The following is a 60,948-nucleotide window of genomic DNA, read 5'->3' as shown; positions in this document are numbered from 1 at the left end:
CGTATAACATCTACACCCTAGCACTAACTTGAAGGGTTCTGCCGACTCACGGTTCGTAGTCTCGCCGTATCAGACGTTCTGCTTAGGGTTAGTCTAGCAGCAAAGAAAAAAGCTCGGCACTCCGCCTAGATTATAGGCTAATTCTTCCTAAGCAACCTTTACCCTTTCCTTGCCCGGGTCCCTTAACATCCAAACCTCGCAGGTATCCAAGATATTTCTATTTATATTTACATGATACATCCAATAAGAAATCATAAAGCATGCAATAACACAAAAACAACATTGACTCCTTTTATAACAAATATCAAAACCGAAAGCACTCACCTTTTTAAAATGTCACTGAAATCCATATCGCAGTGTTATCATGGACCGCTTAGGCCTAGGCCTACTGTACAATTTATCATTCGATCTACGTCTACGAACCTCCGCATAAAATGATCGAAGAAAGTTACTCAGTTCAGTTTCTGTAATTTTTTCTGAAATTGTAAATCCTTTGTGTTCAGCTACATTGGTGAATCTTTTTAATCAATTATTTTTTCCAATTCGTCCTCACCAAGCGAAGCGAATCGGCTCGTTGAAGCTGCCATTTTTACGAAAATAAATTTGTTGCAATTTCATTTTTTCGCGCTGCCATGCAATGCAATGCGCATATATTTGTGTGCGAAGCGGCCGCGGTGTACGTGTGTAGTGCATTGAACTTGTAGCGTGAGCTTGAGGCAGGCGCGGATCCAGGATTTCTTGGGGGGGGGGGGGGGGGGGGGGGGGGGGAGGCCCACTTTTTTTTGTGGTCTCCAAAAAAATCGCAACGACTCAGCCAGCCGCTAAATAAGCGGGGGGGGGGGGGGGTAAGAGGACACTTTTTTGTTTTTTGGTCTTGAAATTTGGAAATTTGACATTTTGTTCCGTTTGGGGGGGGGGTGAGGTTCACCTTTTTTAGGTCAGCCATTGGCATAATATTTTTATTATTATTATTATTATTTTTAAATACACACATAAAAAAACCCGACTGATTGGTAGTAATAGATGTTGACCACACTGGGGAGGCATATTCAAGTAACTGTCTAATGTACATACAATAAATAGCTACCAAATCCTCTAGTGGATCTTTGTGTTTTTTAAGAACACAAAGGATATAAACACGTCGCCTTCAGATGGATAATATTTGGGTTGTTTACGCCACTCTATGCTATGGGTGCCGATTTTGTAATTGCATTAACTTGCCAAGCCTAAATAGGGTTTTTAAAATACATCGTCTCTGTATTATTCCTATGTTTTTCATTCTTATCTTTATATTTAATTATTTTGAAATATTTTGTATAATATTCAATGTTTGTACATGTTAAAAAAATTGAGAATCAAGTAATGATTACATTTAAATCATCTTGTTACTGATTTATTATTTAGTAGACTTACTCATATATTAGTTAATTGTTATCTTAAAAATCTATACAGATCTAAAATAAGAAATGCAAAGACAAGGCGAGCAAACCAATAGCTAAATATTTATAACAATATGGTACATATCGGAGAAACTCTTTTTTTTCCTAACGTCGAAGACAAAGTTGGTCCGGACATCGAGGAGGCATAGCTGTGTGGGGGTGTGTGTGGGTTGCGTGTGGGATCTGTAGGTGGGTTTGTGTGTGTGTGTAAGTGCGCGCTTGTGTGTGTGTGGAGGCTTTCTCTATATTATGTGGATGAAATGTGTAAAGACCACTGAGGGGGGGGGGGGGATTTGGAGGAGGAGTCTTCTTTTCTTTCACGGTGCCTTCTCTCCCTCTGTCAACTCCCCTTTCCTCTCCCTCTCTCTCTTTCTGTCAATCTCTCCCACTCTCTCTATTTCTCCCTCTCATTTCTCTCTTTCCCCCTCTCATTAGCTCTCTCTCTCTCTCTCTCTCCCACTCTCTCTATTTCTCCCTCTCATTTCTCTCTTTTCCTCTCTCATTAGCTCTCTCTCTCTTCTCTCTCTCACTCTCTCTCTCTCTTTCTCTCGCTCTCTCTCTCTCTCTCTCTCTCTCTCGCTCACTCTCAGTATATTGTCTTTAGGAGCATACGGTGGGCCTTTAAAAAAAATCGAGAAAAAATACATTTTTTAAAACGACGAAGAAGATGACTACGACGCCGATTACAACATCAAGGACCTCGGTAATATCTTATGCAATGGAATGAGTCTCTTATTATGGAATTGTTCCTCAAGTACAATTTTCCAAGCACACAATGTAAAAATAATCAATTTGCACTCTTCATTAAAAAAAAGGAAAAAAGGAAGCTGAATAGCACATTTGATTTTACCACCGAATTTGTTACCTTAAAGTAATATTTCCTGTTTCCTGGTCCATGTGGATTTACAAACCCCTTCTATCTTCCCTTGATGAGCCATGCCATTAAAAATCAACCCTTGTCAATCTAGCTGATACGGGATTTTGTTTTGTTGCAGTTCAGAGAAAAGGATAAGCCCTCAGAGCACCCTATTTGATCGGGAAAATCTCCCCAAATCTTCCCCAAAACGCCCCTTGACACCGCCGGGGCTTTACCCCTGGACCCCACGCAAATTTACGCTCCACTTTACCTTGCTTTGCTCTACCTGATCGTTAATACTTTAGCACCCCCACCCCCCCCCCCCCCCCCCCACTTTTAAAAAATGTTCCCAGGGCCTAGGTAACATTTAAGAGTGGTGGTGATGCGGATTTTTTTTCTGCCTCCCCCCCCCCCAAAAAAAAAAAAAAAAAAAAAAAAAAATGTTTTGCTCACTACGCCACTGCTCCCTCGTCCATCGCATTTCGCCCCCCCCCCCCCCCGGTCATGAAAAGAAATCGCTGCCCCTGCTCGCCGCCGTTGTAATGTTGCCTTGCGTACACAAAATAAGAGATCTGCGCGATGATTTGGATTGTTGCATATGACGATTTTATTCGTGGTGCGTGTTGTAGCTTTCCGTACATTGAATAACACCAAGATACTCTTCTTGCCACTAGATGGCAGCATGACAGTAGGGATACTACACTATGGATTTAAGGACCTGCGATTGATTTTGATCAAACGCAACTCTGTATAAGAAGGGGTGAAGGATCATAATGTCACCTCGACAATACACAATTCACCTCTCTTTCTCATTATACAGTAACTCCGAAAGAAAGTGGGGGAGGGAGAGACAGGCAGAGAGAACGACAAAGAGAAAGATAGAGAGAATGACAGAGAAAGAGAGAGAGAGAGAGAGAGAGAGAGAGAGGGGAGGAGAGAGAAATAGAGATACACAGAGAGAAACAGAGAGAGAGAGAGGGGGTATAAGAAGCAGGGCTCAAATTAATTTTTTGTCCACGGGGGCTTTCCCCAAAAAAAAGAGCCACCGTGAGCCCTCTCACGGGTGCTCTTTTAGTGCTGAATGGGGGCTCTTATTTTAATACAAATTTCCATTGAATTGTTACACATGAAACTCCTAAATTCCTTGGTAGTTTATCACTGTCATTTATTTAAGTCGGCATTTTCCCTCTTAGAAATTTACTTGTTTACATAGCTGTAATTGACTTTCTGCACATAATGTCCTCCTCATTATTCGGAGCAACCTTATTTACATTCTTTCTTTACTTATAGTCTTCACCCTATCCTTGCAGAACACAGGGGCAGATCGAGCGTTTTGCTAAGGGTGTGTGTGTGTGTGTGGGGGGGGGGGGGGTAACCCCAAAACGATGTGGAGCATCGTCCACGAGCCGCGTAGTGGCGAGGCAATTTTGTTGTTGCTATTAAGTGATTTTTTTTTTCCTGGCATCTACTAACATGCAGAGCATTGTCTACGAGCCGCAAAGCGGCGAGGCGATTTTTTTGCGCTATTTTGAACCCCAGTGATGTTTTCCCGTGATGTTTTCCTGGCATCTACTGACGTCTACTAATACTGTGTAGGTCTTGACACATGGTGACATTTTTCTATGCACATCACATTTTCACTTGGCAGCCTAAGGGGGGAGGGGGGGGGTTAAAGTTTCTTCTTCTTTTCTTTCTTCTTCTCAATATTGATTTACTGCTCGAGTAACATTGTTTGCTGGTCTTTTCGAATAACCAGATTTCAGAGGATACACACTTTTCACAACGAAAAACTTCTCCATGTTCAGTCCTTGTGCGATCGTCTCCAGCACCAGCAGATATATTGGGCGTCAGCGTGCACACCGGTACTACCGGCGCAGTAGGCCTCTTTTGCCACTGCTGACGGCCGCACTAGCTGCACTGCGAGCTTCCGTTGTTTGTATCGGTAATGGGAGAGTAATGCGAATCGCCCATCGCCCCCGTGTATTTTGAGCGCTGATAAGAAGTAACAAGGATCATTCGATACAAAGGTATTGAGCTCTGTATGAAATCGCAAAGTGCATAGAAATGAAATGTATTTAAAATCAATCAGGCGATCCACAAATAATTGGGCCAACTGGACTTTTGTGAAAGAAATCGAAACAAGCACTACTTGTGTATGCAATGCATGAGCATCGTGTATCTCTTTCAAAACGTGGACCTCTAACACAGGTTCATTAAAGTGCATTCAACAGTCTGTCTATCTCGTTTTGACATTACACTTGTGCACTGGTACATCACGGTGCAAAACCCAAACATAGTTGGTGATAATAGTCAAATTTGGCCGATTGCCATATAACGCTGAATTCAAAAATTCATTAGTTCGCAATTCCCAATGGCAGACACACAAAGTTACTAAAACGGATAAGTTTAAAGGGAAAATCAACCCTGATATTAAGTTGGTTGCAATTAAAGCAGAAACATAAGAGAAACAAATTAGTGGAAGGTTGACCAATATCCGACTAAAAAGTTTAAATTTCTGAAGCTGTTATCAGTGAAACACTAATTGACAACACTTTGCGATCTCCTTTTCAATTTGCTCTGTGCAGAAAATATCATAAACTTTTTTTTTTTTATAGTTATTGATGATGGAATAGATTTGCTTCATACAGGGGTTGTATAAATCATATTTGCCATCATCATATTGAGGATTAATGTATGATTAAAAAAATTCTTTAAGTAAAATATTTGTTTTTTTTACTACATGACAAATAAGAGGAAACCTCGCAAAATACATCACTGAAATGCTTCTTTGTTTTTCATTAATCGCATTTCCCCAAATTCAATCGATTTTGTTCTGTTTATCTCCTTTTTTCTACATCTATTCAAACCACTAACATATCAGGATAGACTTCTCCTTTATTGAAGATAGGCCAGATTGGGGGAGGGCCGGGGGAGGGGGCTATATATAGACACTCTAGCCCCTGAAATGTATACCTAAAGTTTCGATATTCGGGAGACCAGCACCCCAAACTCGAGGAGTGAGATGCCAGATTAGTCATATATTCGGGTAGGAAGATTAACAAACCTAAAGATTCAGATTCTGCTCAAAAGGCGTGATTTCCTTTAGCGAAAATGTTTCTGTACGCCTATGTCAGGGAGGAGTGACAACGTGGTTCGAAGACTTATTGGAGACCCAGATAGAAGTATCATGGGCCCAGTGATATGCAGGAAATTGTTATTCAAGTGGTCTATCGTTCTCTGCTGGGTTCGTATAAAATTCGGCGTCCATTTTAGCGTCTAATGTAGGGTTTAGGGGCATGACTATCATAGAGCATTGCGGCTTTGGGCTTACGCCACATCTAAGGTAAGCCCCAAATTCAGCCAATTTGGCTATCAACGCCGGCTGGATCCGCCCCTGGTCATATTAATACAATCATATTATATTTCATTGCTATATTCACATCTGGAGTGTAAGGGAAAGATAAAGTAATCATCTTGTATCACCTTGTATTCTTTCCAAAATATTTTTCATTTTCAAAAGAGTATCACGGGCCTTCATCCCCTGTCAATTTAAGTATACGTTCAGTCCCTGTTATAAAGTACACCGATGAGTTTTATTTAACAGGGGCTTTCCCTACGAAACCCAGTACGATGCAATTGTGTATTGATCGGTTTGCAGACTTTATCCAGACAAGCAATTAGCGCCTCGCCGATCACTAACAATGGAGGTATGATAACACAATACCACCCATACCAAGCACAAAACCTCAACTGAATTACATGTTCGCTATTCCCTTATCACAAGGCAATGGATGCAAAGGGACCATGCCCCGGTAAAACAGACATTCCTTTACTTGATTTTTCTTTGTACAGTTGACACCCAGTGTGACATTAGTAAAAACAAACTGTCTAGAAGTTTTGTTTGGATTAGATAAATCTTTTAGTTATGATGAATAGAAAATATGAAGAGAGGAACAACTTTATATCAAACGTTAAACTTTACTATACACACACAAGCATGGAATCAGAATTTTGCCGCCATGCAGTTGAGAACTAATTTATTCGGTGTGCAATCATTTTATGGAACATCTACTATGATAATCTTCCACATGGGAAATCTCAAGGATCTCTTATTTGCGATTGATATTAATTTCAACTTTGTACATAAGATAAAGGAGACTGCAAACTTGCGATTGATCGAGGGACTGGCGATTGATTTGGATCAATCGCAACTCATCCTAAGACGGGACCCAGGTCGCAGTCCACATTATTCACAATATTTTGGTACTATCAATAGACCATAGATGAATGTTTTACCTTTTCCATTTATTCTCAAATCCATGGATATTCATTTGAATAGGTAATGACTCAAAGGTTACAACCTTCTTCCCGTATTCTACTGAAAATTATGCCCGGCACTGGGTTTTGGCTTTTGTCCAAAATCTGGTTTAACTAAGAAAGTAGATGTAAAGTCTAGTTTTTCCTTTTATTAAACGTGATCTTAGACACAGGGTCGGTTGAACTGTTTAAAATGAGGACCGAAAATTTAAGAGCGCTGTTCTAGAATTATACAAATATGAAATCGTTTAAAGATACTATATGTCCCTTTTGCAGCCGACATCAAATTCTGTAGAACCTTGCAAGAATTATGAATATGTCATGTATGCCCTATCTGTGTAATTTAAACATTAGCAGTGTCCTAGTATTCAAATTATGCAAGGAAACCCTTTTACCTTCTAGACTTCACTGTCAGACACTATTGAGTGACTGACTGACTTTTTATTTGGTAATAACACACATCAAATGAGCTGTTATAGGTACAAGTACATTATAATTTGTCAGCATCAATAACCCACTACCTGTAATGGCCAAAATTATGGCCAAAATTAAACTGATTAAATTTGTGTGCAGCATAAAACGGACGACCATTCGGTAAAAGGGTCTGAAAATCAGACATTGCAATAACTTAATTCGATTCGACAACTAATGGTCGTTATTTTCCCCCTGAAATATATTTTCAAGCCCTTTCGTTTTGATGGAAGTTTTAAATTAGTATTGTCTTTCAAACACCGTTGGAATTTTACCTTTTCATTTTTTTTGGGCCTGCAAATGGAACATAGTACCTTTGATGGAGGCAAAAGTTCTGTCGTGTGAATATTCTTGGATCGTACAGAATCATTTCAATAGATTGTTATTTATAATAACTTTGATGAAGATTGAATTTGCAGATTAATTTCATTTCATAGACATGGATACAACCAAAGTATCAATTATCGATATCACAGGTTGATGTATTTGTTATTTCAGCTGTGGCCCTTTTAGAAAACGATTAGCCTGGAAAGCGGAAATAACCTTGTACAAAAAAGTCATACTCGGCTTTTCCGCGTCATGGCGTGGAAATTGTGTGATGATCAAAATAGCCTGTTCTGGTGTCCTTTTGTCCATGTAGAACATGACTGATTCACAAAGTACATTCTACCACAAACGTATCATCAAAACTCTGATCTATTTCACTTCGCGCGGTACACTTCATCATACCTCAGTTGCTCTCGCCACCCTCTGATTAGCGGTGTTATCCCACAAGGAGGAAGTACATTGCCTATAATTTGATAGATGGCATAATCGACTTTCTTTTCAATAATCTCTCACAATATTTGGGTACTGGAATCAGATCACAGGCCATTCCAAGCTGCTCCGTCATACCAGGATATATAGCAATGGATATTACTAAAAGTACAAGCACAATCTTTTTTGATATGTGTACATAGAAGGGAATTGATAATATTAAATATTGGACTTCACTATTCACTCTCTGTGTTTCTGTGATATTGACAATGTCTGGGGATTCAATACTTGGATGGTTAAGGATGTTCCTGTCACTTACTCTGATATGGATTCTTGCGTCTATTACAGGTTTGTATTAAACTTACTGGATGTTTTTACTATTCAATTCCAAAAGAATGGAATGGCCTATGGAATTCAAAAGTATCAATACTTGTTTATTGTTTACCACCAGTCATTTTTTTTGTTGTGAACAGTATGCTATCACTATTAACCCTATTTTAACTGGGCTATTTCAGACCGGGTTTTCACTGGAGGGGAGGGGGGGGGGTCAATTTGACCCCCCTAAGATCTCGGCCGTTTCACAGCCGATCGCCGCGAAAATTTGCATGTATGTCAAGTGAAGTGTATAGAATACCATGGTAATTTCAATTTTTGGAAAAATTCACTCATTTGCCTATGTATGGTAATTTATGCAAATAAGGTCATAAAATTCACATTTTTACCCATAAATCATATATTATTCATATTTAAGCATGTGTTTCCACTATATATATTTGTTAGACCATTTGGAATAATAATACAACACAAACAAATTGGAAGAGCCAGGTTATTCCTTATGTTATCTCTTGTTTTGATAATTTCTTATGTATTTCACTATTTTTTTTAAGTTATGAATTTTATTGTTTTTGTTGTTTTATTTCATTTCTAACTACAATTCAACTATTTTGACCCCATATGTTTTGTACACAAATCACAACAATTAGCAATTTTCGGGCTGACAGGCAAAGACAAAAGATCACGTAACTTTGTAACTATACGTCCGATTTTCGAAACAAATTGTTTTAAAAAGATGCGTAACACTCGAAAGAAAAAAGTCATGAAAGGAAAACTTAATCTGCCGCGGTTTCGGAGTAGTCGCGAAATTACAACAGGGAGGGGGGGGGGGGGGGGGGGTCAAATTGATCCCCCCAGTTAACATAGGGTTAAAGATTCATTAAAATGAACTTACATTCACAATTATAAATCGACAACATAGAACCATATACATATTATATTCACCTTAAACAGTGGGTATAATAATGATGGGGTCCTATGTACACAGCCAGGATAGCCATATCAGTATTAATACAGCCCTTCCCGTGTGTACCGTAATTATTAATACCCCGGCATTGCCCGGTTGGCCCCGGTACCCATTTAATACACCTGAGGGCATGGAGAGGGACCTATTGTATGAGAGTCAAGAGCATTCACCTCAGTACTCCCACTCTATTATGTGCTCCCACTGTATGAAGGGTAAATAAGTGTTTATTCTTTAAAAAAGTGAAAGTAATTTATTTGGAATAATAAACGGATCAGAGGGGTTGCTTGGATGCAATATGAGCATTGATCTTAATCTAGGAAAGCGCGCGTGTGGAGGGGTTGGGAGGTGGGACAAAGTAATCGAGAAAATACGTTATACAGGACAGACAATTATCGACATGATTGAGGAAAGAACTGCTCCTGCCGTAGATAAGACGCCCCTAGAAATTTGTAGGAGGGGAAGGGAATAGTTGCGTACCACTTAAAATCAAATTAATTAAAGGGGCTATAAAATGAAGGTGAAAAGGATTAATGTCAGATCCTCCTTTTACTTCCGTATTCCTCTTAAAAAAAACACATTATCAGATGACTCCTTCTGTTTTCCTTGTTCTTTTTTTTTATGGGCAATTCGAAAACGGTGCTTGGGTGGGGGAGAGGGGGGGGGGGGTATAGCCCACTGTTGTGTGAAGAATCACGTGTTGCTTCATTGTCTCTTATTCTTATCTTACAGTTGAATGTCAAGAGTGTTCTACATCAGGGTCGAATGTGTATGGTGGCTATCAGTATGTCTTCTACCATGGTGTCTACAAGACATTCTCCGACACACGTGCACTTTGTCAAAGCTTAGGGGTGACATGCCAATCATTACATCAGCTGAACAAAATGTACGTACGCACTTTTATCGTGTACTACATTAGATATTTATCAGAATTTTCATGGAGCCAACCGTATTAACGTTTTTCAAATTAAACATTTGTTAACCGTTGCCTACTTATTCTTATGAATTATCATGATTTTCTGGCGCCTTCTTTGTGTTTTCAGAACGAATAGGGCGGTGGAATGTTGTCAAGACTGATACTGATAGCAAAAATCGTATTCTAATTGGCAGATGTTCTATGAAGTTAAACTTTTCAAGAATTATGTTATTGACCGGTATAGGCATTAATCCAACCACCCAACAGGTACACCATTTTTAATTCTCAGATAAAAAAATAAAAAAACTAAACTGGTGCTTGTGTCCACTGTCTCACGATTTCCCACCAGTGAAATTAAAAACATAAACCTTTATATATATACGTTGACGTGTTTGGAAAATGTGACATCTGAAACTCCGATTGAAAATTTTAAGAATACTGGTTGAACATTCCCATTGTAACCACTACTGCAATGAGCCGAAAGTTCGAGGGGGCTGAGCCCCGGCCCCCCCCCTCCCCCTTCCACTCCGGGAACGGAGGGACCGTATTCATGTTTCCCAAGTCTCCAGTAAAGGGGTAATTTTCACGCATCAAAGTCCGGCTCGTAATACACACACAAATCGGCCCGTATACACACCGGACTTAGGGGGGGGGGGGGGGTTCTTTCAAAGGGAGGGAACATGCATACGCTTACTTAAACTAAACTGGTGGGGGGCTGAGCCTTGAACGCAATGCATGCGACTAAGATATTGATCCTTTGAATCGGGGGGGGGGGGCGTGTTTACTTTGCCCCTCCCCCGAGATTAGACAATGTTGCAATGCGCCACGTTGATATTAATCTCCAATGTATTTCTCTTTTCTTCATAATATGAATAGGCTTTCATTGCCACGAGATTACCGGCGAGGAATGGTAACTTTTACATCGGCTTAGAAGGCACGGATAAGGATGATGAATACAAATGGATTGATGGAATGGACCCTGAGTATGTATCAACTATCGTCGTGATAAAATGCCACTCATGTTTTTCAAATCGTTTTCCTATAACAAATATTCATTATGGCAGTGGTAATAATGGCATGCAAGCGCGGAAAGAGGGCACTAGCCATTTGAAGAGGAGGGGCAAGTGTGGCAATTTGCACCCCTGACGGATTTCAACCAAGAACAAGTTATACTGACCGACTGTGCATAATTGTGGATTTCTTTTGGTGAAACCCTAATTTTTGTGTGTGATTGGTTCTACCTGACTGCTAGGAAGGCACGTTATGTTTCTGAGTTAGCAACCAGAGGACCGACGGCCGTAAGTCCTCTACGAACGAGGGACTTGGTAATGAAGGTTTATGGCTTACCAAATGGCAGTAGCGCATTGACTTGCCACTTGGTTTCGAACCCGGATCTCCCGGTTACGAGACCACTGCTCTAACCCTGAGTCGTCTCATCTTAAATCATTATTCAAATCGTTTTGAACTAAAATTTAATTTGAGAGTCATAATACCACATAAATCATTGAATTATTGCTAATATATCACATTTTGATCAAATCTTCATATTCCAGGTTGTTCTGAGTCATGCAAAATCTGCAACGTTTGTGTAATAAATCGAAATGTCACGTGTCACAAGTTCAAACCGCTAAGGTTTTATATCCCAAAATCGACAATTGAAATTCATGCTACTAAATGATATTTTTTTGCTAGCAGTTATTTATGATAATGCCAAAGCATGTACTTTTATTATACTTTCTCTAGACTCAAGTTCCGTCAAGGAATGAATGAAAAACTCCTAGCTACATGTAAAATCTACCATTTCAATGTATTTATAAAATCAGTCATAAGCACTTCATACTGATTTACCAGAAGATTCAATGTCCTTTTTTTCTCCAAAGACAACCGAGTCATAATGTAGTTGGCCTCTGTCTCATATATTTATTTAGTATTTCCGTGGAGTTCATGATTCTTTAATTGTTAATTCTATTAGATATATAAATTAATCATTTTCAAGGTATACCAACTGGGATTATCCTCTATATACCGATCCACCACCTTACTGTGCTGTAATGAGGTCTGGAAGTAGCTCGATACATGGACGATGGAACCGACGAACATGCACATCAAATAGACAACATATCTGCCAAATACCTATCGGTAGGTATTTCAAGTCATTTTTCGTTCTCACATTGTTTAGTCCAGTTCTGAAGGAGCGTGTAAGATAACTTTACTTTACTTGAGTTAAGCCGTCCACACCATCTCTGGATTGTATGATGGTTTCTATTTCACAACGGCTTGCTACACCTTCCTATCTTCTGTTAGCCTAGTGGCTTTAGTCAGGGAGTCAAGTTGTCTGTTATTGCAGTCCGCCTTGATGCAGTCTGTCCATCTCTTAGCTGGTCTTCCTCTTGGGCGCTTGCCATGTACATTTACATTGAGAAGGATGTGGGAGTATCTTTTTGGATTCATTCTATTGAATAAATAACATTGTATATATTCTAGATCGATATTGGCAGACTGTTCTTAATACAAAATGTTTACGATCGAATTTCGTTTACTATTTTGTACCCAGTTTTTATCTACGGCGTGTACAGTGATATCAAAACAGTTATACCAGAGAGCCGTTTTGATACTAAATAACGATCAAACGCATTTTCCTTTTTAACACACTATTTCGAGATGATCATCAGATATTCATGCTCTAGATGGGCTGTCATTTCTGTAACGATACACAATTAATTATAAATGATAAGAGCCGAACGAAGAATCAAATCGTTAACCTTAATCATTGTGTAAAATTTACATAATTTACCAAGCTTAAAGGGGCAATAATTCTTTTACACCCTTGTAGGTGATGTCACCACATATTTATTGAAGTGAATGTTGATTGCTGAACAATAATGAGTAATGTCAAGTAAAAACATTCTGCGATAACATTTAGATGATGTTCTTGAAGCCTAAAAGTTTTTTGTCCATATATTACTCCAATAGTAATTTTAAAGAGTATTCTTGCTGTAATTAATATTAATTCATGTTCATGCTTTACGAATATTTAACATGCTTTCTGGAGGGGTATCCCAACCATTTTCATTTGCCAATCATAATGTTCACGTATGTATGATTATTCGATTAGTTATTCGATGCAATTTATGAATATATATTTCATATCATTTTATTAAAAATGGTGACAACAATTTGAAATTAAATTAAATCCAGTAAAACATAATAATGGTTTGCTTGATGATTTCCAGACGTACAGTATGTCAATAAAAGTCCAGTTAAAATATAATTAAAGAGTGGTAGATGTAAATTGAAGAGATCAATGTCTACAGCAGTGTCCAAGACGATTTCTAAAATATGTGCATGAATATGATTGAATTTTACCATGACAGCACTCTTGTAGTCTCACTGTACCGGAACTGTCTACTGACATCCCTATGATTATGAAAGAGAGTGCGTGCTATCTCAGCTTATTGTGGTGGAATTTTACGGCCATTTTCGCAAAATATTGTACCATTCTTTTGCGGATTTCGACAATATTTCGAGAAAATTTCACCAAAAATGTCACGAAAATTGCCATAAAATTTCACCAAAGAAATATCGTCCTCAATATATAATAGCATACCGTCTACCTGTTTTACCTTGATATACAGTATTAAAGTCAGTCCAACCTTCATAACAAACTACTATAGACTAGAAGAAAGCTTGAAGAGCAGAGTAGCAGACTGGCAAAAATTGGAAAAACATCAGACAAAAAAATGAGAAAATTATGAATTTTTTCAAAGGTGAAATAAAATCACTTTAGGTATGGCCTCTTCGAATTGGCTGAATCGGTAATGTTTCTATGATGTAGAGGCGGAAAACTTTCCATTTGTTCCAACACACTAAATGAATTACATGTACATTTTTGACAAATGTATGATCAGGATGTTCTATTCTCTACAGAGGGTATATAATGATATGCTTTTCATAATATATGTTCAAAAGTACCTCAGTGAAGGAAACGGGAAATAAAAAATAGAAGGTATTAAACTTTTTGTACACGACAAATGATAGAGTTGTCCGTGTCTACGTCACCATCCAAAGACTAAATTACCAGTTTGAGATTCGCACTTATTTAGAGACCTCGCTTTTCAAACATTCATAATTCTCTTATTATTGGTCAGATTAATTTCAAACTGTCACCATTTCGTTTATCTTTTTGTGTGTGCTTTCGTACAAATGAACTTATTACACGGGTTGGATAATTGCCTTTAAATGATCTGTACTGTGCATTAATAGAATGCCGAGTGCTGTAAAATGCTTGCATCGTTATACTTGTAAACGGGTAATATATACTCTTTGACACTTTGTATTTGTTTAGCCCATCCAATATTTCAGTTTGTAATAGTTCAGTAGCTGTCTTCCATTTTCAATATAGCGTAATGTTTATTTAATGTGATATAAACAGACGATGATCATAGATGGCAAGAGTTCGGTGAATCTCAGTATCTCATCAAGTTCACACCTCATGCAACGCCAAGTGCTGCCAGGGAAACATGTCAAAGTTATGGCGGTGATTTGGCTATCATCAAAACAGCCGAAGTCAACGTAAGTTTAGTGACACATTTTATACAGTATTCACACGGTCAAGATGATTAAGATAATTAAGAAAACTAAGATATACGCTACAGGGCAAACTATATGTACACCTGTACATAGAAATTTAATCTGTACACCCCCGATGGAGAGACTCCACCCTAGTCACCGCAAATAACGCCGAACCAGATTTCACTGACCATAGTCTCAGGAAATTACGTCTGTTGTCTCTTTCAAGTGGTTCGCGGGGGAAGGGGGGGGGGCGTGGATAGGCATGGGGACTTTTCTATGGACTTGATTGGTTTCAATGGCATTTGAAGTGAGTTTTTTCATTCGTAAATTGGCTATTGTGTATCGAATAATCATGATTAACGCAATGCTTCACTAAATTACGCGGCAGAAACGAATGAAAGTAAATATATTGCTATGCAATTAAATAAAAACTAGACAAAACAAAACAAAAACGGTTATACTATCTTTGAACGGCTGTACACCCCCCTAAAAGTTTTAAATAGAAAATTAGTATTCCCAACAAAAATGCATATTTTGCTCAGAATCTATCTGTATATATTAGAGGTAATTTCATATTTTACATATTTGTTTCCAGTGAAAGATTATTTCTTCAATAATTTCTTGCGAGCCTCTTGTAAAGCTCTTGTATAAAACGGATTTCGCTGAATTTCTTATCATTCTATTAAAATTAGCTTGCTATTTGTGTTTGATTGCCTATTAATTTGAATGAAAGACGAAAGAATAAAATAATATTCAAATAACTTCAAACATTATGTCGCAATATGCAAGATATTACAAACAATTTGCAATATATATTAAAAGACAAAGTGCCGTTCACATGCACAGTTTATACATCAAAAGAGAAAGAAGCAAAAGAGAGAAATAGAGAGAGGGATCCCCTTAAAACACAAGGAACCATCTCAGCTAACGCTAAGGTTTTTCGTTCTGATTTAATTTGTGAATAAATCATACATTTATTATGATTGTTTTGTTCTCCATTTTGCTAACAGACATTCCTCAAAGCGCTTCTACCTACATGTAGTGATTCATATTTTTGTTATTTGATCGGGTTTCGGAGGAGTGGCAAGGGAACCTTCTACTGGTTGGATGATACTGCAATCCAGTATGTTCTTCATGTGTTTGTTCTGTCAAGATCAGTCAAGAGAAAAAATACATGTTGATGAACGCCTATGCCTTTCTATATTTAATCTGCAGTTACAATTTTCCGCGAAATATATATTTTTGAAATGTTTCCAGTGTTCTTTAAAATATTATACACTTTATCAGCATACTTTGTAATATCTATGTTTCAGATGAATATCAAGAAGACGGAATATAAAAAGCTCGGCTCAGCGTTACAAGATAACGTTACGACCAGATTTCTGCTCTATAATGTGGCATAATACATACTTCCAGTATTTCTGTAGCATATCGAGGGGGAGGGGGGGGGGATGAGGTTAATGTGAATACAGATTAAATTCGCGTTCAGTTTAATGATGTATATCCGAACCTCCATGATTATTATCAATATTACACGAAAAATTATGATGATGAAGATAATGATAATGATAATAATAATGAAGATGATGATAATAATACTAATAACAATACTATTACTATTACTCCTACTACTGCTACTACTACTACATGTACTACTACTTATAATGATATATAATCATTATTATTGTTAATAATCATAATAATTATGACAATGGTCACAATATGAACTTGATTTATGAACCGTTTTTCCTCCTAGGTATAAAGATTGGTATAGCGCCAGGGAACCCAATGATGCTGACTCCTGGGGTTGCCTTGGTACGCGTGATGGCGCGTCATGGTATGACCAGACTTCACAGCTATCTTCACCGTACATTTGTGAGCGTACACCAGGTATGAATTCTGATGATCCAACGTGAATTGTGTTCTGGCGACAGTAGCTCCGGGCTTTATATCAAACGTATTGTCTTTAGATCATGTTGGTAGGGGTTAAGGTCGGGGCTAGTCTAAGGATAAATGGCTGAAGTTTGGACTTCGTTTAGGTTAATAAATCGATTGCAAAGCAATCGTCGCTGGAGCATGTTTCTATTCGTACAAGCTGAATTTTAAATTGATTTTCAGATATTTCGGATATTGCGCCACTTCCTAAATGAAATCCGTTATTGTTATTTAAACAAAAACATGCATTCTCCGTTTTCAAACACCACCATGGGATGTCTGGCTTATTTAGAACTTGGCAATTTTCTCATACTACAAAAGATACCACTGCAATTGTTTATTTCAGGAACAAAAAATGAAAATGTTTTTTTCAAATCTTGCGCATTCTTACACCAGGGAGATGCTTACACCGACGAAATAGTTTCTTCTTCAGACTGTGGATGAATAATTTTGTTTAAAGAAATGACAACAAATGCAATCGCCCTCTTTTTTCATACATATTTGGAACATTAAACAAAGTTAATCATCGACTGTTAGGCCCGCAAAGGGCTCCGTAGAATCTGAGGAATGCCTAAATTGGGCAGAGAAAAGCCGACGCAATTTAGTTAATATCACACTCTTACTCATCACATTAAACTCTCTACTAGAAATTATGCTTTATTACAGTATCTGATAAAAATAGTGAAGCATCATTTGGAGGTCTAGATTATTTCAACTCTCCGTCATGGCTAGCTCGGTCTTTCTCAGATGCACGGACCTACTGTCAGTATCATGGAGCTGATTTAGCACTCATCAAATCACACGATATCAATGTATGTTCAATTATATGTACTCCTTTTCATTCAGCTTTCTGAAATGTTGTATCATTAAACATATATTACATTTTTGGTTGTTTTATTAGTAGTTTCTATCACAGCTTAGAGGTTTACATGGCTATTGAGCTATACAAATATTGGAAAGAATATTTCATAAAGTAATATCACGATTGAATGACGTATGTGACTTAATAGACAAACCGGTTCTTCGTGAATGCGGGATGAAATCGGAAGCAAATGCCAATTCCAAAAAGGATGATTTGTAGTTGATAGCATAGGTAATATAACAGTCATGTTAACACTGTGATTTCCAATACTTTTAAAACTGATTATTAAATATGAAAAACGAATGAAGTTAATGAGGTGACATTTTTTCCCTTCCCAAAAGACTTTTCTCCATGTCAGGAATTCTGAAGAATATTCGGGATCAGATGACCATATATTTTTTGGTTTGACTGACCAAGCTGATGAAGGCACATTTACATGGATCGACGGAACACCTTTACAGTAGGTTTAATAAATATGGAATGCCAACTTAGTCGTTTCTACTTTGAAATGACCGCTAAGCTCAAAAGTATTTATATTACTCCTTTAATAATTATGTAATCTGTAAAATGTTCGTATCATTATATATACATGTAGGTTGAGATAAGTGACTCCCCCCCCCCAAAAAAAAAAATAATAATAATTAAAAAAATAGTAAGAATAACGAAAATTTCACGGAATTTTTTCATGGTAACTAGATAATTATTAATTCATGAAATCTGTTTTTCTAAAACTTTCTTAATCTCACTTTAATCGCTATCTTATGTTTTGATAATGAAATTTTTGTAGTTAGTACTAAACACCCCATGCATTTTGCCTTTCGTAATGCAATGGAGGGCATACTTTTTTAATGATTTTCATCGTTTGTACATGTCCAAGTGTATATTATTTTGTATTTTTAATCCGCATCAAAAGTAAAAATTTCTAACTAGCAATCCGAATATAGGTATAACAGCAGTGCATACATTGCTTTCCGAATACATTAATTTTATGATTTTTTTTTCTCGAGTAAGATTAAAAAGAATTGTGGGGGAACTTGCTTTTTGATTGAGGGAGTATATTAGTATAGATGTTTCGGCTCAAAACTACTGTTGAGAGATTAAATATTTAAAAGCCAAGAAATAAGACAATGCACTTATACGACATGGGTTATTACACTTCACTTGTCAGAACTAAGATTGCATATCTGCAAATAAAATGCAAAAAAATAAACCAAAAAACTAAAAACAAAGCAGATAGAAACACGCACCCCTAAAACCATTCTTACGTTTAACCGTCTGTTTGCTCATTAATTTCTCCTTTATGCAATACACACAGGTATTCTTCATGGGGGTCTGGTCAACCAAACGACGGGGAAAATCAAGATTGTGCCTTTCTACAACCTTCTGATTCAAACATGGGATGGGGTGATGATTCATGCAATAACAAACTACCCTTCATATGTGAACGCTATCAGGGTAAGTTACATGCCAATGATGCATGATCGTTTCCGTTTCTTCAACGAAAAATGGTTTATTGCTTTATTTCAAATTGCTTAAAGATAAACTCCAGTACTGGTAAAAAAAAAAATAATAATTCTCACAGAATCAAACGAAACTTACACTGAATGTTCAAGATTACAAATAAATGACATGTGCCAAACAATTTTGGAAGAAAATGTATACTGGCTGAGTAATGAGCATAGAAAGACAAGGAAATCAAGGTAGTACTAGCCCCGACACCATGTGTGTTGTCCCATATATAGCTTTCTATGTGAGTGCTTGTTACTTTACCAAGACTCGGTCAAATTTATTATGATTTTGATGACTCCAGAACCTTGCAGTGCACACCAATACTTACATGCTACATGATCAACTGTTTCTGATCCTTTCCACACATTTTCTTTCACAATTCAATCGCATTACCAGTACTAAAGTTTATCTTTAAGGTTCAATTCGATAAAAGTTTGGCACTTAGTCCACTGTTGTCGACTTGGAGCAAACACAACTCCCCCCCCCCCCCCCTTGTGCAATTTTTGTTTGTTTACCCTTGTGGATAAGTCATCAGAGAATGAGTCTATCTAGTGACTAGGGGTTTGCATCATCGCAAAGGTCGCAAAGATCTCGATGAAAATTACACTGTAGAGAGCGAAGCTTGTGCTCGTATCGATTTTATTCATGTAAATTTACGTGATCATGACAAAATACAATTGTGCGAGGATGTCAAGCGAGTTGGAATTTATTAAGTTATTTTCCGCATTTCACAACCTTTCAAAAATCGTATGCATCATATTTATCCTACATGCTACAAGGAGAGGGTTAAGAATCCCTGCTACATCACTATCGTCCTTTGTCAAGACATTAATCCACTTTTGCCACGCTCGACCCACGTGTAGTAAGTGGGTACTTGGTAGGATTTATTCATTGAATGCACTGAGCGCTGAGAGCTACGGTTAAAAACGGGATTAATGACACCTGCATTATTTGGAAGTAGAGAAATGTTTATAATAATGTGTTATTCATCGCATTCATAGCAATGTAAATGTCAGGTGTTTTATTAGTATGACCATGATGAATACAATTATGAATAATGTTTTGAAGTAAGTCTCTCGTCTTTCTGTCTCAAAACACGATGAACACCTAATAATGGCAATCATCTTCTTATAATCAATATGTAGATGTTCCTGAAAATGAGTGGAGTCGCCTTGATGGAACCCTGTACTATATCTCTCAATCCTCGATGACATCCTACTCGTTTGCTAGAAAGTACTGCCAAGCTCAAGGAGGTGATCTTGCCCAGCCTAAAACAGAAGAAATCAATGTAAGGACGCATCGTGATATTAACAAGTTTAATTCCAAGTATGGAACGTGTAAATAAAACGTGATACAACTTGTTACGGGCGTTTCATAATTTAGCAATAATGTGTGCAAAAAAGGAAAGAAAATATAAACAATAAAATTAATGTAAGAGAAATAGAGAATATGTTAGGTTATGTGAAAACAATCGGAAACGGGTAATAGAGCAGCATGATATTGTTGTGATGGGCATATTATAAGGAAACAAAATTATATCTTATTTCAACTAGTTCAAGTTTTAATGATGTCATATACTATAGACATCGATAAATTTATCCCACTACCATGATAATGGCACATTAGAAGTAATCATCGGTGATTTTTCTCTTTCTTATATATTCTCTCAATGTATTCACCAGATGCATCTCATGAAGCTGGCTGGAGACAACTCTTATTGGTTTGGACTCGATGATATCAATCAAGAGGGCACGTTTAAATGGATTGATGGCACTCAACTCGACAGTAATGAGTATGTGTTAAATTGTTTTATTCATACATACACACACAACAATGTCTCACACACCCTATATTCATGACAAAAGCTATGGTCACAACTCAGAGCGGCAACCGACCGATTTGTAGCCTGCTAGGTCGCCACTGGAATTTAAGCATCGCCCAACGATTTCTGGAGAAGTCGAGCAGGCTGTAGAGCCCCAGCGATGCCTGGGCGGTGCCCTGTCGATTTCCCGTCGATCGCCGGTCGATTTTAGGTCAAAACTGGGCAAAATCGGGGAGCTTGTCCGGGGCGGCGTCCCGGCAGTGACCGACTGATGACCCATCAATTCCCGAGCGGTCTCCCACCGGCCACCGGCTTGTTTTCAAGAAATTGCCCGGCGGCCGGCCGGTGATCGGCGGGGCACCAAAATACGCTCAGTGCCCGGCTGGCCGGGCACCTACCTAATCGACCGTTTGCCGTCGAGCGATATAGGTCAAAAATCGAAGCTGCGAGGTCAAAGGCTGCCGACCGATTTTGAACTCGCCGCCCAGTGACCACTGATCTCCAAGCGACGACCGAGCAGCGACTTGGCGGCGACCGCTCGGCAGCCTTTGACCTAGCGGCTTCGATATTTGACCAAAATCGCTCGACGGCGAACGCTCGATTAGGTCGGTGCCTAGGCGGCGACCGCCCGGGCACCGAGCGTATTTTTGGCGGCGAGTGAAAAGTGAGCAGGCGCCGCCGAATTTTAATTCCGCGCTAAAACTTCAGTGGCGAACGAGCGATGCCCTAAAAAGCAAGCACATGGCCTATGGTAGTCTTATAATGCTGACTCACTTTTACGACTGACCAGGGTTTGTGCTTGCAGACTAGTGGGAGACCGCTTGGGAATCGGTGGGTCGTCTGTCGGTCATTGCCGGGACGCCGCCCGGAGAAGCTCCCCGATTTCGCCCAGTTTTGACCTAAAATCGACCGGCGACCGACGTGAAATCGACAGGGCACCGCCCAGGCATTGCTGGGGCTCTACAGTCTGCTCGACTTCTCTAAAAATCGTTGGGCGATGCCCAAATTCCAGCGGCAACCGAGCAGGCTACTAATCGGTCGGTCGATTATCTGAGATACAAGTTGATACTCATGAAGCTAAGGATGAGTTTTCCAATTGATTGATGGCACCCCCTTCCCCCGGAAAAATAATGAATTTGTCTTACTTTCGACCTTTTTTTTTTATGCGGACCTCCTGGAGCCTAAAATGCAAGCCCTGATCATGATTTGCAAGAAAGGCATACTTGTTTATATTTACATTATAATTAATATATATTTTAGCTGAAGCTCGAATCAAAACGCTCACATAACCCTTTTAACTTTTCATGATTATGCCCTTTAAAGTAAATATATCTTTTATTGAAACTGTGTTAATACGTTGCTGTTCGGAACATAATTTACCTTTCCAGATTTCCTGCTTGGTCGAATGGTGATGCAACCCTATTTGAGAATGGAAGATGTGTTCATCAGCAGGTTAATAATGGATGGAGAAAACTCCGATGTACATCGTACCTCAGGTTCGCATGTGAAAAACCTCCGAGTGAGTATTCGCATTATATTTCTATTATATAGGGTACCCTTTATGGTAGTCCATGCTCAAATGATGCCCGTCCACCTTTAATTCAAAATGCCACAAACGAAACAATTATCCAATTGGTGACATTCTAATATTTTGAAACCACTGTTTTAGAGCCATAGTTGTACCGTTATTTTAAGGTAAAATAGGAAAATAGTTCATCATATGAGATATGAAATCTGCGTATTAAACATTCCTACTCATTTAGGGTTTATCTACAGTTGATAACTCGAGAGGAACTTGACTTCATTAAGTATCATATATCATTTAGATTGTGTTTCCCATAGATTTTGATACCATTCATTTTTAGGAGTGGAAGTATCTTTGTTAATAAAATATATATATGAAAAAATTGATTTGCATGGAACAGCAAGAACAATATAATATATGAAATGTAAGGTTGAAGTGTGAGATAAGTCATTGCCTTGTCAACGTTATGTATATTCCCCCATACTTCTCCTCTAATGAAGATGCCGGGCGGACACCAATTACTTGAAAAAATAATTATTTCCCATAGGTCCGCGACAGATCCTTCCTGTGCGTCTAATGGCAGCTACTCCATCCCCCTACGGAGGAGGTCTGGTGAATGCGTCATTTATCTGTCTACTCGGCTCAGAGAATGAAAAGATTCTCACATTGTCCACCAGAAGACTTGTCCGTCTGACCGAGGCTATAAATTCCAATAGTTACACAGCTCCAGGAAAGAGTGATACTGTATCATCTGTAGTGTTAAGGCAGACTCTTCCAACTACTATGGAAGGCTTGGGATTTTTCGAATGTTCTGCGGTGACAGACAGTAGAATGACATCTGCTCCGCTTGGCATTTTTCTCTCTACCCGTACGTATATAAGATTACACATTGGCCTATGTTTTATGAGTATATACAACACAAATTCAACTTATTGTAAATATGTTTTAAATAGGAAATGTTCTAAATAAGTTGAAATTCGAACACTCCTAAAAATACCATCAATGTTAATACTTTTGCAATAATATTACCTACTTTTACTTCTTAAGAACCTTTTGTCAATGCAAATGTAAACATGACGGAGGATTAATGGAATAAGAGGGAGAGAAAAAGAAAGAATATGAATGGAGCAATGACGAAATATTAATGAATCAGAAAAAATAAGATTCAAATGTGAGATTGAATTGTCGATTTTTCCTTTCTTATCTGTCTTTCTTCATTTCGTAGGCCAATGGCAACCCAGTGATGGTCGGTTTACAAAGACAGTACACGTTGGAGATGATATCACACTCAGTGTGATGAGCACGACAGGGATGGTAGGTGAAGACGGGATCAGATGGCGGAAAGTCACTGATGTAGACTGGGCTAATTCACTTATCGGAATGAGTTCTGGTAGTCTATCACACACAATCCAATCTGCATCTGTCTCAGACGCCGGTGTGTATGCGACTTACGAGGGTGGAACGTTGGAACAACATCAATTCAGCTTCATAAGACTCATCGTAAAGGGTTCGATTCCTCCTACCTTACACGTCGAAAATATATCATTACATTTTGCTCGCAAGGATGTTTCTTTTACAGGAACAATTCTCCCTTCAGCTCTGTAACCATTATTCAAATGTAATATAACAAATCAGGAAAACCCAACTAGAACCGACCAGATATATTCGGTTAATGAGACAGTAAAGAATATAATGTAAAATTGTAATTTCCATAATTGAATGACAGTTTCTGCAGTATTACGTCTAATTGAGGATTTACAAGAATTCATATGTAACAGCTTCATGTTCTAATTGTGCAGTTCTAACTTTGTACAATGGACTAATGATTGAAAGTATCATAACGATTACCCCCTGGACAATCATCCCCGGACAATTACCTCCCGGAAAACTACCCCCAAGGACAATAACCCCCCGAGAACAATTACCCCATAAAAATTATCTCCCGAGGACAATTACCTACCCCTAAAAATGACCCTCTAGGACAATTACACCCTAGGACAATTACCCCCAGAAATTTACCCCCTTGGACAATAATCATCCAGGACAACCAAGGACAACCACTTCCGAGGACAATTCCCCCGGAAAATTCTTCCTGTTCATTAAAGGGGAAGTCCACCCTGATAATAAGTGGTTTTTTCAGATGGTTATTGTCCTCGGGGGAGGGTATTGTCCAAGGTAGTAATTTTTCAAGGGGGGTTATTGTCCTTGCGGGGGGGGGGGGTAATTGTCCTCGAGGGGTTGTTTTTCTTGGAGGGGGTGATTGTCCGGGGGTAATTGTCCTAGAAACATTAAAGGGAAAGTCCACCCCAAAAATAAGTTTGTTTCGATAGAGGCAGAATAATAAGAAAATCAGGTGATTGAAAGTTTGAGCAAATTCTGAATGAAAATAAGAAAGTTATGAATTATTGAAGTTGTGATCAATCAAATACAAATTGGCAACTCTGTGACTTATTATACGAGCTCTCCTTCATTTGCTTTGTGCATAATATTCCATAAAATCATGTTTTCTTCGTTATTGATGACGGAATATATATTTGTTCCTTGCAGGGGAGTATAGAAACATATTTGCAATTATTATATTTAGGGTGCATGTATGGTTGAAATTTTTCTTGAGGAAAATGAAAATTTTAGATTTTTTTAGTACTGAGCAAATGGAAGTTGAGCTCGCATGATACGTCATAGAGTTGCCAATTTGTGTTTGATTGAGCACAACTTCAAAAATCCTAACTTCCTTATTTTTAATCGGAATTTGCTCAAACTTTCACTGACTCGTTTCTCTCATTTTTCTACTCCTATTAAAACTAACTTAATTTCAGGGTGGACTTTCCCTTTAATGTACTATTGTTAATGTTTCATTGCGTTAACAGAGTGCCCGTATGGAAGATGGAATCCGCCGTTATGCAATCGTTTGTGTGATAGTTGTTATAATGGAGGTGTATGCCACGAACTCTCAGGAACATGCATCTGTCCTCCTGGCCATGCTGGAAAGAACTGCCTCCAAGGTAAACTCGAAATCCCTGAAGAAAATACTAATATATAAACCTTTTTGTCTTTATCTAATACATTCTTTGCCTTTAAGATGAATCTTTACGATTAGATACTTATCGTTTTATGATGGTAATTCTGAATAATAATAACAACAACGATAACAATCAAAAAGGGAATAAGAAGAAAAGAAGGAGAATAAAGGGAAAAGAGAAAGAAGAAGAAGGCTTATGATGATGATGATGAAAATAAAAATAATAATTAATAATTAATAATTATTTTGATAAAACAAAACTCATAAAAATGAATATTATAACATAACATACAATTGATTTCGATGTTTATCAGCAGTGAAATTGTTAAATATTTTTCCGTTCATTGTCGACCGACAGGGTTTTTAAAGTCTACACTTATTATGAAGATAAACATTGATAATTCGGAGAAAAGACCCTTTTAGAACTTATGATTTATACATAAATTAAACCCTCTGAATTATATATATGTTCCATGCAGCGTGTGGGATGCATAAGTTTGGCTGGGACTGTGAGTTTGAATGTGGACCCGGTCAGCCTCTGGACAAGTGTGCTGGAAGTCAGATCTGTCTGCCTGATCCTTATGGGTGCAACTGTTTAGCTGGATATACAGGAGTCTACTGCAATGAAAGTAAGTCGTGCTAAAACTAATTCTATAATGATTGGCATTGGGAAGAAATCAGAAACCTTTAAACAACAATGGTTTTGAACTTGTGTTTTATACAATATGTACGGACAAGTATGGTTAAAATCTAAACCCTTTCACAGGATTCGTCTAAAATGGATTACACGTCGGAGATAAATATGGTGTTACATCAATATGTATATAGACGAACAGCGGATTTATATATGCATGAAATTTATCAGGATTTTAGAATGGACACCTGTGTATTACTTGAACAAAAATATGCTTAGGTCACATGCGAATTAAAATGTTCTGGGGAGCAAATTCATTAAACAATATGTCAACAGATTCATGAAACTCGTAATATCTCGTCTTTCTCATCTTACAGCATGTGCAGACGGTGTGTTTGGAGCTGATTGTGGTCAAGAATGTCACTGTACTGATAAAGCAGATTGTGATGACGTCACTGGACAATGTACTGGAGATTGCTCGCTAGGATGGTCTGGGCCAGCATGTCAAGGTACAATCATTTAATTTAATTCAAAATGACATATGAACGTTCATAACAATGCTCATTATTATTATTTCCTTGGTAAAAGAAACGCCCCAGATAAGTCCAAGACTTTCATGTTGATTATTTCTACCAACGCAATACCTTTTAGTTTTCATTTAAAAAGCCAATTTTTGTAGAATATTCCTATGCCACAATTTCATTCCATCTCTAGGAAACGAGAGGATATTTGCATTTTCTCTACGGAATAAAGCTACTTGTTGCCTTCATTCTGTTCCTCTTTTTAACGCAATGAAAAAGTAAATGTCTCGAGTAGAAACAGTAAATAAGTATACATATTAAAGGATGGTCCTTCTCTTAACTATATTGCCCGTGACTTGTGTTTTTTCAATTATTTTTTATTTTTTATTTTAAAAAATGTATATTTTCTCATTTTAGTTCCTTCTGTTTGCCCAAACGGATACTTCGGGTCTAACTGTACACAGAAATGCAATTGCAGGAATGGCACAGCATGCCGCAAAGATTCTGGATACTGTGCCGAGGTTGAAGGGCGGTGCGACTTGGGATATGTTCCTGACTCTGTCGAGTTTCCAGCCAACTGTATGACATGTAAGATTATTCTTAGTGATATTTTAAATTGAAATACATCAAAGTTTACAAACGAATGCTCGCATGAAAGTCCCTACCATTTTAACGATATATCAATTTAGCAAACCCATTTCCATGTATATTTTTTGACAATTATTGGAATACATTGATATTACGTCATTAACATCCCCAGACCCAGCTGATTATGTACATGTATTCATTCCCTCTTGTTGTTGTACATGCAAAATATTCAATGCAATTTATACATCACAATTGGGTCAAATTCACAAGATCTTGAAATAGATCTTTAATCTGATCCCCACTCAATATATATATTACTTATGTTTCCATTATGTCCATCTTGTTATATTTTTCATATGCGTTCATACTCCATTTTATGTATCTGTTGTTATATATTGAGTGAAAAAATGAATTGAATTGAGGTAACAAACAGCTCTTAATACCCGTTGTTAAACTTGTTTACTAATAAGATTAGATATTTGAAACACATGTAAAATGCTTTGTAGAAGTATACTTGAACATTTGTATCTGTTTATTCTCATGAAATCAAATTTTTCACAAATGTTATGCGATATCCCTTTATTCCTTTCAATTGAAATTCTGGTTTTATGGAAGATAGAATGTCCTCATAATGCAATGTATCTATCTTGTTTAGTTTCAGGATGTTTCAGCTCTTGTTCAAAGACATGTCATTGTTCTGGTGGTGCTGAGGATTGTAACTTTTTGAATGGTGATTGTATGTCATCCACCTGTCATCCAAGATGGATGGGGGATCAATGCCAAACAGGTAGCTAGGATTGAAAGAAATACCTTTCTCCTGCCAAGTGTCTGACATATTAGGGAAATTCAACATAATTAAATTCTTCCATATTACATAGTTTTCATTAATATAAAAAAAACACATTCATTAATAATTACGAGCTGCTTATCTAAGTCAAGCAGTGAGCACAGAAGAATATATATTTTGATTGGACGTTAAATGGAGGCCCCGTGTAGAGAAGAGTCAATACCTTTGTACATTAAGAACCCTCTGCACTATTCGTATGAGTGTAGGGGGAAACCCCGCTGTAGTGGTCCACCTGCACACCCCAGTATAGTACGACAATACTCTGTGAAGAAGTATGTACTCGAATGGAAGTGGAAGAAGAAGAACGCAGTTCAGTCCTCATGATTATGTAACACATAACCTTTCATCATTATCTATCAATATTGTACTAATTCATGGCAATGACATGCTAAAAAAATTGAAAGAAGTTTATGAATGTTCGCTGTACAGTGGAGTATGGATATTGCCTTTAAGTTCATATATTTGAAAGTTTTTAAAATTGTGTCATACCCTTGCACTATTTCTCTCTTCCTCTCCGTCTGTCTGTTGAACTGTTTTACTCGTTTCATTATGCTGTTGTGTTCTTTCAACAAATTTAGATCGTTTTGAGACGAGCTTGGAAAAGACCAATCCAGGAGTAGCGATCTTCATCTTCTCTTGTTCCTTCACAGCGTCATCAGGGCAAAATCTTTCCTCTGATTATGTGAAGGCAGCTGTAGGAAGGTCTTTTACGAAACCCTGGATATCTCGTAATAGCTCTGACACATCAGGACCAACCCTCAATATTTCATTCATCCACGAGTATACGGGGCCAGAAGAACCAATTTACTGCTTCATCGGGGTACCTGATAATTCATCACAGTTTGCTTTCGTAAGGTTACCTCCAAGATATTACTTTGGTAAGCAGTCCCCACTGCAATCTATTGCGACATTTTCAATGTTGTACTCTACAAGTTCTTAGATGATCTACATGTATGCATTTTAAAAACGATTCCATGTAACACACACAAAGCCTTCCAAGCATAATAGTTAATACTTCCTGATCAGCTTTGTAATATATTTTAAGTTCAGTTTTTTTTAATCTTGATCTACTTTCAAGATTTATTCAGAAATGTAAACGGGATTTGAGCCGGGTCATTTTCCATAATGCACGTATGTTTATTAGTATTTCAAATATTTCACATAATAATTTCAAAAGATTATGTCCCATATTTACATCTTGTAAATAATGTATTCAATGTAATAAATTGCAGGTAGTATACTGAAATACTAGTTACAAGCTTTCTTGGTACAATCAATGTTGTTCATTACCTGCTTATTTTTTATCTTATTTTCTGGGCGGATGGCGAAGAAAGAAACCATTGAGTTACTATAAATGCGTACTATACTTTTACCCACTGTTTCTTTGTTTATTTTTTTTACACTTTGTAGTTTTACCAAGTTTTAATGGTGTACCAGAAATAATTGAATTTGGAAGATACCATGCATTCATCGGTTGGAGACAATGGGACCCTAGCAATGATACCGGGGAAGGACCTATCGTTGGCTACAAGATCTACGTGCTATCAGGTAGCAATGTCGTGTCGGAAAAAGAAGTACAACCCCCAAGCATGGTCCCCATGACGGACCGTTCCGTATCGAAGAGGTCTACTGAGAATGCCGCTGAGATGGTCATGTATAACGTCAGTGGACTTGAAGCAGGATCAACGTACTCCGTTCAGATTGCAGCGATACGAGATGGTATCAACGGTGAAGGAGAACAAGGACCAGCAATGACATTTACAACTGATAGTGGTAGGTTCCAGGCGCGTACGCAGGGGGGGGGGTGTTTGGGGGGTTAAACCCCCCCCCTTTGGTATTTTTACGTGTGAAAACCCCCCTAAAAAAAACCTAAACCCCCCCCCCTTTGGATTTTTTTAATTAAAAAAAAAAAAAAAAAAAAAAATTACCTCCATGGCTGACCTAAGAAAGGTGACCTTACCCTCCCCCCCAACGGAGCAAAATGTCAAATTTTCATATTTCGAGACCAAAAAAAAAAAAAAAGTGTCCTCTTACCCCCCCCCCCCCCCCCCCCCCCCCCCCCCCCCCCCCCCCCGCTTATTCAGCGGTCGGTTGAGTCGTTGCGATTTTTTTGGGACCAAAAAAAAAAAAAAGTGTCCGCTTACCCCCCCCCCCCCCCCCCCCCCCCCCCCCCCCCCCCCAACTGAGCGACTTTTCGGCTGGCTGAGTCGTTGCGATTTTTTTTTGGACTCCCTAAAAAAAAAAAAAAGTGTCCGCTTACCCCCCCCCCCCCCCCCCCAACCCCCCCCCCCCCCCCCCACTGAGCGACTTTTTGGCCGGCGCAATTTTCAAATTTTCCTGAGTCGTTGCGAAATTTTGGACCCGATTATAAACCCCCCCCCCCCCCCTTGAAAAAATCCTGCGTACGCCACTGGTAGGTTCTATAATGTATTTCCCACTGCCTTATGAGCCATTTTCATCCTTTTTTTACTCACCCTTCATCCCACCCTCCCTTCCTTCCTCTCTCTCCCTCCCCCTCTCTGTACTCCTATCCCTCTATCTCTCCACCCCTCTCTCTTTCTCAAAATGGTGTGACATTGATATTAAGATAAAGCACATGACATTCTAAGGCTTGCTTACCAGTACCATGAACACCAGTACAAAGGCTTTCGAAAATCAACTTCAATTTCAATACCCTTTTGCATATCTCATAGAAAATATGGTCAGATATACAACGCGACATTGCAATGTTCGCACAGATCAGGCTATACTTTCCAAAAGTCTCTGCGATTGTGTTTGTAACAGTTTAATAACATGGGATATACTTATAATATTACAACAACTATTCTACGGACAGCTACCCTCGGCCATACCTTTACATAAATGAAATGCTCTCTATGAATAAACAGGACAAAATATAAGATACGTGCTCAAACTTTGCAAATTTAATTTATGCTTTCCAGCTTGACACACCTCGGGGTCCTCTCTAATGGGGTTTAATTTTCTCTCATCTTGTCATAAAGTCCATTAAACCGTAACAACTTAAACAATATCGCGACTTTTATATGCGATTTCCTCTTACTTAAGGAGAAGGTTGAGTTCTGGGAAGAGGTGAAAAACAATTTGTGAGCGTTATCATTGTATTATGCAAGTTTGGAAGAACATCAGATAAAAAAATGTTCCCTGAAAAGCATAGCTCTTCAAATGCCTTGATATTCTAAATATGGCATGTAACATCATACAAATCGGGACGGATTTTTATGCCACATGTTTGTGTAGTCCCATATACATCTTTCTGTGTACAGTGCTTGTAACTTTCCCAAGACTGGGCCAAATTTCTTATCATTTGATGATTCCAGAACCTTCCCCACACACCAATACTTATATGCTAGATGATCAACCTTTCTGATCGATTCCACAACGTTTATTTCACAATGCAATCGCATGACCAGAACTCAACTTTATCTTTAAGCGCGCGTGCTCTTTAACTGTAATACATTTTGTGTTAAAAACACTGTTATGCGTGTTGTCAAAATGATAAGGGGGAAGGCTACCCTGATATTGAGTTGGTTTTAATGGAAGCAGAAAAGTGAGAGCAACAGGTCAGTAAAGGTTTGAGCAAATTTTGATTGAAAATAGGAAAATTATTAATTTTTAAAGTTCCGATCAATCGAATACAGATTGTCTTCCTTATTGGTGGCGGAAGAGATTGTTACCATACAGGGGTTGAATAGAAACATAATTATTGGCAAACTGAACTTAATTTGACAATTTTCCTGAATGAATATGTACAATTTTTATTTCATTTTTCTTTCGTTTGATCACAAATGCACTTCCTGTTATAACCACCACACTGGGCCCATCAACCATTTCGACTGCAGGAATGACTGGAGGTCCTATAGCTATGGGTCCTATAGCATCGACAGTTGGGGGAGCCGTGGGCGGCATTCTGATCATTTTGATTGTCATCATTGTAGTCATCATCGTGTTCAAACGACGAAGGTTTGTGCCCTGTTTTCTATATTTCAGTCACCATTAGAAATGTCCATGTAGAATGCTGTCACTCACGTATACCGTAATTATACCGTAATCCACTCTGAGTACTACCATACTTTCGATGGAAGTGGAAACAATATTGATGTACGGACTTTAAGACCAAGCAGAAAAGGAAAATTGGGAAATCAATGTCTATCAACACTCTTTTAATTCTCTATTTCTCTCTTCAATGAATACTCTACCGATATAGTTCTTCTAAAAGTCTGATATTTACCAGCTCTCATAAATTTCTCTTCTGATTACTTATTGTTCGCTTTCGATAGCTTGCACTGAATCTTTTTATTTTATTTTCAAAGAAATGATGGTAATCCTTCTAAAACAGGAAACATCGAGGAACAATTTCAGGCATCAGCTGGTTTTCAAGACACGTCATTAGAAGGTAGGTTTATATTTAGATATTAAGTATTATGATCGGGTGACAAAATATAGCCGTCATAATAGCATGAAACGACAATATAATTGACAATAAAGAGATTACATATTCTATATTCCTAACCCCATACAATTCTTACAATTCAATTGTGCCCAATAGTGATTGTGCCCTACATTGTTTCATAATGTCACAAACAAGACAACTTTTTGGAAGAAGTAAAAATGAATCAAGTGTAAGGAACTAAGGATTTATTTAGTTATTTGCAATATAGGTTGATTCTGCGTTGTACCAACCTAGGCCTCTTCCTCCTAAAAAGAATAGTAAAATTACATTTCTTTATTTCTGTATGTGTTATGTCAGAAAATGACTACAGTGGAAACGCCTCCAATTTGAACTCGGAGCGCACAACTCCAAGGAGCACAAGACCCAAACCAGCTGTAGCCGTCAAGCCCGATGTAAGGAGAACTAAATCCTTAGACCTTGATTTCACCGATGGATCTCCGGAAAGATCTAGCAACAAACCTATTGGTACACGTGAACCGATACCCGTGGCTCAGTTTCCCGCGTTCGTCAACAAGAACAGACACACTGCGCTCTTCTCCGAGGAATTTCATGTAGGTTTAATGAAGAAAATTTCTATTTACAAGAAACGGGCAAGAAACTTGTCTTCTTTTTATGGTTTCGCGCTTGACAAATCTTTTTGGCATGCACATGTGGGCTACTCGTAGACTACATTGTGCTGTTGAGAACACTGGGTAGCAAGCTCTCTCAGCATTGTGTTCGATCAGCCGCTGTTCCACAAATATCATGCCATTCCAGATTCCTTTCCTTAGATGATCTTTCTAGGTTCCTGGTATGACTAGTAACGAAACATATCAATTCATTTCAGAAATATATCGCCGTGGGCATTATAATATTTATTTTCACTTATAGGCTCCTCCATATTTCCCTTTTCTTAAACGCAACTTTTCATTTCATAATTCATGCAATCAAGCTGATTTGATGTCAGCCGCCTTTTGTTCTAGTCTCCGATACAAGACTTCATCTTTATTTGTAGTGTTTTCTGATAATATTAATATATGCAAAATGTGAAACAATAAACTAAAACTGAGATTATATTTCCTTTCTCTCCCAAAGGACTTACCTGGCCCAGACATCTATCCTCAGACCGTGGCTCGAGAGCAGATCAACTTCAAGAAAAACAGATACAAGAATATTTTACCATGTGAGTACACAAAATAACATGGCCTTTATTATGTTGTTGACTTGTTTGTAATAGCTATAAAGGTTTGGTTCGGTGAAGCTCAGTCTAGATAATGTATTTATCGTTGTTTTAATAATAGTAGTTTGCAACTGTAGCGGTGGTTGCTGCAATGGAGCATCACAGTTCGAATGACTTAAAGTGTACCAATGTATGTTCTGATGAATGTTAATAGTTCCATTTCATAATTCTATATTTAGAATATGAAATTTAAATCTCTGTAAATAGATGTTGCAAGTTTACAATCTTAATTTAAAAGAAGAAAAGAGTTGATGTCCATTGTCAAATCTCTGCATTTAAAACCTAAAAAACATTTTTTTTTTAAATTTATTGTTCAATTTGATGTTTTAGTTACTCTGCCGGAAAATGATAACGAAAATAAGAGACAAAATTACTAATCGAAGAAATTTTCATTAAAAGCTACTGGCTGACTTATTTTTTTAAAATAAACATTTGTATCTTTTATCCAGATGATTCGGCGAGGGTGAAGTTAGAAGTAATCGACGATATCCCTCATTCCGATTACTTTAACGCTTCTTACATTCCCGTAAGTAAGGTGGCATGTATCAATTTATCTATACATTAATTGTAAATAAATTGTCATTACTATGTAATTTCATTATGATGTTATAAAGTGGGTCGTCGTTGAAGGAAGGGTCTAATTTAAATGAATGATATAAATGAAATAACGTGACAGAATAAAAGCACAATAAAATCTTGTTATATAACCTGGATGCAGCAAGAATTTACAGACTACATGATGTAGAATACATGTTGTCTACGCTGGATCTATATTCAATACACACCCTCGCACATGTACACACACACAAACGCACACACACATGTAATGAAAATCCCACTATTGGTTGAAGCTGTAATTCATTCCTCATATGACTTGGATTTTCTTGATCTTTTTTTCTATTTTTCTTTAATTCCTGCGGAAAAAGTTGTGCTATAAACAGAGACCAAAATTTTCCTTAAGCCTTGATATATGTACAGTTTCATTTTAATCTATTTTTGATCAATTGAATGTTATTCTTCACACGCAGAGTTTTGACGATGACAAGGCTTACATTGCATCACAAGGTATGTCTATTCTACTCTCTTCGTCACGTTTAACAAGTGGTAATTTGTAAATAAAATTTGTGTGACTTAGGTTTTTCGTAACTCTATTTCAAGTTAATCTATTATTCGTCTATGAAATGCAAAATTAGATAGAGTCAAATCATTATTCAATAATATAAAGCAGTCGGTTATCCGATAAGTTACAACATAGTGCAAAAGGTTAATTTCTGATGAGCCATTACTGAATATTTCTCCAAGGACCGAACAAGACCTCTATGGATGATTTCTGGAGGATGGTCTGGCAGGAGAATGTGACGACTATTGCCATGGTAACGAAGCTCCAGGAAGGAGATAAGGTCAGTAAAACTTGTTCATCTTTGAAATATGGAATATATTTGAATCTTAGGAGGGTATTTTGGGATTCTACTGTTAGCTTTTTACATTGACAAGTGTTGTTAACAGTGCCATATTCAACGGTGAATTGACCATTATGAAGCTGTTATGGGTAAGTCTAAAAGGAACTTGCATGCACTGCTTTAACAATCTTTGTTCGTATTTCTTTTGTTGTTGGTGTTGATATTAACCGTCACCAATAGTAATAAATATTGATGACTGTGTTGAGTTAAAGCGTGAAATGTAGACAAGGCAGAATATAGGCCTTATTTTGAACTGGAGTTGAACCGCCCATGCATTTATTGTATCAACGGTATGGCTCGATCCTTTTAGTTTGTTTTCTCTTTTATAGTTCATTTTACATCATGAGAAGTTAACCGTTGAACATTTAAATTATTCATTTCCTCAGCGTGGAATCCCTTTAACGTCTTTTTTAGTTAAGGAGAGAAATATAGTCACTCTTTTATAGGTGGGGTAGGATAATATTAAACTGAAATACAGTTGCGACTTTTTTATACCCATGTTCTTCGTCTCGAGCCACTACACGAGCCACGTCCAGTGCATGAACCAAAATCTGGCCATGATATTAAACCATTACAGGTCTGTGGGAGTCCAGGAATCTCGTTGGAAGGGTAAGTCTAAAAGGTGTTTCATCATCTGTTTCTCCCCTCAGTAGCACATAGCTTCTCCAACCTTATGCCTATATACTGTAGATAAATCGTGTTGGAATTTGATCGATCTGTCGCTCTTTGTTTCAACAGATCAAATGCCGTCAGTACTGGCCAGATCGGAAAGGACAATCAGTGGAGTTTGGAACAATCAAAGTAGAACTAATGGAACTTGAACCATGTACAGGCGGTGTGGCAAGAAGGATGGTTATGCGCAAGGTAGGTGTACATGTACTCGGGAATGTTGCAGGGCCCCCGAGGCCCCGAGTATAACGGTGTGTACTCACTGATGGGGTTACCCTAAGTAAATAAAACAAAATAAATAAATAGTTACAAATGAATAAATTAATAAATAAATGTTTATCACGATAAATATTGTCAGCACTGCGTTATTTTTGGCATTTAATCGCATTTGAAGAAATATCAAATGAGACAAAATCAAGCTTTTCATTTTCATTTTTTGTAAACATGTGTCTTTTCTGCTAGAAGTTTACCATCTCCCCTAGATATACACCAAATATTTCTTTGAGAAAAGGATACATTGCGTCATTGATATTTGATTGTTTGAAATCGTTTTTCTGATCTTGGTCTACCCCTTGTTCTCTAGACCTATTGATTTCTCTACCAGTTCCTGTTTAACTCAATGTCAATGTATTTTATGAAACAGCAATGAAAAGCTAATATTTTCATGCCATCGGTTCGGAAAGGATTTTTTGTTTGCGCGGTAAAATTGTTCAGAATCATACTTTACAGAGGTTTATATTTCTTTCGTTGTGACTTTTAAAACAGGGTGAAGAGTCGAGGAGAGTTACACAGTTCCACTTCACAGAGTGGCCTGACAAGGGTGTTCCTAAACACACCTCATCACTGCTCAAGTTCATCAAGGAAGTCAAAGCTGATCATGGACAGTACACTCATCCTCTCATCATCCATTGCAGGTAGGTTTCTTGGTCCATTTCACCTAGATCAAAACAAGTACCACAAACACCATCGTCAAGACCTTCAAGAAATCAACTCAATGGCAATTCTGATACTCTATAGTATTGCTTTCGGAAATCACGTAACACGTCATCGTAATTAATGCTCGCACATTGTTAAAGGTGACGAACAAGGCTATTAAAATTGGATAAGGTTTCTTTTTTTTCGAAAGTCTTTAAGATCATGATAGTGTTTAAGAAATACAACGATAATGAGAAAAAAAAGAATGACAACAGTAGATTTCAGCCGAAAAAAAACTTCTTAATTTGTTTAGATGGTATAGGGATCGGGCTTTGCTACAGGGAAATCTTGTGTCCTAAACTTATGCCTATCTCAATTGAAATTGCTTGAATATTTTGCTGACTTTGTTTTATCGTCCAATAGCTAATGTGCGCGCACATCGTTAAATCCGGAGAAAATGCGATTTTGTGCTGGAAAAAAAAAATCACATTTCGACAACATGACTTATTAGTTTTTCATTATATTTTCTATCCAGTGCTGGTGTTGGACGAACAGGCGTGGTAACCAGTATTGATAGCGTCGTAGCTCACGCCAAGAGAACTAGAATGGTAGATGTTTTCAACTTCGTGACGAACATGAGACAGAAACGACCATACATGGTCCAAACACAGGTCAGTTACCTCTTAAAACATACATCAACTGCTGCTGCCGTTGGACACACAATCTTTTTAGTTTAGACACTGATAAGAGCAATGGATTTCAATCTAATGTGTGCATACTTTTGCGGGGACTGGCTTTATCCTTATTCTACATGACAAGATGTGGAATTAAAAACAATATCAATATGCATATGGGCAATTCCGTATGGGAAAGAGGAAAATCACCAAATTCTTAATTTGATCCAACTTCAATAATTTAACATTTTCCATGTGGTCAAGAAATCACTTGTGATGGAACTGAAAACCGTTTTGAAATATCTTATACGGTTTTTCTGAAAAATTTATTTGAAGTTGGGGCTATTTTGGGGGCCACAATCACATGATCATGATTTAATTTCTTAAAATTCAGTGGAGCAATGTATTTAAAACTTATTCCTCTATATTTATTCCTAATTGAACAACATCACAAATAGGAATCAAGATTTGCAAATTATTTTCAAAAAATGAAAAAAGTTTTTGTGTGAGAGATTTTTCAATTTTACCCTTAAAATGGCGTAATTCCGTTACCAAAATTTGAAAGAAGTTTTACTCACAAAGTTATTTCTTACTTTTTTTTTTGAAGTTGCAAATTCTCTTCCTTTATCTACCTACCAACAGCTCTAAACATTAATTTCAGAAGTATCTACTTATGTTCCTATCAAAACACTGGTAACGGAATTACATGGTAACGGAATTACATTGGTAACATAATTACAAGGGGCAGCAGCATTAGTAATGAGTGGTTCGTTTTTCAAGAGATGGACCTGCTGCCTCATGTACATATAATGTATGCTGTGTTACAACATTTTTAATGGATTTTGCCCCCTTTTTTGAAGTAGTGGCTTATTATATTAACTGTCTAACTAAAGACTAAGGATCTGGCTTCGATAAGTTCAATGAATGTTTTTTAAAAACTTTTTTCAAATTTGCATAAAGACTACAAACTAGGCTGGGAATTTTAGATGTGTTTATTTTCATTCACTCTGAACTTGCAATTAAAATTGTACCAACATCTCTTATGAAACCTTTTGATTTAAGCATGGAAATACTTCATATTATTTCACCTATGGCGATTTTAAACAGTGCCTTTTCTGATTTTTATTCTTCACTGATCTCATCTAATCTATTGAAAAAAGAGAGAAAAATTTCATTAGAAGTTAGAAAGCTAAGACCATAGCGCACTAGCCCTCTTGCAGACTGTGAATTTCCCTACTCTACGTATTATACATGGGACTTTTAAAGGGAAAGGGGGGGGGGGGGGGGCAGGGTGACTTTGACAATGTCCGCTAGCACTCATAGAAAGTACCTCACGAAAACACCCTAAAAAACAGCTAGGTGGAGGTTGGAAAGCAAGGTCTACAATACATGTAAATTACCAAAACAAAAAAAGGATAATTCATTAAAAGTTAGATGGCTATAAAAGACCATAGTGGACTAGTCTTCTTGCAGACGGACACTTTCGTTATATGGATGGGGCCATTGGAGGGGGGGGGGAGGGAGGGGTGACTTTGAATCAGTCCGCTAGCACACAGAGAAAATACCTTTGCCGATGACTATACGTAGGTGGAGGTTGAAAAAGCAAGGTCTAATCTAGCGAAAAATATTTAATAAAAAGTAAAAAGGCTTTGGCAGGTACCGGACTAGTCCCGTTGCAGACGGTTACTTTGCCGACTCGTAACACGTAAAACATATGGGACTGAGGGAAGGTGTCAGGGTAACTTACTGTACAGGTCCGCTAGCGCTCAGAGCAAATACGTTAACAAGTGACAAGGTGGAGGTTGAAGGGGAAGGTCTAATCTATCAAAAAACATGTATTTTATTAGAAGTTACGTGTAGATGGCTACGACCATAGCAGACTGGCCCTCTTGCAGACGGTTAATTTCCATACTCTACGTGTTAAACATAAGGGGAGGGGGGGGGTGGCAGGGCGCCTTTGACTAGATTGCTAACGCTCAGAGAAAATATAACTGTTTGGAATGAAGAATGATGACAATGGTCAAGTTTGTTACATGTTGTAACAAATTCAAGACCACTGATCAAGTATGTAATTAATTTTAAAAGAATAATAACCAAATATTAAAGAATGATAACAATTTAGTGAATTGGCGTAATGATTTACAAGGTTTGACATTTTATTGCAACTCTGTTGATGACATTATCTTAATTAATTAGTTTTGAATCGGGTGCTAGCTTTTGTGGATTGAAATTGTAGTATGGAATCATCTGACAAGGTTTGTAATTAATTTTAAAAGAATGATAACCAGTGCTCCCTCTAAGGCTCTACCATTAATGTCGCAAAATTGGCTCAGCAGGTTGAAAAATTGGCTCGACAGAAATATGAGATAGGGGAATGATTTACAAATTCTGGTGTGAAATATTATTGAAACGCTGTTGACAAAATGATAGCTATATTAAGCTCTCTTTATATAATTAGTTTAGATTATGGTGGTTGGCTTTATGGACTGAAATCATTATAAATAAATATTCATGTGTTTTGTTTTTAATTTACATCAAGATCCCTGTGTTGGGTGTAGGCAGTGTTATTAGTAGCACTTAAGTGATTTGGAATTGTTTGAATGCTTAAATGTAACCATCCACGACGAACAGGTTGTAATGTTGCAATTTTCAATCGATTTTGATCAAACCTGCATAAAATAAGCTTTGAAATAATGTATTGCATGTGGTATTTGCTAGGTTAATAGGCCCTCACAATAGTCAATAAAACAATTGAATATCCTTTGTTTCCTATTGAATACTGTGGAGTTTATTGACCTGTTTCTATAAATTGGTCTTGGCGACTTCACAACCAGTTTGTCATGTATGGTCACAAAAGTGATCTGTATATGTGTAATTCCGTTACCGCCAGATAGGCAATAATATATGTAGTTTGTCATACTTTGTGTGATGTTCCTACTTGCAAACTAAACCAAATTAAAATTAGTTGTAAACTAGTATATGATAACACATATTGACATAAATTTAATCACTACACACCAATATTTGCTCAGAAATGTCATATTTACTTGCTATTTAACAATATAAAAGACATGTTTTTCAACAGTTTTTAGAAATGAAGTGCATATATGAATTGCTTTGTAGTTTAAATCAATTATTGCAACCCCTGAAACAATTAAACAACAATTTAAGCCTAAATAATGTTTACAAAATCACCTTTTTTCAAGCTTATTTCAGAAGACGTAATTCCGTTACCATTAATGTAATTCCGTTACCGCTACCTTCTTTCATAAAACCATTCCGCATAGATAAACCATGACAACTTCACAAAAAAAAATCTTGCCATGGGACAGTCAACAATATAAGCTCTCTTTATTAGCATTACTTCACCCCCAATTGGCTGCAGATTTCAGACGAAATCTTTTCAAAGTTAGTGTAAAAAATAACCTGATTTTTCTGCCGTAATTCCGTTACCGACACACTTTTGGTCCTGGGGTGTTCCGAATGTTGAAAAATAATTTTTTTTAATTTGATTTGCTAACAGGTGCATAATACAGAAAGAATAAAAAGATAAATAATCACCTAGGTCTAACCACCTGTCTACAGTATATCAAAATAGAGCCCAAATTTCTCTGAAATGTAATTCCGTTACCGTGGAATTGCCCATATACATCTAAACAGCTGGGGTTTTTTGGTCATGTTTTCTTTAATGACGTATGCTTCATACTCTGTAGGTACTATATAAATCTTTGAATGATTGAAAATCCTTCTATTACAATGTAAATATTCAATACTCTCTTATTTACTATCATTAGATGTACATTAACAAAGTATCAAAGGGAATGAATTTAATATCAAGATCGTTAACAAGGAATGAGTATAAGATATTGCTTGTTCTACGCTTTGATTCTGATGTACGCGTAATCTCGCATGTCGTAAATCTAAAATGTGTTAGTAGATGAGATGGAATTGATACAAATTTAAAGCATTCGTTCCTTACATGATTACAGGAGCAGTATGCCTTCATCTACGGGGCTGTCCTGGAGGATCTTCTCTGGAGGAATACCCTGATCCCTGTCATTCATTTCACCGATCATCTACAAGACTTACACACTTCAGGTGACGGACGTGGACGGTCCAAGATGACCAAGGAGTTCCAGGTAACACATACCAATCATCATCATAAGTTGATCATCTTACAATGAAAATGTTAGGGCTGTCGTGATCCGTAAATCACTCACTGGGAATCAAGGGAATGTTTCCTTTCTTCGAATCCCACCCGCAGCGCTATCTAAACTTAGGTTCAGTGAATGAGTACCTACTAGAAAGTAGCTGAATTTTCCTGAGTGCGTTCATAACCTTGAGGCGGCTAGGATAAAGCCAAGATAATACAATTGTGTAACACCTTGAAGATCCCCTTGGGTAGATAAAATTTACAGAATGAAAGACGCTAACATTAGAGCTGGATCTATATTTCTGCATGCGTGACAAATATACCTTAACTTAAGTTGATGATGATTATTAAAGTAATTCGTAATGTATGAAATATCATATTTTCTGATTTTAATCAGACTTTGAAGAGCCTCTGTCCAGATCCTTCGGCTTCTCAAACAAGATCAGGACGCACTCCAGATAATCACCCCAAGAATAGATACGGGAACAACCTACCATGTAAGTAATGTTAGGATCCAACAAAATATTTTGTGATATATCCAAGTTTGACTCCGGACTGTAAACGCTGTCGTTATGAAATGAGTCTTGATATGCGTTGTTGGCATGGATTGCACTAGAATTGGGTGAACACATTGGGCCACCCCTTTCATCTCCCCTCCGACACAGATTCTTCATCCCCTCATTGAAAATCCTCTGCCCTGCCCCGGCCCCACCCCTACTCTCAAATGCCAGTCTCATTTAGCTCCTGCACAAAGTATATGGAGATCACTCACAACACTTGACCAACAGAATAGTTCCCTTTTCCATCACTACCACACATACGCACTCACACGCACCAATTTTGAAACCGCATTTTTGTTGGTGCACGAATTTAAGTCGTAGATTCTTGACTAAAGAGAGAGAGAACGTCGTGGTATGACGATGTCGAGAGCAAATGAAACAACACTGTAGGGAGTCTCAGGATTGACAGGAGACGGTGTAAGGTGGAGGTGGTGCGGGAGTTGGAGGATACCCAAAGCTTTGAATACCTTAAATGTAACACGAAGGCAGAGAGGTTATATCGAATCATCTTTTGTTCTTAAGGTGAGAATGGATAGTGGCGGGAGCGGGGAATCGACCCTATTCCTCAGTCGATCCATCCGTGTGTATGTCATGTATATCAAGAGAATGAAAAAGTTTTGAAAAATTACTTAACAAAAAAACAATATTACCATCAAACAGTACACAGAATGTGAGGATTTGCCCGTACTCGTAAGTATTAATGTTTAATTGAAGCGTAACGCTTTTTAAAATGTTATTCTGTTTCCATACCATCCTAGTGCAGAGAAACCGTGTGATACTAGACTCCCCAGATCATGATTACATCAATGCTAGTCAAATGAAGGTGAGATGTTCTTCCTGGGTCAAGTGATTCAATTTACACCTGCAATTTAGTGTCAAAAAAACTTAAGGATTAAATACCATCGATACCGTTTACGTCTTCATTTGACTCGTTTTCAACATATCGGTATTATTCATATTATTGATAATTAGCACAAACAAGTATTTTTCGTATGTTTCATATCGAATTTTAGTGACTTGTTTTGATACGAAAACATCAAAGTGAATTTGACATCTGTAGAATGCGTTGTTACATTGGTCGATGTCACAATGTGATCAATCTTTTCCAGTTTCTATATTTCATAATTATAGTGTATAGTGACACCAATTGTCGTTGAATTGTGGATCTATTTATAACCATTAAAAGTACATGTACTGTCGCCATTACAATATAGAACGTACTATCGAAGATATAAGAATTGTATTGTCTATTATGAAATATGTTAAACTGGATTGTTGAAGAGGATGTAGGGTGGGGCTGCAGTGCATTTATATAAGCCCCCTCCGCCTAGGGTGATTGTGCTTCGATGATACTGACAGCTATTATACATGTTATAACAACGGAAGTAGGTGGCTACGTTTTCACATCGGATATTGTAATTATTATTTCTTCATCTTTCAGGGAGTCCACTGTACATTCATGACAACCCAGATGCCGCTGCCAGCCACTGTGTCTGATTTCTGGTCTATGGTCCTCAACTATAAACCATCCACTATCGTCATGCTTAATGACAAGAGCCAAAACGACAAGGTAGTAAATAAATGTGATAACATGTACATTTTAAAATTAGGTTTGTTAACATTTTTCACAGTTTGAGTTTCGGAGATTTTAAAGACCTTGCTATTTTGTATTGATTCTATTTTTTGGTAAATAATAACCACACTTAACGTATTAAATATTAGATTCCCAACGGTGGCGCAGAAGGTAGGGGTACCTGTTAGAGATTTTGTTTGAACAACCAAGTTCGAACTCCTCCCTGGATTAATAGTAGTAGTAGTAGTAGTAGTAGTAGCAGTAGTAGTAGTAATAGTAGAAATAGTAATAAAAGTTGTATAGGAGTAGACTTTATTGGATTACCTGGTTAGCACAAGGCTAATCTGCACAGGGTCCATAAGGCTCATTTAAAAAACTAACACGGCTAAAGTGACTAGTAATGGTGATTCAAGAAACCTGGTGCATTATTAAGGGAAAGGAAAACGGCAAGAGCGAGAAATATAAATATAATACGTCAGAAGAGCGAGAGGAAGGAAGGATGATAGAGAATGGTGTACAAGAAGGACAAACATATATTGATGTTTTAACGACAGCCTAACTTCTGTTTCTTCTAGAGCTGTGCACAGTACTGGCCTAATGCTGACTCAGCTCAGTTTGGATCCTATTCAGTTACAACCTTATCAACATCAACTGATGGGGACATGACCATTCGTAAACTCAAAATTACCAGAAACTCCAAAGTATGTCTTATTTCATATATTTTCTTTACGATTATAGTAAGTGTTGAAGAAGGGTGGGGAATTTTAATGTGATACCCTTATTTGAAATGATTTTTGTTTAACCAATCAAGAAATCTAATATTGTAATTGGCAAACCGCATTATGAATTTCAACCGGAACAGTTTCACCTACCGGACGAATTGCGACTTGATGAATATAAATCACCCGGAGATCTGATCGTTGTTAATATCGCACTTATGTTAAAAATATAAAGCTGAGTTAGTCATGCAAGAGTATTTAATATTGTGAAAGAAACTGTCTGTAATTGAGCAACTGTGAAAAGAAGTTGAATATGTAGTACATACTACGGTGAGGTCTTGGAATGATCAATATCAAATTTAACTCAGTGCTGCTGAAAATCATATGCGCTGCATATAAAGGGACTACACATGTGACATGAGCGTTTGGTTCAAACTTTTCAGTTTTTTCAGGGGTCATTTCTGTTATCTTTAATATTCTAAAATTAAATTGACAAAATGGGAATCATCACAATTGTTATTTTTTATCTTTACCAGAACTCGATTTCCTCTTTTAACTACTATTTTGTTTTTGAAACATAGACAAATAAAATTTGTGAGCACAAAGCCAGTGTAACATCATTATCCATGTCTGGTACAATACAAAGATAAGATGCAATGTTGTGACTAATTCTAATACGCCTTATACATCCATTTTCACGGATTGTTTTGATTCGTTTTCTTTTAGACCAGTCACACCGTCACTCAGTACCAGTTCCATGGATGGCCTAAACATGGATCAGATCAACAATCAGGGGCTAGGTCGTTGATCAAGCTCATCCGTGCTGTCAAAGGTTCCACTAACAAAATGAATGAATTCTCCATTCTTGTCCATTGTTTGTGAGTCTAGGATCTTTTTAATGCTTTTTAAAGTCGATGGAAATAGGATCGGCCCATGAATTAAACAAATTGAGGTAAATTTTGTGCAACCAAGGCAATGATTTTAAAATCTTAAAACTCTTCTACAACGTTAAAGGAACTACACAAAGAAAATTAACTAACAACTCATAATTAGAACAAATTACATATGGATGGAAAGATTTTCTCTTGAAAAACACGAACAGTTTGCAGAGATATCATATAGATATCATGGAAAAGCGTAAAATGCAATTTGTCAAGACCCTCCTTAGACCCCCGAACGCCCCTGAACGTAAGTCAAACACACAAGCGTAGCGAGCTCTGAATTGTGACGTCACACACTGGACGAACAGCTCAGTGCCGTGTAGCAGTATGCAGCTAGCCAGCCGTGTCCCGTATGTGACGTCACAAATATTGACGCTCTACAAAGGACCGCTGAAGGCAGAAAATCTGGATCTCAAAACTAACATTTTTGAGAGTTGATTCCAAACATATAGAGAAGAGTTGTTGTATTTGATCGGCAAGGCTTTCCTTTCGCAATGATGTGAGTTTTGCATCAATTCAAAATACTTTTGATTTCTTCGTGTGGCTACTTTAAGCAAATAGCCTGTTTAAAAATTTGATGAATTACCTCTTGAAGAAATATTTCCATTGGCAACACAAAAGCTTGTCAGGCCTTGTTAGACATAGCAGCAGTTGATGTATGCAAAGTGGGTTCCATCATAGAGATGCGATTTCGTAAAGCAGGTTAATTGAATAGTAAGAAACAAGGGGTTCTAAAGAGAAACATGCAGAAAGTGAAATGCTTTAGAAAACAGGTCTATTCGGTAACGAGAACTAATACTAAAAATGCAATAATTTCACCCAATAGTCACATGTTTATAGTGAACCTGGATTATTGTACTATAAACTTATTTTCTTTTTTTGTTTGGATTTAAAGGAGTGGTGCTGGGCGAACAGGTGTGCTTTGCACTGCTATGGAGTGCATCGCTCAGATAGCGGAGAGAGATTCCGTCGATATTTTCCAGACAGTCAAGACACTGCGAGCTGACAGGATGCAGTTCGTCCAAACTGAGGTATGACAATTATTGGTATCTTTAACACACAGGTCAAATACTTCCCCGTACAATAAGTAGATAACATGAATTATGATGAAATATAATCTGTAATTGCGACATGTCAATATTCTTTTTTTTTTTTACTGTGCTATGGTATGCAGTGGTAGATTACTAAGTCGAAATAGATATTTGAAATAATTTAATCAGAGTCAAATCAATGATTGTTTCCTATTTTGGGGTTTACATGAAAGGAATACAGCCTCTGAATACTAAAATCTTAATTTAGTGCGAAAATGTATTCGTATATTGTCCCCCTTTTAAAGTACCATCTTTATTCTGCACGGACCAACAGAAGAACAGCCTTTGGCTGAAGTTGGTGCCGTGCAAAAATAAAATAAACTGAACTGAACTGAAACTGAACTGATTCTATTTATTTTTGTTTTAATTCTAAATAAATCTTTATATCTCCATCTCTATATGCCAATGAATATTAAGTAGTTAACAAATAGAACCTTCCCATACAATCTTATATAGGAGGAATATGCTTTCATCTACGATGCCATCCGTGAATACCTGCACACTGAGAACTATGAGCAGCTTCCGTACCCGATAGATGACCACACGTATGGCAATGTAGAGATCGACTATACACTTGACCCGGAAGAGAACCCGTATGAGATCACAGATCCGCAGGATGCAGGCGCCGCCGCGCTCATGTATGGCAACGTAGAGACTGAGAGGAGCCAGGATAGACCGAAGTCAAAGCCTCAACAACCCTACTCTGTATACGAGAACGTTACATTTGATTCTTAAATTCATATAGCTTTGCGTTGTTTGAATGGTGCTCTGTGTACGAGAACTTTGCATTTGATTCTTAAATTCATATAGCTGTGTTGTTTGAATTATGGTTCTAAAATCTCTAGATGAAACTGTATTTGTATATATTTTGTTTGTGGAGCATTTTCTTTTAGCCTAAGAAAATATAGGGAAATTACGGGAAAAACTTATTATGGAGGTGTCGTGGTATAGGTGGTTCATTCACTTGATTATCAATCCAAAGGTTAATGGTTCGAATCCCAGCCTGGGACTTACGGCCTATAGCAAGACAACTAATACTCATCTGTACAGGTGCATTGTTTTGGGTGCATGGTCGAGTGAATGTTCCGAACTTATAAAGTACACGTAAATTTTGTTTCGAAATATGTCTTAAGGACTGTCTGTAATTCATGTCTGTAATATGTACAATTTTGGTTTAATTTTGGTTCAATGATTGCTCTATGCCAACTAATCGTTGGTGGAAAGTGAATAGTATCTAATATTTTGTATGCAATTTTCAAGATCAATTGCTTTCCTTAGATCATTGTTTGTCTTTGTTTATCCCGTCTGACTGGTATTTATAGAGGTTGTTTTTGTACTTTTCTGTCTATTGTTGAAATATTTAGATTCATTTACGAAAAATATTGAATATCAGTACTTTCCACACAAAAAAAGGTTTGATTACCAACATTGTGTTGTTGTTTAAGACTCGTGTAAATATGTAATATTAGCTAGTTTTTTTTAATGACTTAATGAATGTGAATTTGAAGTGAATAATTATGTTTGTTGTAGAAAATGATGATTAATACAAATTTTGATTTAAAATCTATGTATTTCAGTACACATTATCTACGAAGAAATTGTTTTGATACAACTATATGTATATATATATTGCAAACTATTGTCTATTAATATGCGCGCTCAGACAGGAAAAGAGAGAAATGCATCAAAAATCAAGTAAATCGTAATTGTGCAAATGTGTTCAAATTGACATGATTTTGAAAGTGGTAAACGGCAAACGTACAAAATATAATACCTTAATTGTGAACTGTATACTAAACAGAAGTAACTTTATTTGTTGTAATATTCATGTATGCATAAGCAAACTATGTTTTATGTAAAGCAAAGTGAATTTTATTTCATTGGTTTATACAGTTTTGTAAACAATGTGGCAAACCATTCGATAAAAAATTAGTTTGCTTTAACAAACAAGGAGAAAAGTCAGTTAGTATTGATAACTGTATTTATGGTTATGACTAACGTAACTCCTTCGACTCGAAGTGAAAAGCCCATTATTGATTTACAACTTGTATACTAGATGTGTAAAAGCAGTCGATTATTATCATTTAAATTTTATCACGATGCAAATTTTCGAGGATTTAAAAACGTTCTTTGTATTTAACCCTGTACTGGGGGGGAGGGGCCTGGGAGGCCCCCCCCCCTCGACATTTTCGAAGATTGCGCCGCAACCGCTCGGAATTTCGAATTGTCGTTTCATGACTTTTTCCCCTCAAGTCTTACGCACATTTTGATACCATTTTCGTCGAAATCGGATATACCTGTAAGGTGTTACATAACAATTAGTATGCGCATGTCATCAAAAAAGTGCTATAATTGCATATATTCATGTACAAGCAGAAATGTGAAGATATGAATTGATATCAAATTGTTTTTATATGTTTCTCAAAGTAACTTGATGTATTTCAGAACAAAAGAATACATTAGAAATAAAACAATAGATATAATAAGAAATAAAAAACAATAAAATACATAAGAAATTAAATATTCGAAAATCGCATCAAATTTGCATAAATTATCATTATTAATTACATCAAATAACTATTTTGTGTTAGAAAAGAAGTTTCATATGAATTGTAAGATACTAATCTCTGTTTTGTGAGGACATTTTTTGTTTCAGTTGACGATCGGAGTATGACGTCAGAAGCGATGTTTTTTTTTGGTTGAATTTTTGGTCTGCCGAGTGGGGGCGTAACAATTTAGCTGCAAATGATTCTCAATTTTGGGAAAAGTCATCCTTCTGATTGCGATCAATATTTAGTATTTCCAGACAAGCCCAATGTTGTGAGTATAATTTGAACATATGATGTTGATAATTGATAATTAGCCGTCAGTTTGAGTTGGGTGTTGGCTTTAAAACGTTCATATTATTCAGATAATTTGATGTATAAAATTTGTTATGAAAGTAATTTATACGCACAGTAACTTTTATGATGCATTACATGTGCAGTTACATAATACCGTGCATGTGTGTAGTGCTATGGGGATAGTCTGTTGTACAGACCGTGTTGTGTTATTTAATATCATTTATATATATAGGCAGTTGTATAAAGTGACAGAATGTAGATAAATTCTGGTAACTGTAGACATGTATATAAAGAGGAATATAGGGTAATATGTGTAGAGCCAAAAGGGTTATTGTTTTATCACGGCACACAAATATTAGTGAACAAAGGAAATTGAAGCAGCCATATTAGGGTATCTTAAAGGTTTTTATTCATCTGCTATAAGGAAATAGAACATAATATTTAGTGGGCATTGATATTTCATTTTGGAACAGTATAATATGTAATTTCAGTAAACGTGCATTAATCATACAACTCATTTGATGCAAGATTATTTGTGAACACAGTTGAAAATCGACATATTATTTATGATTGTTTATAATTCTGATTAAATTTCAGGTTGAACCGCCTTTTATGAACGGTATCGCATCATGCTTGAAATTGTCGCTATTTATTGAGTGCAGTCAGTCCGATTGGTTGGTTATACGCTACATTAAGTTCAACAACAGTGCTTTAAGTCAACATGAGCGATATGTCCCATCAAGAGTCCGTCAAGCCCGGGGATTCAGCAAGCCAGACTGGCAAGAGCAGCACAAGCAGTACCTCCAGAGCTAGAGTCAAAGCAATGGTGAAGAGAGCGGCCTTGGCAGCTCAGGCAGCAGCTCTCAACGAACAACAAGCTCTTGAACTGGAGGAGTTTAAGCTGAAGCAGAGAAGGAGTAAGCTTGAGCTACAGACAAGACTCAGCATGGCAAAAGCTGAGGAAGAGGTTTTCTCCCAGCATGGAGAGAGCATGACTGCTGCTGTAGATAAAGATGTCTCCCAACAAAGAGGGGCCTTGACGACGGAGCCCAGCATGGCTACAGATTTAGAGAAGGCTGTCTACCAGCTGAGACAGCCCTCACAGGTGCAACCTAACAGGGTCAGCACTACAGACAAGGACTTCTCCCAGCGTGGAGAGAGACTGCTGCTGCAGATGAAGATGTCTCTCAACAAAGAGGGGCTTTGACGACGGAGCCCAGCATGGCTACAGATTTAGAGAAGGGTGTCTACCAGCTGAGACGGCCCTCAGAGTTGCAACCCAACATGGTCAGCGCTACTGTAACAGACAAGGACTTCTCCCAGCATGGAGAGCCCTTGAAGTATGATACCACCACTAATCAGAGTGAAACCACAGAACAGAATGGCTCCATGTTAACTGGGTCAGAAGCAAGTTACGGAATCGCCATAGGGGCCGGTATGCGATGTGTACTTCCCATAGGTCCAGTGCATGTTCAGGCAGCAGATGGAGATAGATGTGTTCGGACCTACGCTCTACTGGACTCTGGTTCGACCACTTTCTTCTGCACAGAGGGCCTAGTAAGGAAAGTATCAGCACAGGGGGAAGAGCGCATACTTTCCATATCAACCTTGGACGATCCTGATGGAAGGATCCAGACTCAAGTTGTGAGTCGTATGGTAGACACAGGTCTCATGACAGAAAGAGTGAAGCTTCAGAAGGTTTCTACCAACAGGAAGACCGACTTACTGAGTGATGACATGGCCAGTATGCGAGACTTAGAAGGATGGCAGCACTTAGAGGGGCTGGATCTACCATTTGCCTGCGGACAAGAAGTGGGACTCCTGATAGGGCAAGATGCGCCTTTTGCCCTGATGCCCTTAGAGAATGTACGTACTGTACTTGTATGGTCCTTGCATGGCCCTGCTGCTGCTATTCCAGACAAAGGAATGTCGGTGAATGACAGAAAGACTCTTGACATACAGAATGAAGGGAAGTGCAAAGAGATGGAACAGTACCAGTTTCACATACCCTTCAAGGAAAAACGACCTACATGTAGCTTGACAGACAACCGATGGGTAGCAGAACAAAGGTTGCGGAGTCTCAGAAGGAAGCTAGGTAGAGATCACGCTCTGCACTACAAGTACACTGAAGGTTATGCCGAGGTGGTGGAAGAGCAAGATTGTCAACCAGGTGATGTAACATGTCGATACCTCCCTCATCATCCAGGTTTACGATTTGGTACTGGTGGTCGACGAGCACTCACACCGCAATGTTTGGCCTTTGGGAAGAGTCCTTCAGACATGGCCAGAAGAGAAAGGCTTCGATCGACAGTGTGAGTGAAGACCCGAACCAGCGTACTGAGGGGAGACCAGTTACAAAGCTCTATTTAATATGGAGGCAGATTCTTAGAGACATTTCTGTGTTTCTAAGATGAGGGGTCAAGCCTAGCGCTGTCCCGTGCCAATTATAGAGGTATTCGTGTTTTGTGTTTTTAAAACCAGAAAGCGGAACTGACATTTATCCTTTTTCGCGTATTAGAATAACATTGATCAGTCAAGAAATTAAGGAATTTTTGTGCGTCAGCATCATGGACAAGGTGTCAACATTTGAGCAACTTTCAGAGAATTTTTAGAGACTTTGACAAGAAATTTGAGGAAAGGACAGCGTTTTAGAAGAAGTTCTAAGCAAGAGAAGAGAAAAAACTGTTGCCAGAAAAGGTTGATATTTAGTCAGAAGAGGAAATACATATTATTCTGATCCTCTAATAACTCAGAGAATGTCAAAGAACAAGATTTTTGAAGAAAATGGATTATACCATAATGCAAGACTGACATGGTGTACTTTATGTTAGCATGATATTGGAAAGTAACGTTTTTGTTTTTCAACCTTCTAAACAAACTCAATATTTATTAGAAATGGTAAATGTGCTTTTCCTTTATATTCATATGATGAATGCATTTGTATGTATTCTATATTAGGTTTATTTCCAGAGGAGAAAGCTTAAAGTTGCAGAATACATTCCAGTTATACGTGTTGATGATGGTAACCCGACACATGCTCCGCCGACGATTGCTCCGCCGACATTTACTCCGCAAAACGCGACAATTGCTCCGCGACATTTGCTCCGCGACATTTGCTCCGACGTCAAATGCTCCGCCGACAGTTGCTCCGCCGACAGTTGCTCCGCCGACAGTTGCTCCGCCGACAATTGCTCCGCCGACAGATGCTCCGCCGACAATTGCTCCGCCGACAATTGCTCCGCCGACAATTTCTCCGCCGTCATTTGCTCCGCAAAACGCGACAATTGCTCCGCCGACATTTGCTCCGCCGACATTTGCTCCGCCTGAAGCGACACTTGCTCCGCCGACATTTGCTCCGCCGACAATTGCTCCGCCGACAATTGCTCCGCCGACATTTGCTCCGACGACATTTGCTCCGCCCAAAAAGTGTCACATAAACTACAAATGCTACTAGTACTACGACAAATGCTTCGCCGACAATATTTTCTTTACACCTATTTTTTTCGTTTCTTTTTTTCTTCTTCATTTTCTGAATGCATTTCTTGAAATAATGTAGATGAAATGAAATGAATGAATGTTGATGAAGTGGGAGGAAAAAGGAGTTACCTAAAAGTCATTTCGAATATACTGAAATAACTTTCCATCTATCACTGTACGTCCCATATAATGTATACTAAACACTCATTACATGTCGTGGGAAGTTTTTAAAAAAAAGTAGAGCAGCAAGCCACATTCCCCAATACGCGCATACCTCCTAGTTAATTTCAAGTAGCTCATCAATATGTAATACCTGAAATTACCTCGATCAATGCATCTTACTAGGTAAAGCATTATACAATGTAATAGGTCATCATGGAAGTTTAGAAAATAAGTAAGGGGGATTTACCAAGTGTTGATCTTTTTAAGAGTTTTATAAAGAAACAAAAAGATATTGAATATTTCTCAGCGAAAAACGGAACAAGCTTGTTTCGCATTTTAAGAAATGGCAATTTGACTTATGATACTCATGTTGATTTAACTTTTATTCCTGTGCCCCCTCACTCCCCTTTATGCACTGGAGTTCAAACTATGATTTATATGTGTACAGTGTATTTTTTTTTACTATAATGTTTTTTTTTTATAACTTTCTTGTCCTTTCATTATTGTTAGTTGTTCTTATACATATTGGTTTTTTTGTTTGTCTAATTATTACCAATGACTTGTAAATATGTAATTTTTATATGATTGAAAATTTAATAAACACACAAATATAAAAAAAAAGTTTAGAAAATAAGGGCACTTATATACGTAAGGAAGAGAACCCATTCAGACGGGAAAATGAGATGGCAGCCTTTCTGCTTATTCACATTTATACAAATCATTTTGTTGCAGTTTGATGTTAGTTCTTCATGATAAGCCAATTGCTCTTCTTCCGGTGGCTTCGTGAGTCCCTTAAATTATTTAGTGAAAACAAAGTACTCGAATGAAACGGAGTGTTTTGCACACTAACATATATATATTAAAGCTACATACACTTAACTAAAGGAAAGAAACCTTTAGAAAATGGACTGGATATTATTGAAAATATTATTCTAAACAAGAATGTACTACATGATTGTATTACTTTACGTTTCAATTTCACGAGAGAAATAGAACTCGAGAGGGGGAGCAGAGAAGAAGTGATGGAAATGAAAGAAGACTAATAGCATGAGAGGAAAGAAAAGAGCAAAGAAGACAAGAAAACGGTGTAAACAGGAAAAGGAGGAGCATGGGAGAGAGAGAAAGAGACAGAGAGAGAGAGATAGCCTTGAGCTTTGGATCAGCTAATGAGTAATACATGAAACAGATTTTGAGCGGAGTAATTATCTTTCGCCGGAGAACTTGCGTAAGGAGCTATAATTTTATTTTTTATTTTTTTAAATCAAACATTATGGGGAATAGCAAAAAACGGTTGTCTTTTTTGCTCTTTTCTTTCCTCTCATGTTATTAGTCTTCTTTCATTGAGGTCTTACATATTGATGAGCTGTTTGAAATTAACTAGGAGGTATGCGCGTATTGGGGAATGTGGCTTGCTGCTCTACTTTAAAAAAAAAAAAACTTCCCATGACATGTAATGAGTGTTTAGTGTACATTATGTTGGACGTACAGTGATAGATGAAAAGTTATTTCAGTATATTCGAAACGACTTTTAGGCAACTGCTTTTTCCTCCCACATTATCAACATTCATTCATTTCATTTCATTTACATAATGTCATGAAATGCATTCAAAAAATGAAGAAAAAAAGAAAGAAACAAAAACAACCCGTGAAAAAAAAATATTGTCGGCGAAGCATTTGTCGTAGTACTAGTAGCATTTGTATTTAATGGGACACTTTTTGGGCGGAGCAATTGTCGGCGGAGCATATGTCACCGGAGCAATTGTCGCTTCAGGCGGAGCAATTGTCGGCGGAGCAATTGACGGCGGAGCAAATGTCGGCGGAGCAAATGTCGGCGGAGCAAATGTCGGCGGAGCAAGTGTCGCTTCAGGCGGAGCAAATGTCGGCGGAGCAAATGTCGGCGGAGCAATTGTCGCGTTTTGCGGAGCAATTGACGGCGGAGCAATTGTCGGCGGAGCAATTGTCGGAGGAGCAATTGTCGGCGGAGCATCTGTCGGCGGAGCAATTGTCGGCGGAGCAACTGTCGGCGGAGCAACTGTCGGCGGAGCACCTGTCGGCGGAGCATTTGACGTCGGAGCAAATGTCGCGGAGCAAATGTCGCGGAGCAATTGTCGCGTTTTGCGGAGTAAATGTCGGCGGAGCAATCGTCGGCGGAGCATGTGTCATGGAACCGTTGATGATATGTCATTTATTACTGTTTCCATGACAACCAAATTACATGGCATTGGCTATTTGGTGGAATATGTAATACCAGAATCGATAATGTCATATATGCAGATTGTGTATAGAAAGATTGAAATGGTATATGCAGATGATGTATTTGTCTATGTAGGGACTTGGAAGTTTTGACTAGGAAAATTCCTAAATTATGCAAATAACATGAAGTATAATTAGAATTCTATTAATAATAATGAAGTACAAGTCGAGGAGGGTTAGCATATTTCCAGGTGCTAGGCAGTGAGATCACACAAAGGAAATTCAAAGAAAAGAATTTCAAATGAGGAAAGGAACCTTATAAATAGGGTTCGCGGGCGCACGTAGCCATCTTTTCAAAGAAGGAAGAGGTGTCAACAAACGAAAAACTCTCCCCAAAACAGAGTAAATATTTGTCCAAAAACCGAAATATCATATCATTGATCATAACAAAAGCTACAATAGATCAAATCCATTCAATCAATCATAATCAATCAAACAAAAACTACAATCGATCATATCCAATCAATCAAAACATAACTCCTGTCAAACAACAGCTAAAGTCCAAACAGACATGAAGCCAGGATATATACACTCCCAATTAAAAAAGAGAGAAGATTCTGTGATTTGAACAATAACAAAAATCCAGAAGGGAGGGAATCTTCAGCAAAAGATCTTGAAGGGAGGGACCCTCCTCGACTTGTACTTCATTATTATTAATAGAATTCTAATTATACTTCATGTTATTTGCATAACTTAGGAATTCTATTACATAACATTCGTACAAGTCTTCAGAGGGTTAGCATATTCAAAGAGCAGATCACAGAATCTGAAAAAAGACGAACTTACATGAATAAACAACCAACACTTGAATTGCAGGTGTATCAAATTTTTAATCATAACACGAACCTCAAAAATAATGAAGCATAAAAGGATTACTCAGATCTCCTTGACTAAATCAGTCTTGCTTAAAAGTAAACTACGATCACGTGAATCATGTAAATACATCTCTAGTAACCTAGGATTTTCCTTTAATGGAACTGTACCAAAAATTGATTACCAAAGAGAAGCGAACCTTCTTCTCATTTAACATAGAGCCCTCTTTCGTGATAATGTCATGATATAGAACATAAATTTCAAGAAGCTTGAGCTAAAACCGAAAAAGCGAAAGTTCCATCTTCAACGACGGGTTTGTGGTAAAAGGTTTTGAATGTTCGGGCATTTGACCAGTCAGCTTTCTTCATTATTTCTTTCAAGGTGACCCCATGAGCGAAAGCAGAAGAAGTAGCGGCACTCCTGAAACTGTGCGCCGAAAATACTGATGTGTCAATGCCTGAAGCAAACAAAGAGAATTTTAACCATCTTGCCAAAGTACTGGAGGTTACCGATTTGTGAGGTTTTCTAGTTGAAATAAAGAGCTTCGTTTCCCCATGACATTCACGAAGAGGTTTGGTACGATTAAGATATTCCTTAAGAGTTAACAAAACACACAACTTCTTATTCGAAGGAAAAGAAGGAAGCTCAACTATTTGCTTAGCAATACCCTTTTTTGGAGTAGTCGTTTTTAAGACATCCATGACCTGAAAAACTGCACGATCATCTGAAATGTGCATGAAAGAGATATCTAAATGATTGAGAGTCTGTGTACGTTGCGCTGTAACAAGTGCGACTAACGACACAAGTTTTTGACTCAAATGAAACAAAGAAAGTTGATAATTTTCTGCCATTGAACACAAATAATCCAAAACCCTGGAGACTTCCCACGTGCTTTGGTACCTTGGTTTAGGAGGGTTTGCATTAAATATCCCCTTCAATAATCTTATTACCATGGGATGCTTGCCAACTGGAAAGCCTTCCATTGGTGGTAGTACAGAAGAAAGGCCAGAACGATAAGAATTAATAGTAGAGTAGGATTTTCCTAAACCCTGTTGAGCACTAAGAAAATTAATCACGTTTACAATACACGAGTCAAAGGGATCAAGCGATTGTGAATCACACCAGCGAAGCCACTGTTGCCAAGCCGATTCATATTGTTTGTTGGTTCCATCTCGCCAAGAGAGGGCGATGAGGCTGGAAGCGTGTTCCGAAAGGCCCGCTGAGCGCCAACCTTTGTTGAGATAATCCAGGCGGTTAGCTTGAGGTTTGGGAATGGGTTTGAATGTCCCACGAGAGAGTTCGGAGGTAGTAGAAGGGGTGGGGCGACAAGTAACTGAAGGATCATGGGATACCATGGCTGGGCTCGCCACAAAGGAGCGATTAGAAGGGCAATGTCCACCTTGTCCTCCCGAAGCTTCTGCAAGACCCTAGTAAGAAGACAAAAAGGAGGAAAGAGATATATGTTCAATGCATTCCAAGAGATGGTAAAAGCATCTACTGCAAAAGCACAAGGGTCATACTTCCAGGTTACATAACATGGTAATTGATTGTTGAAACGAGAAGAAAACAAATCAACGTCGAGACATACATTGAAATGCTGACAAATAGAGAAAAACCTATCGGGACAAAGATGAAGCTCTTTGTTTAGATCTCTACGTGAAAGCGTGTCTGCCTCAATATTTGCAATCCCAGCCAGGTGAGATGCAGAAAGCCAAATATTACGTTCAAAACACCATGACCAAATGGCCCGGGAGATTCCATCTAACATGGAGATACGCCCACCAAACTTCTTAATATAAGATACGGCGGAACTATTATCAGACTTAATATGAATATGGGCATTCATCCGTGAATTGCATAATGATGATAATGCGTGTTGAATTGCAAGCAATTCCAGAACATTAATATGTAGATCGGCATATTTAGATGACCAAACCCCTTGAGAAAATGAATAATCATTCTCACAGAAAGCTCCCCATCCCGTGCTACTTGCATCTGTACGTAATGTGATGCTGATAGGAGGCATTTTAGCGGGCGTAGTGAATGCATCCGATGGGATCGAGAGCCACCATTGAATTTCGCATAATGCGTCGGTATTGAGAGACACAAAAGAATCGAAATTCCCACCTGAAGATTCAAGCGCTTTAGTTTTGAAAGATTCCAATTTGCGGTAATGAATCCTCCCTTTTGGAAAGGCCTCAAAGGAAGAAACAAAAATGCCAATGAACTTCGCAAGGTCCCGAACAATGACCCGATTCGAAGCTAGAATAGAGCTTCCTACTGATTTCAATTTCTCCACCTTCTCACCAGGTAAACTTATCGACATACTAGCCGAATCAATGCAGAAACCCAGATAAGTTGTGTCAGTTTTAGGGGATAAACAAGACTTCTCGAAATTTATTTCGAATCCCAAAGATGATAATAAATTACACACAAAACTAGTGTGCTCGAGACTTGCTTGCCTCGAATTAGCGAAAATAATTATATCATCCAAATAAATCATAGAACGAATGCCCCTGCATCTTATAGCGGCCATCACCGGTTTCAAAACTTTTGTAAATACTCTAGGTGCTGAGCTTAGTCCAAATGGTAAACATTGAAAACAATAATAGGCCTTCTCCCACGAAAAACCTAAGAAACGGTGATGATCTTCATGAATCGGGATTGAAAAATAAGCGTCCCTCAAATCAATTGAGGTCATGAAATCAGATTGCATCATCAGATCTTGAACATTTTTAAACGTTTCCATTTTAAAATGATCATACTTGACAAAAGCGTTCAGGTTTTTCAAATTAATGACTGGTCTGCGTTCTCCCGATTTCTTCGGAATCGTGAAAATAGAAGACAAGAAAACAAGGTCCTGTCTAGATGTTTTTCTAATTGCATTTTTCTCGAGAAGGGAAACAATCTCCCTACTAATTGCTTCCTTCTCTATAAGAGAGGCAACGTAATTGCTCGGTGAGCAACGTTGAAAAGGAAGAGAGCAAAAATCAATTTTATAACCACCGATTGCGTCTAAAACCCAAGAATCAGACGTCAGACGCGACCACTCATCTTTGAAAAACCTGAGTCTCCCTGACTGGGAAAGGTCACTTACTAGTTTTTTGGGAAACCGGGCTTGTTAAACTTGCCCCGATCTGCGTTGTACTTGGACTGTGGAGCCTTGGAAACTGTCGCTGGGGCGCGAAACTCCTTAAATCCAGATGGGCCGCTGTTGCGATCCCTCGAAAAACGAGAATAATCCCGCTTGTCCTGCCGATATGGGGCTGGTCGCTGATAGTTGCGCTTGGCACGCCCCCTGAAGTTCTGAGGCGAAATTTTCTGACTGACCAGAAACGAGTCTCCGACCCCTTTAAGGGTCGCTTGAAATTCACTTCCAAAGAGGCCCTCAGATACCGATACTGAACGGCTGCAAATACCCTTGTACTTGGGGTTAAAAGAGGGCTTCAATTCTTCCCTACGCCTCATGCTCACTTCGTAGGAGGCAAAACCGCTTAGTGTGATACCGTCGAGGGCGAGACGCTTAATGCGGTTTGTATCCACATCGCGCTTCTCCGAAGCCGCGCTCTGTAACTCTGAAAGAATCTCCGCATAGGGAAGCAAACCTTTCACAATATGAGTCTGCAACTTCTGTGCACGACTATCGGCAGCACGATAATTCGGTGGAATTGAGCCCCACAGTTCCTTGGGAATCCTCGGCGTGCAAACCGCTGGAGCATTCTCCGGTGTAAGATATTGAGTAGCAATCTTCTCAATGCTTTCCTTCTTCGGAGGAAGCGTTACTGCCTTGGTCATGCGAGCCGCCAGGCTATCAGACACAGGCGATCTGAAATCCAATGCGCCCTTATACAGGTCACAATCGGGTGGAAAGAAACTCGAAACTACATTCGATTCCACCACACCCGGTGTCTCCAATAGATCCAACTCAGGGTCGTAACTACGCCCTGCTTGGCGACGAACAAATAGATACACTGTTATCAGCGAAAATGCTGAGCAAGTCATCATCAGGTAAATCGCCCCCATGCTTCGCACGTGGGACTGTCTCATTTTGATTTGTGGACATAACATCCATAAACCGAGACATCTTGGAAGAAAGCTTCCTAAGTTCTGCGGACTGGGCGGCGACTTTGCCCACCAGGGATTCCGCCGGATCAGTCCCCGTCGACTCATCGGCTCCCTGCTCGAAAATCTCCGTCTGCATGTCGAAGTCCGTCTGCATGTACTGTCGAAAGAAAATAGGTGTTCTTACTGCCACACACAAAAGAAAAGATGACTACGTGCGCCCGCGAACCCTATTTATAAGGTTCCTTTCCTCATTTGAAATTCTTTTCTTTGAATTTCCTTTGTGTGATCTCACTGCCTAGCACCTGGAAATATGCTAACCCTCTGAAGACTTGTACGAATGTTATGTAATAGAATTTATATTTTCTAGCAGATAATGTCTTGTGAAGTTATATTTGGGTACAACAACATGACTCTATGTGTACTGGAATTGTTATGTGAATTCAATTCAGTTTTAAACAGTATCTGTGAAATCGTACATAGTGTTGATTACAGAATCAATATTTCCTTTTATTGGGTGACACATAACAAGATTTCTCTTTTAGTTTGTATGAGATTGAAAGAAGTGGTTGTAGTGGTAACAGTTGCCAACAGAGATTTTTCAAAGTTAATATTGAAGCATGTTATACATTGATACAGGTAGTATGACAACCAACTTTGTTGTAAGTTTATTTGAAAGGGAAATTGTAGTCCTTTTTGGTGTTGTAACAAGGATATCTAGACATGAACAACTTTTTTCTTTTTCGTTTGCAAAGAAAGCTGTTTGGTTGCTTAGGTGTTCATGAAAATTAATGTAAATTAGATTATTTGTTAATTGGTGCATGAAGGCATTCAGTATAGATAGCTATGTTTTAAATTTTGGGATTCCTTTGGAATTTTGGATAAAGTATATACCTGTAAGTCCAGGTTGAGAATGAGAAGAGATTAGAGAAGTAAATGTTCAGTATAATCTTCACATTTAGGGGCCGGAATGTAAGATACTAATCTCTGTTTTGTGAGGACATTTT

General features: G+C 38.0%; 5 protein-coding genes across 5 annotated transcripts; 4 read left to right on the top strand and 1 right to left on the bottom strand.

Moving 5' to 3' along the window:
* Positions 1-10,277: 10,277 nt before the first annotated feature.
* Positions 10,278-16,540, top strand: LOC115928798 (macrophage mannose receptor 1-like). The gene is made up of 6 exons (XM_030996711.1): positions 10,278-10,319; positions 10,929-11,035; positions 12,049-12,191; positions 14,485-14,624; positions 15,635-15,747; positions 16,381-16,540. The coding sequence occupies exons 1-6, from the start codon at positions 10,278-10,280 to the stop codon at positions 16,538-16,540; spliced, it is 705 nt and encodes a 234-aa protein (XP_030852571.1).
* Positions 16,541-17,150: 610 nt separating this feature from the next.
* Positions 17,151-30,833, top strand: LOC105439107. The gene is made up of 16 exons (XM_030996710.1): positions 17,151-17,371; positions 17,763-17,881; positions 18,737-18,876; positions 20,076-20,218; positions 20,613-20,722; positions 22,141-22,271; positions 22,825-23,145; positions 23,503-23,784; positions 25,145-25,279; positions 25,776-25,925; positions 26,308-26,439; positions 26,869-27,039; positions 27,695-27,826; positions 28,465-28,818; positions 29,297-29,659; positions 30,829-30,833. Exons 3-16 carry the CDS (start codon positions 18,816-18,818, stop codon positions 30,831-30,833), a joined length of 2,490 nt encoding a protein of 829 aa, XP_030852570.1. The 5' UTR covers positions 17,151-17,371; positions 17,763-17,881; positions 18,737-18,815.
* Positions 30,834-31,748: 915 nt separating this feature from the next.
* On the top strand, positions 31,749-46,194 carry LOC105437162 (receptor-type tyrosine-protein phosphatase F-like). The gene is made up of 16 exons (XM_030996707.1): positions 31,749-31,867; positions 32,218-32,300; positions 32,655-32,908; positions 33,432-33,519; positions 34,026-34,102; positions 34,605-34,641; positions 34,879-34,976; positions 35,775-35,900; positions 36,471-36,619; positions 37,156-37,291; positions 41,284-41,433; positions 41,845-41,944; positions 42,766-42,830; positions 43,449-43,577; positions 45,026-45,131; positions 46,136-46,194. The coding sequence occupies exons 1-16, from the start codon at positions 31,749-31,751 to the stop codon at positions 46,192-46,194; spliced, it is 1,776 nt and encodes a 591-aa protein (XP_030852567.1).
* Positions 46,195-48,945: 2,751 nt separating this feature from the next.
* Positions 48,946-50,381, top strand: LOC105439504. Its single transcript, XM_011668589.2, has 2 exons — positions 48,946-49,151; positions 49,772-50,381. Exon 2 carries the CDS (start codon positions 49,896-49,898, stop codon positions 50,379-50,381), a length of 486 nt encoding a protein of 161 aa, XP_011666891.2. The 5' UTR covers positions 48,946-49,151; positions 49,772-49,895.
* Positions 50,382-55,876: 5,495 nt separating this feature from the next.
* Positions 55,877-59,902, bottom strand: LOC115928797. Its single transcript, XM_030996706.1, has 2 exons — positions 58,977-59,902; positions 55,877-57,306 (listed from the first exon to the last, which is right to left on the bottom strand). Coding segments are annotated over exons 1-2 (927 nt in total). The 3' UTR covers positions 55,877-57,305.
* Positions 59,903-60,948: the final 1,046 nt, after the last annotated feature.

This window comes from Strongylocentrotus purpuratus, unplaced genomic scaffold (genome assembly GCF_000002235.5).
Source record: "Strongylocentrotus purpuratus isolate Spur 01 unplaced genomic scaffold, Spur_5.0 spur5_scaffold_3, whole genome shotgun sequence".
NCBI classification, from domain to species: domain Eukaryota; kingdom Metazoa; phylum Echinodermata; class Echinoidea; order Camarodonta; family Strongylocentrotidae; genus Strongylocentrotus; species Strongylocentrotus purpuratus.
Note: the sequence above shows the minus strand (reverse complement) of the source record. Positions and strands in the feature narration are given on the sequence as shown.

Bases quoted from the DNA above. Each gene is read 5' to 3' on its own strand.
- LOC105439107 (XM_030996710.1), top strand. From the start codon at position 18,816: ATGGGATGGGGTGATGATTCATGCAATAACAAACTACCCTTCATATGT. The intron at 23,146-23,502 runs GTACGTATATAA...TTCATTTCGTAG, and splicing joins TGGCATTTTTCTCTCTACCC to GCCAATGGCAACCCAGTGAT. The intron at 27,827-28,464 runs GTAGCTAGGATT...CAACAAATTTAG, and splicing joins GGGGGATCAATGCCAAACAG to ATCGTTTTGAGACGAGCTTG.
- LOC115928797 (XM_030996706.1), bottom strand. From the start codon at position 59,902: ATGGGGGCGATTTACCTGATGATGACTTGCTCAGCATTTTCGCTGATA.
- LOC105439504 (XM_011668589.2), top strand. From the start codon at position 49,896: ATGAGCGATATGTCCCATCAAGAGTCCGTCAAGCCCGGGGATTCAGCA.
- LOC115928798 (XM_030996711.1), top strand. From the start codon at position 10,278: ATGTTATTGACCGGTATAGGCATTAATCCAACCACCCAACAG. The intron at 10,320-10,928 runs GTACACCATTTT...TAATATGAATAG, and splicing joins TTAATCCAACCACCCAACAG to GCTTTCATTGCCACGAGATT. The intron at 14,625-15,634 runs GTAAGTTTAGTG...TTTTGCTAACAG, and splicing joins TCAAAACAGCCGAAGTCAAC to ACATTCCTCAAAGCGCTTCT.
- LOC105437162 (XM_030996707.1), top strand. From the start codon at position 31,749: ATGACTGGAGGTCCTATAGCTATGGGTCCTATAGCATCGACAGTTGGG. The intron at 32,909-33,431 runs GTAGGTTTAATG...TCTCTCCCAAAG, and splicing joins TCTTCTCCGAGGAATTTCAT to GACTTACCTGGCCCAGACAT. The intron at 34,642-34,878 runs GTATGTCTATTC...TATTTCTCCAAG, and splicing joins GGCTTACATTGCATCACAAG to GACCGAACAAGACCTCTATG.